Here is a 72,089-nt window from a genome sequence, read left to right on the forward strand (position 1 = left end):
AAACAGCGATGCTGACCACTTTGGGCCATCAACTGAGGAAGATATGGAGGCCGACATGAAAAGGATAGATGGCATGGAGGAGTATCAAGAAGTTACTTCTCGTTTCTGAGCCGGATTCACGATGGGGGAACTACAGAGCTCAGCTATTCCAAACTCGGTCATCCCTTCCAACGTTAGATTTCTTTCTTATGAAAATATGAAAAAGAGTGTTACTTGTTCTCCCGCAGCTATGCAACATCCTTTGGTGAAAGGAGCTTTAGCCGTCATGGGCAAGCTCCATAAGGAAATAATGGACCTCAAGCAGCAAGTCAATAAGCTCGAGGAAGAGAATCGTATCCTGAGGGGCATCATCGCCAAGAATATCACATCACCACCCCGAAGAAAGAGACATAAACACATGGGTATGGGCACTCCCCTTGGCAACTGCCAAGCTTGGGGGAGGTGCCCCGGTATCGTATCACCATCACAGTCCTATCTTTACCATTTTTCTTATTTCGATCCTTTTGGTAATATCTTGATCTAGTAGAATAAATTTTTAGTATGATTTAGTTTTGAGTTTTGCTTTATGGTCCTTCTATGTAATCGAGTCCATGAGCTATATATAATAAAGATTAGTTTTGAGTCAAGGGCTTTGATTATCTTACTATGATCTTGAGGGAATATAAGAAAGAACAAAAAGAATTAAAGAGATCATATTGATCTTATGGAGAGTAATGACTTCACATATCAAGAGTATGATGAATAAAAGTTGTTGAGATTTGACAAACATAGTTTTGATCATCGTTGCAATTAATAGGAAGTAATAAAGAAAGAGAGGTTTTCACATATAAATATACTATCTTGGACATCTTGTATGATTGTGAGCACTCATTAAAATATGACAGGCTAAAGAGTTGATGTTGGACAAGGAATACACCGTAATGGATTATGTTTTCTTATATCTGAAATAAAGTATATTGTCATGGATCATCCAACATGTTGAGCTTGCCTTTCCCCCTCATGCTAGCCAAATTCTTTGCACCAAGTAGAGATACTACTTGTGCTTCTGAACATCCTTAAACCCAGTTTTGCTGTGAGAGTCCACCATATCTACCTATGGATTGAGTAAGATCCTTCAAGTAAGTTGTCATTGTTGCATGCAATAAAAATTGCTCTCTAAATATGTATGATTTATTAGTGTGGAGAAAATAAGCTTTATACGATCTTGTGATGTGGTAGAAAGAAAAGCGACGGACTGCATAGTAAAGGTCCATATCACAAGTAGCAACATAAAGTGTCGTTCTTTCGCATTAAGATCTTGTGCATCTAACGACAAAAACACATGACAACCTATGCTTCCCTCTGCGAAGGGCCTATATTTTACTTTTGTCTTACACCTTATACAAGAGTCATGGTGATCTTCACCTTTCCTTTTTACATTTTATCCTTTGGCAAGCACATTGTGTTGGAAAGATCCTGATACATATATCCAATTGGATGTAAGTTAGCATGAACTATTATTGTTGACATTACCCTTGAGGTAAAAGGTTGGGAGGCAACACTATAAGCCCCTATCTTTCTTTGTGTCCGATTAAAACTCCATACCCACAAGTATTGCGTGAGTGTTAGCAATTGTGAAAGACTAAATGATAGTTGAGTATGTGGACTTGCTGAAAAGCTCTTATATTGACTCTTTCCGATGTTATGATAAATTGCAATTGCTTCAGTGACCAAGATTATAGTTTGTTGGTTTTCAATGAAGTTTCTGATTCGTATTTTACATTGTGAATAGATTATTACTTGAGCATAAGAAATCATATGACAATATTTATATATGTTGCTGTTATAAGAATGATTATGATGCCCTCATGTCCGGATTTTATTTTATCGACACCTCTATCTCTAAACATGTGGTCATATTTTTCGCTATCGGCTTCCGCTTGAGGACAAGTGAGGTCTAAACTTGGGGGAGTTGATACGTCTATTTTGCATCATGGTTTTATATCAATATTTAATGCATTATGGGTTGTTACTACACATTATGTCACAATACTTATGCCTTTTCTCTCTTATTTCACAAGGTTTAGATGAAGAGGGAGAATGCCGGCAGCTGGAATTCTGGGCTGGAAAAGGAGCAAATATTAGAGACCTATTCTGCACAACTCCAAAAGTCCTGAAACTTCACGGGAGCATGTTTTGGAATATATAAAAAATATTGGCGAAAGAATTAACCAGAGGGGCCCCACACCCTGGCCACGAGGGTGGTGGCGCGCCCCCTGTCTTGTGGCCCCCTTGGCAGGCCTCTGGTGCCCATCTTCTGCTATATGAAGTCTTTCGTCTGAGAAAAAAAATCATAAGCAAGCTTTTGGGACGAAACACCGCCGCCACGAGGCGGAACCTTGGCGGAACCAATCTAGGGCTCCGGCGGAGCTGTTCTACCGGGGAAACATCCATCCGGGAGGGGGAAATCATCACCATCGTCATCACCATCGATCCTCTTAGCGTGAGGGGGTCAATCTCCATCAAGATCTTCACCAGCACCATCTCCTCTCAAACCCTAGTTCATCTCTTGTATCGAATCTTTGTCCCAAAACCTTAGATTGGTACCTGTGGGTTGCTAGTAGTGTTGATAACTCCTTGTAGTTGATGCTAGTTGGTTTATTTGGTGGAAGATCATATGTTTAGATCCTTTATGCATATTAATACCCCTCTAATTATGAACATGAATATGATTTGTGAGTAGTTACTTTTGTTCCTGAGGACATGGGAGAAGTCTTGCTATAAGTAGTCATATGAATTTGGTATTCGTTCGATATTTTGATGAGATGTATGTTGTCTTTCCTCTAGCGGTGTTACGTGAACGTCTACTACATGACACTTCACCATTGTTTGGGCCTAGAGGAAGGCATTGGGAAGTAATAAGTAGATGATGGGTTGCTAGAGTGACAGAAGCTTAAACCCTAGTTTATGCATTGCTTCGTAAGGGGCTGATTTGGATCCATATGTTTCATGCTATGGTTAAGTTTACCTTAATACTTGTTTTATAGTTGCGGATGCTTGCAATAGGGGTTAATCATAAGTGGGATGCTTGTCCAAGAGAGGGAAGTACCCAAGCACCGGTCCACCCACATATCAAATTATCAAAGTAACGAACGCGAATCATATGAGCGTGATGAAAAATAGCTTGACGATAATGCCCATGTGTCCTCGGGAGCATTTTCCCTCGTATAAGAGTTTGTCCAGGCTTGTCGTTTGCTACAAAAAGGATTGGGCCATCTTTCTGCACCTTATTTACTTTTGTTACTTGTTACCCGTTACAAATTACCTTATCATAAAACTATCTGTTACCGATAATTTCAGTGCTTGTAGAGAATACCTTACTGAAAACCGCTTGTCATTTCCTTCTGCTCCTCGTTGGGTTCGGCACTCTTACTTATCGAAAGGACTACAATAAATCTCCTATACTTGTAGGTCATCACAACACATCATCCCCTTTTAATAGTATTGTCTTTCCTATGGACTCAATGTGATATTGGATCACTAAAATAGAAATGAAGAGTCTTGAGCTTTAATACGTCTCCAACATATCTATAATTTTTGATTGCTCCATGCTATATTATCTACTGTTTTGGACATTATTGGGCTTTATTATCCACTTTTATATTATTTTTGGGACTAACCTATTAACCGGAGGCCCAACCCAGAATTGCTGTTTTTTTGCCTGTTTTAGGGTTTCAAAGAAAAGGAATATCAAACGGAGTCCAAACAGAATGAAACCTTCGGGAACGTGATTTTCTCAATGAACAAGACCCGGGAGACTTGGACCCTATGTCAAGGCACAGGAGAGGAGGCCACGAGGTAGGGGGTGCGCCCACCCCCACCAGGCGCGCCCTCCACCCTCGTGGCCCCCCTGTTGCTCCACCGACGTACTCCTTCCTCCTATATATACCTACGTACCCCCAAACGATCAGATACGGAGCCAAAAACCTAATTCCACCACGTCAACTTTCTGTATCCACGAGATCCCATCTTGGGGCCTGTTCCAGAGCTCCACCGGAGGGGGCATCGATCACGGAGGGCTTCTACATCAACACCATAGCCCCTCCGATGAAGTGTGAGTAGTTTACTTCAGACCTACGGGTCCATAGTTAGTAGCTTGATGGCTTCTTCTCTCTTTTTGGATCTCAATACAAAGTTCTCCCCCTCTCTTGTGGAGATCTATTCGATGTAATCTTCTTTTTGCGGTGTGTTTGTTGAGACCGATGAATTGTGGGTTTATGATCAAGTCTATCTATGAATAATATTTGAATCTTCTCTGAATTCTTTTATGTATGATTGGTTATCTTTGCAAGTCTCTTAGAATTATCAGTTTGGTTTGGCCTACTAGATTGATCTTTCTTGCAATGGGAGAAGTGCTTAGCTTTGGGTTCAATCTTGCGGTGTCCTTTCCCGGTGATAATAAGGGCAGCAAGGCACGTATTGTATTGTTGCCATCGAGGATAACAAGATGGGGTTTTCTTCATATTGCATGAGTCTATCCCTCTACATCATGTCATCTTGCTTAAGGAGTTACTCTGTTTCTAACTTAATACTCTAGATGCATGCTGGATAGCGGTCGATGAGTGGAGTAATATTAGTAGATGCAGGCAAGAGTCGGTCTACTTGTCTCGGACGTGATGCCTATATACATGATCATACCTAGATATTCTCATAACTATGCTCAATTCTGTCAATTGCTCAACAGTAATTTGTTCACCCATCGTAGAATACTTATGCTCTTGAGAGAAGCCACTAGCGAAACCTATGGCCCCCGGGTCTATCTCTATCATATTAATCCCCTACTACTTAGTTATTTCCTTTGCTATTTACTTTGCCTTTATTTTACTTTGCATCTTTATCATAAAAATACCAAAAATATTATCTTATCATATCTATCAAATCTCACTCTCGTAAGTGGCCTTATAGGGATTGACAACCCCTATTTGCGTTGGTTGCGAGGATTTATTTGTTTTGTGCAGGTACGAGGGACTCGCGCGTAGCCTCCTACTGGATCGATACCTTGGTTCTAAAAAACTGAGGGAAATACTTACGCTACTTTGCTGCATCATCCCTTCCTCTTCGGGGAAAACCAACGCAGTGCTCAAGAGGTAGCAAGAAGGATTCCTGGCGCTGTTGCCAGGGAGGTCTACGCAAAAGTCAACATACCTAGTACTCATCACATACCCTTATCTCCTGCATTACATTATTTGCCATTTGCCTCTCGTTTTCCTCTCCCCCACTTCACCCTTGCCGTTTTATTCGCCCTCTCTCTATTTCCTCCTTCTCTTTGCCAATTTGCCTCTTTTGCTCGTTTCTTGTTTGCTCGTATGGTTGGAATAGTTGTTTATTTATTACTAAACAGAGAACCTAAGATCTGTGGATCCTCATCCCCTTGCTAATCTTTTTAAGAGATCCAGTTATGATGAACCAATTGTTAGTGAGTTTTGTGCACTAGATTATCTTTATGAAGTTTTGCTTGAAATTCGTGAATCTGAAAATTGTAATGAAGTACTTTATGGAGTGATTCACGATAGATCTTTGAATAAAAAGCATGATTGCAATGATTTTACTATAAGTTCTCTTGATGTCAATTGTGCTAATAATATGCAAAACCCTAAGCTTGGGGATGCTAGTTTTGCTATGTCCTCTACTTGTTGCAATGATCATGATTGGGGTGATTCTTCTTATGATCTTGAAAATTTATTTAAGCCCCACGATGAATATGAGATTGATAATAATGTTTGAAATATTATTGAAAGTGGGTTTGGAAGAGTGTCAACTTTAGATCCCACATATTTGGATAATGTTCAATCTTATGATTTTTTTTGATAAAAGTGGGTTTGAAGAGGTCTTGAATTTAGTTAATGATAATCCCACTATTTTGGAAGAGTGTCAACTTTGCATGCATGTGGATCGTGTTGAAAATATTTCATGTGATAGCTATTTTGTTGAATTTGCTTATGATCCCACATGCAATTATTATGAGAGAGGAAAATATGGTGGTAGAAATTTTCATGTTACTAAATTACCTCTCATTATGTTGAGATTGCTATTGTTTCTTTCCACTTCCTTGCATATGCTAGTTTTTGCTTGCCTTGATAAATTTTTTTGCCTATAATATGCCTATGCATAGGAAGTATGTTAGACTTAAATTTGTTTGCCACGTGTTTTATGATGCTCTCTTTGTGCTTCAATTCTTGTCTTTCATGTGAGCATCATTGAAATATTATGCCTAGCTACAAGGCTTTAAAGAAAAGCGCTTGTTGGGAGACAACCCAATATTTTCCTTGCTGTTATTCAATAAATAATTTATCTAGCCTCTGTTTTGGTTGTGTTTTTTGTGTTTAATTAGTGTTCGTGCCAAGTAGAACCGTTGGGAAGACTTGGGGAAAGTCTTGTTGAACTTGCTGTAAAAAACAGAAACTTTAGCGCTCACAAGAACTGCTGTCATTTTTATTTGGAAAGTGCTATTTAGTTAATTGTTTTTGCAGATGTTTAATAGATAAATTTCTCACGTCCAGAAATGTATTTTAGAATTTTTGGGGCTCCAAATCTTGCGCTAGCTACAGATTACTACAGACTGTTCTGTTTTTGACAGATTCTGTTTTTCGTGTGTTGTTTGCTTATTTTGATGAATCTATGGCTAGTAAAATAGTTTATAAACCATAGAGAAGTTGGAATATAGTAGGTATAACACCAATATAAATAAAGAATGAGTTCATTACAGTACCTTGAAGTGGTCTTTTATTTTCTTTCGCTAACGGAGCTCACGAGATTTTCTTCTTTAAGTTTTGTGTTGTGAAGTTTTCAAGTTTTGGGTAAAGATTTGATGGATTATGGAACAAGGAGTGGAAAGAGCCTAAGCTTGGGGATGCCCATGGCACCCCCAAGATAATCTAAGGACACCTAAAAGCCAAATCTTGGGGATGCCCCGGAAGGCATCCCCTCTTTCGTCTACTTCTATCGGTAACTTTACTTCACTACAAAAAAAAGACACATCCGTGACATTTTGGGCCGAACGAAATTTTTTTCTGTCACACATATGACACTTCTATGACGATAATTGTGACAAAACCCGGTATCATCATAGATGTGGTGGGTTCCTACTTCTATGACAAAAAATCATGATAGAAAATGGGCTTTTCGTCCTGGGTGGGCCAGAGATGCAGCTGCATGACATTCTTTGGGCTGTCCATGACGGAAAAAACCGTGGTAGAAGCGAGGGGGAGGAAAATTTCGGGGAGTTCCCGGTTACGGTGGGAGGTTGGGGGCCGATCGATGCACGTTTCTCTCGTACACGTACGCGCGTGTGTGCGAGGCGTTGGCTCTAACTGAACCCGAGCGAGGCGTTGGGCTCTAACTGAACCCGAGGGATTGCACTGCAGGCTACGCGTTACTGAACCCGAGCGATCGATTGATGGTTGTTAACTGAACCCGGTCGAGCGATTCCTTCGCTACTGCTGCTAAATGAAGCCGATCGATGCTGCCTCTGGATGAACAGTGAGCGTTGCGGGGGGGGGGTTTGGATGAACAGTTCCCGGTGGGGGTGGATGAACAGGACCCCGTGGTGTTGCCTCTGGATGAAGAGGACCTCAATTGATCGAGCCGGTTGGGGCTGGATGAACAGGACCCCGTGGAGGGCTGGATGAATAGGACCACCCCGTGGAGGGCAGGATGAAGAGTAGACGGTGGAGGGCGGGATGAACAGTAGCCCGTGGAGGGGTGATTGAACAGGAGCCCCTGGAGAGGGCTGGTTGAACAGTAGCCAGTGGAGTAGCGCGCGGTGGAGGCTGGATGAACAGGAGCCCCGTGGATGAACAGTCGTAGGTGGAGGCTGGAGGAGGTCGACGGTGGATCAACAGTAGCTCGTGGAGGCTGGAGGGGGTCGACGGTGGAGATGAACAGTATCCCGTGGAGTCCCGTTTTGCGGTACGCCACACCCCTCCCGATGAATAAGACCCCCGTTTCGACCGTAGCGCTCCAACATAAGTCCGTTTCGTCCGTTTTGTGGTACGCCACACCCCTCCCGATCAACAGGACCCCCGTTTTGACCGTAGGAGGTCCGTTTCCTCCGTTTTGCGGTACGCCAGACCCCTCCCGATCAACAGGATCCCATTTCGAATGTGGCCGGTCGAACACAAGGCCGTTTCCTCCGTTCTGTGGTACGCCAGGCCTCGTTTCCATCGCCTGTTCCGTCCAAGCCCTCCCGATGAACATGACGCATTTCGTTGCCTCCCCATGAACACGACGCATTCCGTTGCCTCCCCATGAACACGACGACAACGCTGTTTCTCCGTTCCGACCCAGCCATGTACACGAGCCCTCGTCGTACGTATGCGCGAGTAGGCGTTCGAGACCCCGCCCATATGTACACATACGTGGCCGTATTTTCTTTCTTGCACCCGATGTACGTACGTGTACATGCTATGTGCGCGCCTCTACTATGACATGTGCGCGCCTCTACTACGACACGTGCGCGCCTCTACATCGACCAGTATGTACGTACACGTTCGCGGCCAGAATGACAACACTACGTATGCTTCGACCAGGTGGGTCCCGACTGTCAGGCACTTCCTTGCCTGCGAAGATGTAGTTGGTGGGTCCGAGCAGTCAGGGGGCGACTCGTTTTTTTTGCCCGGATGCACTTCCTTGCGTGCGAAGATGTAGCTGGTGGGTCCCAGCAGTCAGGGGGAAATGTTTTTTTCGCGAAATACAGTGGCCCGTCCGGTGGGTCCCAGCTGTCAGGTGGAGGAATCATTATTTTCCGCGTAATAAGGAGGTACTTCCTTGCTGCGGCCGTGGACCCAGCTGTCAGCCTCTCCACGTACAGTCCACATCCGATGGAAGTCATTCCTTGACCACGTTGATCACGCCGTGCCGAGAGCACCAGGGCGGTGGACGACGGCGAGGCCTAGGAAGGGGACGACATGGATGCAGGGAAGACTCGACAGTTGTTTCCCACATGGAGGTGAGTACGACTATATGAGGGTTTACTGGTTCGTCTGCCGTCGCTGGAGAATAACAGCAGGTGTGGGTGAGTAGAGGGATGGCTAGGCCAGCGATGGGAGTACGGTCGGGCGGTGAGGCCTGCGTGGCAGCACAGCCGGCCGTGAGGAGGAGGGAGCAGGCAGTCCCGCCGGCGCTTTTTTGAGCGGCTGGAGCAGGAAGAGCAGAGATTGAAGAAGCACGACGGCCGTTGGATGGACATCCAACAGTCAGTGCTTGCGTCAACCCTTTTTTTAGGAAAGCCTCAAATTTGTGGAAAACAACATACATCCCATCTGCCATTATTTCTAATAATTTATAGCCCATTCGCTAATTCTCATGGTTTTTTTGGAGCCCATATTCTTTTTGTTAGCATTACAGCCCATATTGTGGCAACCGTTAAAAAATTATACGAAATTTTGCATATTCCGGTGCGGTCTGAACTGTTTTTAATCCTGAAATTTCGACTCACATTCACACTGATTTTAAAAATAAATGTATATCAATATAAAATCCAACAAATTCTCCACGCATAAAAATTAATGTAATTTAAAATCTTGAAATGAAAAAAAAGATATTTGAAACTAATTGCCGGTTTGATGTGTTTTAAAAATGTACAACGCATTTCTCATTACTGATGGGCCATTTTCTTGGCCAGCCGAATGAAAGCTCTCCTCGTCTTGAAAGATTTGCAGCCCAACAGGCCTGACAAAGCGACTTACTTGGCAAATCACAAAAAAACTGGGCTGTGGCCGTGGACCCAGCTGTCAGCCTCTCTCCATGTACAGTACTCTTCTGATGGAAGTCGTTCCTTGACCACATTGACCACGCCACGCGGAGAGCACCACAGTGGTGGACGACGACGAGGCCTAGGAAGGGGACGACGCGACAGTGGAAGCCCGCGCGGAGAGGACTACGAGGGTTCACTGGTTCGGCTGCGGTGTGAGGCTGCCGTCGCCGCAGCGCCTGGCCAGCGGTGGGAATAGTAGGGGACGGTGAGGCCTCTGCGGCAGCACAGCCGGCCACGGGAGGCAGGAGCATGCGGCACGACCGGCGCTGCTTTGGGCGGCTGGAGCAAGAAGACCAGAGGTTGAAGAAGCACTACGGACGTTGGATGGACATCGTACGGTCACTGGAGCTAGAATCATTCATATTGACTAAGTTGACAAAGCCCTTCATCCCCGTCAACTTAGTAGGCCCACAAGTCAGCCTCCCAGCAAGGTGGGTCCCAGCTAGCCGGGGGAGTATTCATTTTTTTGTGCGTAATAAGGAGGCACTTCCGGTGGGTCCGAGCTGACAGCGGGGGGGGGGGGGATTTTTTTCGCGAAATACGGTGGCCCGTCCGGTGGGTCCCGGCAGTCAGGGGGAAAAGATTTTTTTCGCAAAATACTGGTGGCCCGTCTAGTGGGTCCCCGCTGTCAGCTGGAGGAATAATTAATTTGCACGTAATAAGGAGGCACTTCCTTGCTGCGGCCGTGGACCCAGCTGTCAGCCTCTCCACGTACAGTCCACGTCTGATGGAAGCCGTTCCTTGGCCACGTTGACCACACCGCGCCGAGAGCACCAGGGCGGTGGACGATGGCGAGGCCTAGGAAGGGGACGACGCGGAGCCGGGGAAGATGCGGCAGTGGATGCCCACGCGTAGAGGAGTATGAGGGTTCACTGGTTCGCTGCGGTGTGAGGCTGCCGTTGCCGCAGAATAACAGGGGGTGTGGGTGAGTAGAGGGATGGCCTGGCCAGCGGTGGGAGTAGTAGGGGCGGTGAGGCTTCCGCCGCATCGCAGCCGGCCACGGGAGGCAGGAGCACGAGGCACGACCGACGCTGGTTTGGGTGGCTGGAGCAAGAAGACCAGAGGTTGAAGAAGCACTACGGCCGTTGGATGGACATCGTACGGTCACTGGAGCTAGAATCGTGCATATTGACTAAGTTGACAAAGCCCTCCGTCCCCGGCAACTTAGTAGGCCCACAAGTCAGCCTGCCACTAAGGTGGGTCCCAGCTAGCAGGGGGTATTCATTTTTTTGTGCGTAATAAGGAGGCACTTTCGATGGGTCCGAGCTGACAGCAGGGGGAACATTTTTTTCGCAAAATACGGTGGCCCATCGGGTGGGTCCCAGCAGTCAGGGGTAAACGTTTTTTTTGCGAAATACGGTGGCCCGTTGGGTGGGTCCCAGCAGTCAGGGGTAAACGTTTTTTTCGTGATATACTGGTGGGCATCCAGTGGGTCCCTGCTGTGAGGTGGAGGAATAATTATTTTCCGCATAATAAGGAGGCACTTCCTTGCGGCTACCGTGGACCCAGCTATCAGCCTCTCCATGTACAGTATTCTTTTGATGGAATTCGGTCGTTGACCACATTAACCACGCCGTGCCGACAGCACCACGGTGGTGGACGACTGTGAGGCCTAGGAAGGGGATGACGTGGAGCCAGGGAAGACGCGGCAGTGGATGCCCACGCAGAGAGGAGTACGAGGGTTCACTGGTTCGGCTGCGCTGCCGTCGCCGCAGAATAATAGGGGGTGTGGGTGAGTGGAGTGGAGGGATGGCCTGGCCAGCGGTGGGAGTAGTATAGGGGCGGTGAGGCCTCCACAGCAGCACAGCCGGCCACGGGAGGCAGGAGCAGGCGGCACGACCGGCGCTGCTTTGGGCGGCTGGAGCAAGAAGACCAGAGGTTGAAGAAGCACTACGACCGTTGGATGGACATCGTACAGTCAGTCCAGCTAGAATCTTGCATATTGACTTAGTTGACAAAGCCCTTCGTCCCCGTCAACTTAGTAGGCCCACTATACTGGGTCCCAGCTAGCAGGGGGAGTATTTATTTTTTGTGTGTAATAAGGAGGCACTTCCTTCCGTGCGAAGATATAGCTGGTGGGTCCGAGCTGCTAGCGGCGGTAATGTTTTTTTGCGAAATACAGAGGCCGTTTCGGTGGGTCCCAGATGTCAGGTGGAGGAAATCATTATTTTGCGCGTAATAAGGAGGCATTTCCTTGCGTGCGGCCATGGACCCAGCTGTCAGCCTCTCCACGTATAGTCCACTTTAGATGCATGTCGGTCGTTGACCACGCTGACCACGCCACGCCGAGAGCACCAGGGCGGTGGATGATGGCGAGGCCTAGGAAGGGAACGACACGGAGGCAGGGAAGACTCGGCCATTGTTTTTGTTTCCCACGCGGAGGGGAGTACGACTGTACGAGGGTTTACTGGTTCGTCTCCCGTCGCCGGTGAATAACAGCAGGAGTGGGTGAGTAGAGGGATGGCTAGGCCAGCGATGGGAGTACGGTGGGGCGGTGAGGCCTGCGCGGCAGCACAGCCGACCGCGGGGAGGAGGGAGCAGGCAATCCCGCCGGCACTTGTTTGAGCGGCTGGAGCAGGAAGAGCAGAGATTGAAGAAGCATGACGGCCGTTGGATGGACATCCAATAGTATACAGGCCATCTGTGGAAAGCCTCAAATCTGTGGAAAACAGCATACATCCCATCTGCCATTATTTCAAATAATTTATAGCCCATTTGCTAATTCTTACGGGTTTTTTGGAGCCCATATTCTTTATGTTAGCATTACAGCCCATATTGTGGCCACGGTTAAAAAATTATACGAAATTTTGCATATGTCGGTGCGGTCTGAACTGTTTTTAATCCCGAAATTTCGAGTCACATTCAGACTGATTTTAAAAATAAATGTATATCAATATAAATCCAATAAATTGTCCACGCATAAAAATCAATGCAATTTAAAATCTCGAAATGAAAAAAAGATATTTGAAAATAATTGCCGGTTTGATGTGTTTTAAAAATGCACAGCCCATTTCTCATTACTGATAGGCCATTTTCTCGGCCAGCCGAATGAAGCTCTCCTCGTCTTGAAAGATTTGCAGCCCAGCAGGCCTGATAAAGCGACTTACTTGACAAATCACGAAAGAACTGGGCTAGCCATTTTCAGAAAGAAAAAAAACTACTGGGCTTGTCTGTGGTAAACATAAAAGAAAAGGCTGTCTAGACAGGCCAGAGTGTCCCACATAGCCCAGTTGACACCCTGCTTCCGTCTCAAAAACAAATTAGATAAATGCCACTCCAATTATGGCGATTCATAAAAATGCCACTGCAATTTCCAAACTTTGAAAAATGCCACTGCAATTTTTGCAAACTTTGAAAAACACCACTGCAGTTTGCAAACTTTGAAAAACGTCACTCCAGACTTCGAAAAATGCCACTAGAAATGGCATGAAATGGCATTTTTCAAAGTTTGGAAATTGCAGTGGCATTTCTCGGATACACTCGATTTGGAGTGGCATTTATCAAATTAACCCAAAACAAAAATAACTGGGCAAGCTGCTGGGTCCCTGGCGTCAGCCGCTCATTGTGCAATTCTCTCGTTTATTGACTACGTTGACAATGGCATGGGACCCAGATGTCAGAAATCCACTAGGAGGAGCCATTTTTTATTGGCTTGAAATAAGGAGGCACTTGCTTGCGTACTGCCACGACCTTGGAGGGTCCCTGCTGTCATCCTCTCCACATACAGTACCAGTTAGTCGTGCTTCAAAATTGATCGGCATGCCATTAAAAAATAAAGGTCGGTAACTAATGCGGCACCTCGGGCCAATGCGGCCAGATCAAATTTTGCACAAGAAATTACACACCATGTTTTGTTAACATGTGGTCCTGTTCCAACATATCAGTGAGACGACGACGAGTAGTAGGAGTATTTCCGAACGGACGTGTAGGCCGGGGCGCCTCTTCGTGAACCATGGCAAACTCGCAACCATCCACCGACTCTTCGCCTTTCCCTCTCGATTTGGAACTGCTTTCGCACGCTCTTCCTCTCCCTCCTCCATTTTCCTTCAGCCCTTCACCCTTTCTTCTGCCACTGATCGACCGTCTTCTCCATGGAGGGAACAGGCCGGAAATGACCCCGTTATTCTTGCCCCGATCTGAAAGATGACGTGGTGGAGGAACTCATTGATCGGTGCGATGTCATCACCTCGGCTAGCATGGCAGGTTTGTTCAAGCCCATTCTCGACTCAACTAATAACATCATTACAAAGAACCCAAGAGTCAAGGAGCGGTTTGATCTCCCCTATCTTCTTCGCCGTGACCCTGATGACTGGCGCCGGCACGACGGAGGCCTCGCCCTGTGCTAGTTGATGCCGCTTGATAATGATACGTATGATGTTAAGATGCCATCGCTCGAGGGCAAGGCTTGGGCGGGCGCAAATGGAGATTGGGTTGTTTACATTGGGTCCAACTGCGAGTGGGAACTTGTGAATGTGTACACTCGTCACCGGGTTCCACTTCCAAAAATCCCCAGAGGTTGAGCACACCGGTAATGTATGCGCGTTCAAATACGATCATGGTGACTGTCTTCTATGGAAGATAGCAATTTGTCGAGTTCCCAACCGCTCTTGGAATTACAACAACTATGAAGTTGTTGCTATCTTCGACAAGCTTGTTGCCATCCTTAGTGGTTTGACTCGATGGACATTGCTCAAAAATCAGTTTCTGTGCACGAATGAGTACTGTGATGCAATTCAATACGAGGGCCTTGTGTTTGCTGCCACCACTCGTGGCACTCTTTTTGCATGGTATCCTCGTAGTTTCGGTACGTTTGTCTTCCATCGTAATTATAATTGTTTCATCCACATGCATGCGGGTTAGCAAGTTTCCCTTTACTAATTAACCTTCTTCTTGTGTTTCCAAGGTCCTGTGAACATCCCACCACCTATACTTGAAAAGTTTTATAACCAAGGGGGAGATGACGATGGTGATGATCACAAGCATGAGGACGAGCAGCGCCGATATACTCTGTGCCGCCTGGCAACTAATTCCGATGGATCACCTCTTCTTGTGTGTATACAACCCACTGATGATGTTACTGGTAAGGAAGCAGATGTCTCCCATGGTCGCACTCTCCGGACCTATTCCAACACCCGTTGCATGGTATTCGAGATGGATACTAGTGTGCTAGCGCCAACTCCTTCTCCCTGGCACAGAATTGATAGTCTTGGAGAAAACTCGCTCTTCTTTGGACAAAACTATCCGATGATGGTGAAAGGCGATCCAACTGCTGTTGACACATTTATGAGAAGCAACTATGTCTATACCTCGGACATTTGGGTGGTTCCCTACCCTCGTACTAATATAGTAGGCCGCTTCAACCTGGATGATCGGTCCTGCGTTGGTCTGCAGATCGACAACAGATGGCCCGTCCCAGAGAATCAGTTGTGGTTCAAAGCAAGCATTTCCAACTCCGCGGAATGGTTGAGTTGAAGTTCATTTCATGGCTTGTTATTTGTTGTGTGGTGAAAACTTTAGTATTTATAATGTATCCTCGTTGTCGATGTGGGTTGATGACCTGTTCTATGTAATAAAATGATATGCCTGTGATAAACTTACTAAATTTATGAATGGCTTTCAAGTCGCTTCTCTAAATTCGTACTAGCTTCACATGCTTCGCATGTCGGGCGGGTGTTTTTACTCTAGCCATATGTTAATGTGTTCGTTGTACGTAACCAGCACCTCGAATCCTCGATACTAGTATAATATATACTAGTAGGAGTAAGTAGTAGGAGTAGTAGGGTGGCATGGGCCAGAACAAGCATTCATGTCCAGGAGTACGGCACACGCCACCACCACGACATCCATCTGACACCATATTATTTCTTGGAGTCCGTGCTAGAGCAATCTCTTCAACCTCGTCGTTTCTCTAACTTCAGGCATCGCGCGGCGGGCGAGGTGGGGGTTTGCCGATAGTCAGTTTCCTTAACTGTGGTCCCACTTGTAAGGCCAACTCCAACGCACGACCCCAAACGGACCTCCGTTTTGCACGGACTCCAACGACAATTTTAACTAGAAAAGCAAGACCAAAGAAAACAAGAACCACAAGAATACATTTTACTACTCCTGTAAGTTGGATTAGTGCCTTCTCGATGCATTCATTGTTGATCTACGGAGGCTCGATCTTGCGTGCTTCTTTCTTTTTCGAGTATAAAGAAGTAGATGTTGCTTCCTCGCATCTAGTCTCATGTCTAGCCTCTATTCTAGTAGGAGTATCAACAAGTGCACTAATCTCATCCGATAGCAGAACCGAAGATTTGGTCGGGTTCTTCCTCCTTTTGCCGACACATGGGACATCCAGCATCCAGGTCGTGTCATGAAAGAAAATAGAGTGGTAGTTGAAGCCACGAGATGTGCATCTTGGGTTAAACTGTAAATAGAATCTTACTACTCTTGAGTAACTCCAAAAGCGGCCACCGAAGATCTTTATTGCATTTGTTTTTCATCACCAGCATGTCGAGGTGAAAGATGTGCAGGTTCAGTGGGTCCTCTTGCATTTTCATTGACATGTGGGGCCGCATGTGAGGAAACAGACGATGGGCTCCATGTGTCCGCTGGGTGGCTGAGAAGGGAGATAGAGGAGGGCTGAGCATGGACTGCAGGAAATTTGTTCTACGTACCTCGATATAGTGGGGTGGCATGGGCCATAACTTAGTAGCATTCACGTCTAGCAGTACGGCACACGCCACCCACACGAGTCCCATCCGACACCAATTTTCTTGGAGTCCGTGCTACAGCCATCTCTTCTCCCTCCTGTTTTCTCAGCCATCCGACAAGATAATTACTGTAGTATCATATACTACTAGTACATGGATTTGACTGAAAGATAAAAATACATACAGATCCATCAACGTTTAACGACATCCTCACGCCCTAGTGCGCCGGGTCACCAACCGACGTGTGAGGAGCAGCGGCATTGGCGGCGAGCTCAATGTGCTTCTGAACAGTGCCGTCCAAGGTTGCCCTGTGCTCCAAGAAGGCCAGTGTCCTATCGTCCTCCTCTTGCATGTAGTAGTCCTTGTGGACGATTTGCGCGTAGACGTGGGTGATTATGTCGATGGTGTCTTGCTGCGCCAGGCGCTGGGCGGCGAGCGCGACCTCGAGGTGGCCATTCTCCGGCGTGACGACGGGCAGTCGCAGGGCCACCAGTGCGTCGAAGAGGTTGTTACCATAGTGGCCGTTGAGGGTGGCGGGCATCGCCGAGCCTGGGCGCGTCGGCTGGAGGCTTACGTCAAAGTCGTCTGTAGGCTTCTTGACGACGGTGAACTTGTCGAGGAAACCGACGAGGACCTCGTCGAACAAGGAGACGAAGCTGTCGGCCAAGCGGCCCCTCGCCCTGGCGGCCTCAAGCAATACTACCTGGAGACGTTCCTCGGTGCCGGTGGATGTGGTAGTACTCCTAAATCGAGACGGTGGTGCTACTAGTACTAGTAGTAGTACTACCAATGTAGTAGTAGGAGTACTAGCACTGTACTACCCGTTGGTCAAATTATTACGTGCTGCTTCTCACAGTGAAGTGACAAGACCCTGCGCCGGAGATGACACCTGAGTATAGGCACCGTGTTCGGCATACCATAGTCAGCCTCACCGTCTGCAGTCACTATCATCATGGCTGTAGAGCTAGCCTGTTCGACATAATTTCCCGTGCGTAGATGCCCATGCATTGCACGGAACACCAAGATTGGGGGTGGACGGCTCCGGCAGCGGCCATCGCGCCAGATTTTTCCACGGCCTTCTACTCCTAGATTGTGAGAGACAAGGAGTTGTTTGTAAATAGGGAACAAGTGCGGGCCTCTTTTTGCAAAAATGGAGAAGCTTGGTTTGTATGCGTCAGATCTAGATCCGACGGCTATCGGTGAAAGATGGGAGTCACAACATCATCACCAACTCAGGACCTGTTTGATTCGCAGTATTTTGAAAACACAGGAATAGGACACGGCAATATTACAAGTTTCAAACTGATATTACAAATGTTAGGAGTAATGCTGCACCTACGAAGAGGGAATTACTAGGAAGTTTACATAAGAACTTTCGTTACTTTAGGTGGATGCAGCATTATCGTACAAACTAAAATCCACCGCCCTGACAAGTCACTAATGGGCAAATAAGTTTTCGAGTCTCTGGCCACTTGATGTTTCAAAAATAAATTCAGCTTCTGTGGAGAAATGAGCTCCACCGTGTACCCGCGCGGGTGTGGCTGGGCACGAAGCGTGAGTACGTGCACGGCGCACCTATTCTGTTCTTGTATACGTACACCACCTACGTGGGGTTGTGTGAGAGAGATACAAACCTAGAGAGATATAGTGTGTGGGTTCTTGAGAGTTTTTTATGGGGGGGGGGGTCAATATAAAAATTTAACATATGCAATGTGTGTGAAATAGAGTCCTGGATATAACATATATATAGAGGGGGCGATCCATGAGAAGAGAGTGGAGGTATCATCGGCTTGAGGTGTCCGTTGAATCAAAGAGAGGGGTGATGTGTGTGTGTGTGCGCGCGCGATCGATAAAGAGTGCCATCGAATTTGTGTGTGCCCACGTCAAAGATATAGAGTGGATGGCCTACTGGAACGTGAGATGGGACATGTGCAGTTTGTCTCTGTGGCATGGATACCTACCTGCAGCGCTCGACTATCGGTGTGTGGTGGGGGAAGAGGGAGGCCCAATTAACTATAGAGGTACAATGGCTGGTATATGTGTGGAGGAGGAGAGAGGCCTACCTCATGTATTAAGGAGATCGATCTGCCTCATGTATTAAGGGAGATCGATCGACATCCACGCGTATGTGCAGGAGATGAATAAGGTTGGGAGAGAGACAAAGCTAGAGTGTTGGAGGGGGTGGTAGTGGAGTTGCTTCTAACAAATGGTGGGATAGGCTTGCTAGACAAACGGAGGGCACGCCCGCAATATCAATAAGAGAGGAGATGGCTGCTTGTTGTCTGTGCACGTGCGTGTGAGAGACGGGTCAGGAGGCATGCACGAATGATGAGGGGGGACGATGTGGCTGTGGTAAGCAGACGTAACTACATAGGAAGATCAATAGCCCTTTGTAAGATAAAGGAGAGACATAACTTGTGAGGTACGTCGATCGATGGGGGGGTAGTTTAAGTCGATCTAGGTATATGTTGGGAGATCGATCGGTATACATGCATGTGTGTGTTAGAAGCAAATGAGGCACGAGGAGAAGGATAGAGAGAGAGAGGGATGCATGTAGGAGGTGGTATGAGAGGCATACTATATCAAGGGGGAGGAGTGTGCGAGTACGAGAATGATGAAAAGAGTGGTGGGAGTGAGGCATGGACGGTGACAAGAGAAGAGGGGAAGCTTGTGTTTGTGCTAGGAACGCCTGGCTAGAGAGGCATATCGATCGATGTGTGCCGTAAAGGAGCTGGGGGGCCTACACACACCGTGGGTGAACAACCTAAAGTGAAAAGACAAATTTGCACGATGGAGATCATATATACTTCATTTAAAAAGCGAATTCGGATATTTGAAGAATTTATTATAGTGTTTCAAACCGACGGATGTGTGAATATATATAACGGTGATACACATGGTGTGGTTATGAACATGGTATACTACATCTAATATGTTTTATCTCTACTCTTATAAAAAACGGAGTTGTTGATGATGGTGTGCCTGCCATCCTGCATTATAGGCCATCTGATTTATATCTGACGGATAGCAAGGAAACTATGATGGTTGAAGTTGGCAACAATCATGATTGTAGATTCTTATTGAAATAGAGAAACGAATTCAAATTTAGTTCGAATTGCAGCGGCAGTATAAACATTTGGAATGCACTAAAATGTTGGTATGTGTAGGTTACATGCATTATACAATAAGCAAAAAAAAATTAATCGGACATAACATGGATTCATACTCCCTCCTTCCATCTATATAGGGCGTAATGAGATTTTTAAGACCGCCTTTGACTATTGACAAGATTAATAGTACAAGACATGCACAATGTGAAAATTATATCATTGAAAGAACCTTTCACAGACGAATTTAACGGTGTGCTTTGTGTAAGTTGCATGTCATATATCATTGCTCTAATATTTGGTCAAAGTTAGCATCGAAAAACGCATCAGGCCCTATATAGATGGAAGGAGGGAGTAGCTTTGAATAGCATTTGTATAGTAAAATGGGGCAAGACTCTCTCTTTGTGTGGTGTGAATAGTTTTATTTTTTTCGTTTTCTTTTTGGTTGAGGGAAGTGCGAATTAATTTGGTACGTACAAGTACAATATTACTACACGTTAGGCTTGTCCCTAAAATTCAACCCGCGTCTTGTTATATCCCGAAAATTCAGATATTGTGCTCCCAAAACTGGCGCCTTCACAACCCGCGCCTTGCTATCCCGAAATTACAATGTGCGCGAAAACTCCCTCCAGCTGCCAAATCCCGACACGCAAAATCCCCCTTCTAACCCTGAGCCGAAAGGGCCGCTAGTTCAAATCGGTGGGGGGTACTTTTGTAACACACCCTACATTTTGGACAAGCACGTTCCTAAGTCATGCTTCACCCCCTCCCATCGCTCCTTTTTCGCCATTCGAAATCCCAGGCCGCCATAACCTCTCTGCTCCAGCCGCAAAACCCCACCCTCCTCCGTCCGCCACGTCACCGCTGCCCAGCCGGAGCCTCTTCCCCGATGACGTCGTCCAGCGCAACAGCCCGACGTCCCTATCCACCTCCCCGGGTGAGGATCTGTCGTCCATCTCACCGTCCCGCCGGTTCAGCCGCCCCGTCCTCCACCTCCAAGGAGCTGCTCCGATGATTGCCTCGTCTATCGCGGCTGCTCCATCCCCACAGCGCCGCCTTAACCTGCTTCACCAGAACCGCAGCATCCTCACCGACTCCTCGGACGAAGCCGAGGCCTACTCGGTGCCACCAAAGAGGTTGTACACTCATCGCATCGCACCTTCTCCTTAACTCGACCTCCCGGCGCCGACGGTGCTCCATCCCGCACCCCCATGGAGTGGCTACCTTGAAGCCGGCGCCACGAGCGACATCTCCACGGCGGCTCTCCCCCAGTGCGAGGCCCCTTCTGCGGCGGCGTCCATACCAGCCGGATCTGCTGCTGCTGCTCCGGCTCTTGCTCGATCGCTCGCTCGCCCAGCTGCTGCTGCTGCTCTCCCCCTCACTCAGGCCGCTGCTCTGCTCCTATTAAGCCACACTTCAGTCGACTGAATCGACTTCTGGGTCAGTCAATTTTCAGGGGTTGGGGGGGCTCGCCGGAGTTAAGGAAGAACCACCCGCAACGGGGATGGGGGCTCACCGAAGAGGTACCCCACTATCTATCTTAGGGTTTAGGGGTGTGGGGGGGGGCTAGAGGGCTGGCCGAGGCGGTGGTGGCGAGTTGTTTCGGGGCGGCGAGGCGGTGCTGGGGCCAGGGTTCGGCCGGTGGTGGCTGGCGGCTCAGGGGGGGTGCAGGTTGAAGATGAACTACAGGCCCTCCCTAAACTACATGTCAAATGCCTCTTTGCTACCATTGCATTTAGTTTCGACAGTAGCATTTAGATTCCACAGTAAATTTCAGTTTCGACAGTTAAGTTCAGAGTCAACAGTTTTACCTCATCTGTTGTAGTCAGGTGGTTTTTGGTGATGTTAATTTTACATCCATTTTACATCATCTATTGGAGATGCTATTAGAATCCCACTTGAGATTGACGATGTCTGTCTTGTGCTGCTTCAGCCTTGACGTCTTACGGCTCACCGGAGCTGCTCCAACGACAGAACGATCCATCACAACAGAGCAGTGCCATGGATGCCGTCTACAGATTCCTCAGATCTTCCTCCACACCTCCGACAGCCACCTCTGCCTCAACTGCTTCGGCGACCAACCCAATGATGTTGAGGTCGACACGGCTACCGCAAAGAGGTTGTATACTTGTTGCATCACTTATTACTATACATTCACGTCGATCCATTAGGGCTATTTTGGTTCAACAGAAAAACATCGATCCACTGGTTGTTACCATCACTCTAAATTTCTGCATGCTCTCCTTACATAATCTCACCATATTTTTTTCGTATGCGTGTCATATATTGTACACAGTCATGTTGAACATGTAGAGAAAAAGAGAAGAGTTTTGCGCGGCAATACAATGTCATGCAGACATCGCTCCATGGTGGGTTCAATGGCAAACCCTCCCCACCCCTCTCCAGATTGTAATCCAGAGGAAGATACCTGTTCTGAGGCGGATTCGGACACCGCTGACCACTCCTATTTACCCCCAAGGTGTTTGCTCTACCTTGGCATGATGATGTTAGTCATATCATGCATATGTTGCCTTGCAGTGCCTACTTTTGACATCATATATGTCATCTGCTTAGTTTAGACATGTTCTGTAATGCCACCTATTTAGTTTCTATATCATATATGGGAATTATGCAGCCTCATGTCTTTTAGCCAGCCATAATATATGTGAAATGTGCAATGCCATCCTGTTTAACCAGGCATCATATATTTGAATAATATCTTCCCCATCCTTTTCTTCATTACATTTCCATTTGTTGACAATGTTTGTACATTAAACTACTCTTCCTGTGAATCAGCCATTTGGGTGGGAGATGGAAAAATCTGGAGTGAAAACAAGGCCTTCAGAGCAGACAGTGCTACTTGTCGAAGCAGATCTCTTGTTGGGTCCCGATAGCTCCTCAGAGATGGATTCAGAGACAGATGACCAGTCCTATTCCCCCACTGAGGCGTATGCTCTAACTTGGCACGGTTATATTGCTCATATCATGCATACGGTGTCTTGCATTGCATAGTTTAGACATCATATACACAATATTCAACACCATGTTCTTAGTTCAGACATCATATTGAATGCCCTCTGTTTAGCATATAAATCACATATGTGAATTGAATGATGCGATCCTAATTACTTAGATAACATGTAGGTGAATTATGTCATGCGATCCTGTTTAGTTATTCATCATATCTTTGAATTATGTTATGCTATGCTATCCAGTTTAGATAGACATCATATATGTGAAATTATGTCATGCTATCCATTTTAGTTAAACAATATACATGTCAACTATTTCATGCCCTCTTTTTTCCACACTATCTATTGCATCTGTCTCTCACACAATGTCTGTACATTCAACTATGTTTCCTGTTTATCAGCCATTTGAATTGGAGCGGGTGATGCCAGTATCTAGCGGACTAAAAACACGGTCTTCAAATAAAACAATGATACCTCTTGGTGGAGATAGCACCCCGGTTGTACATGCACAAGAACCAGCCCTACCACACATAACCCAAACTCTCGCAAATTGTACCCCTACTACGATGGATAGAGAACCAGCTTCACCCAATCTAATCCCAACCCCAGCCGATAGTAACCCAGTTCCTGTTGACACAACACCATCTCCACCACAGAGCTCCCAAACAAGAGCAGTTAGTAAGGTAGCTCTAGTGCCCAAAGGGCTAGTACTATCACGGCAAACCCCAACTCCACCAGTTAGTATGCTTATTCCTGTGGAGGAAGCACAACCAGCTAGTCGTAGTTTAGCATCTATCACATTTGATGTTGTTAAATCGTATGTGCGTATCTTCCCATCTTGGAAATATTATACTGAAGATGAAGGAAAATGCTAGTTGCAGGTGTTTGTCCAGGAGTTATGTGTAAGTAATGTTATTTGTGGCAATTACTTTGCTTCGTCCCATACATCCTACCTCCATGATGGTTATAGTACAGCAAATTTTCCCATTTTTCTCTATAGAGAAGGACCGATTTGGAAACTCAGGATGAGGTAACCTGTGCTAATACCTCTGCTATCTTCAAGAATGCTTGGTGGCAGTATCAGAATTACCTGAAGAAAATGTACTTCACCGGCAAAGAAACTCATCAAATTCCCTTACGTTTTCCTAAGACACATTTACTGGACGATGACTGGGAACGCCTTTTTCTGTACTGGTCCCGAACCAAGAATGTGGTAAGGTCTACGAGCTCATTTTCTATTTTTAAGTATTATATTCTTGTGTCTTACTGTACTCTGTTCATGTAGAACAAGTGCCTAAACCTGAAGAACAATTGTTCTAATTTAAGATTCCATTGCTACCATAGGACATAGATATATGTTTGTTTGATGCTTTTATTATGTACTAGTACTTGGCAATAGAAGACTTGGTAGTTTAATCCTGTCCACCTTACTAATGAACTGGTTCACCGAAATGAGTTTCATATACTATTACATGCTAAACTTGTTATGTGTCTGCTTGTTTCTTCTTTTAGAATGCTGACAGAATATTGGGGAAGAGTGCATTATTAAGCAACGGTAAAGGAAGTAATGCAGATAAGGTTCAGGATAGTGACACATCCTGTCTTGGTTTAGTGTTGGAGTTACTGGCCACTACCGCTTGCACAAGCTATTCAAACTCACTGTCTGAATCAGTTCCGTTTCTTGAGTCTCAACTACAAGCTGAAAGACATCGATCACCTGTGCTGCGACAAGAAGCAGAAGGACTGCGGAAGTCCCTGGAGCATTCAGATGCATACTTTCTGGTGCAACAGCAAGCGTTGGAGGATTTTAGCGCCAAACAGGACAAAGCTAATCAGCTTGCTAAGCTTAGTGCCAGCATGGTGGATACCCAGGATAATGTTTCTTGAGCTCTTCTGAAGTTGTTTCAGTTATGCTCTTGTTTTGCTACCGCGTTTATTTGCACTGGTGGCCAATCTTGACGGCCACTTTATATGATATGCTGCTTTGTTCCCTATATTTGCACTGGTGGCGAACTTTGATGCCCAGTGGATGTAATATGTGTAATAGCTGTGATAGCCTAGCGTTAGTTGCTTGCTTATTTATTTCCTTGTTGTCTTGTTTATTTGTTTTCTTGTAGTCATTGCAGTTCTTTTTCCGCGGTTAACTAGTGGCTGCAATAACCTATTTTTTTATACTAGGCCACAATAACCATGGGCTAGCAGACTAAGGCACAGCCTAGTGGTGGGAAGGGGCTGATGCCTTCCCACCCACCAAGGTTCAAGACATGGTACTTGCAATTTGGGTTTGTTGCATCGATTATACTGTAGGGGGTTCCCTTACAGTCTTTCTGTCAAAAAACCATGGGCTAATATTTACTGTAGTGACACTGGGCCTCCTACGGGCCGTAGAAACAGTGGGCCTTCTACGGGCCGTAGAAACAGTAGGCCTTCTACGGGCCGTAGAAACAATGGGCCTTCTACGGGTCGTATCATCAATGGGCCTTATACGGGCCGTATGATCGATTGGCCAAACATGGGCCAATAACATGCCGCATTATGGCCGTAAACGGGCTAGAGTTGGAATCGTCCGTTCATGGGCCGACCGTAATGGGCCATCGTTAATAGGCCATATTTGATGACGCTATGAAAACGGCCTAATGTATTAACGGACCACAAACGGGCCGACTATAACCACGGGCTGAATTTGGCCCACAAGCAGAAAATGACAGTAACAGGCCGTAAGTAAACGAATGCTGGAAATGAGCCCAAGAATAAATGGGCTCTGAGAAGGCCGAAAGATAACATGGGCTGGAAACGGCCCAACGGAATAACGAGCCGTTAATGGGTATAAAGTGATACACTGTTCATTATGGGCCAGTTTCACCATGGGCCAGTAATGGGTGTAAAGTGATACAATGTTCATTACGGGCCAGTTTCACCATGGGTCGTTAATAGGCCAAGAGTTACATAGGGCTCATATGGGCCGAAAGACGTCATGGGCCATACATGGGCCAGAAGTGAAAACGGGCTGGAATCATATTGGATGGCCCAGATGACGCTACTGGGCCTAATTCGGATAGGGCGTAACGGGCCTTGGGTTAGCGAACTGTAAATGGGCTATATGCGAACAGGCCGTTAACAGGCTTTCCATGGGTCGGCCCTCCACTTTTTGACCAAGTCAAATGGGCCGACCTTTTCACAGGAATGGGCCTCTGTTGGGCCGTGCCACGTGTCAACGTATCATAGGCGCCTTCCGTCCAATGAGTGGTTGACATCTGTCCCAACGATGAGCCAACACGTGTTTCCTCCAGCCAATGATGATTTTACACGTGGAAAATCCCCATTGGTCGGGGCTATTAACGGGTTATAGGATCCAAAACCCGACCTGATAGCTTAACGGCGTTCCGTTACGATGGATGCTACGTGTCGGTCACCCTTGACGAAGCACTTCTGTGATGCGTGATTTATCGTCATGGAAGTGGAAACTTCCGTGATGATAATTTTGGTAATGTCATGGAACACTTCTACGACAACACAGGTATGACTATCTTGATTCTGTCATAAATTCGTCATGGATGTACATGCATGACAAAAGAGCGACCTACTGTGACAAACACGTATCATCACGGAAGTGTATTTTTTTGTAGTGCTTGGAGCTATATTTTTATTCGCCACATGATATGTGTTTTGCTTGGAGCATCTTGTATGATTTTGAGTCTTTGCTTGTTAGTTTACCACAATCATCCTTGCTTTACACACCTTTTGAGAGAGCCATACATGATTTGAATTTGTTAGAATACTCTATGTGCTTCGCTTATATCTTTTGAGTTATATAGTTTCGCTCTAGTACTTCACTTATATCTTTTAGAGCACGGTGGTTGATTTGTTTTATAGAAACTATTGATCTCTCATGCTTCACTTAAATTATTTTGAGAGTCTTAATAGCATGGTAATTTGCTTACAATCCTAATACGCTAGGTATTCAAGATTAGTAAAATTTTCTTAAGAGTGTTTTGAATACTAAGAGAAGTTTGATGCTTGATGATTGTTTTGAGATATGGAGTTAATAATATCAAAGTCGTGCTAGTTGAGTAGTTATGAAATTGAGAAATACTTGTGTTGAAGTTTGCAAGTCCCGTAGCATGCACGTATGGTAAACGTTATGCAACAAATTTGAAACATGAGGTGTTATTTGATTGTCTTCCTTATGAGTGGTGGTCAGGGACGAGCGATGGTCTTTTCCTACCAATCTATCCTCCTAGGAGCATGCACGTAGTACTGAGGTTTTTGATGACTTGTAGATTTTTGCAATAAGTATGTGAGTTCTTTATGACTAATGTTGAGTCCATGGATTATACCCACTCTCACCCTTCCATCCTTGCTAGCCTCTTCGGTACCGTGCATTGCCCTTTCTCACATTGAGAGTTGGCGCAAACTTCGCCAGTGCATCCAAACCCCGTGATATGATACGCTCTTTCACACATAAACCTCCTTATATCTTCCTCAAAACAGCCACCATACCTACCTATTATGGCATTTCCATAGCCATTCCGAGATATATTGCCATGCAACTTTCCATCATTCCGTTCATCATGACACATTCATCATTGTCATATTGCTTAGCATGATCATGTAGTTGACATAGTATTTGTGGCAAAGCCACTGTTCATAATTCTTTCATACATGTCACTCATGAGTCATTGCATATCCCGGTACACCATCGGAGGCATTCATATAGAGTCATATCTTGTTATAGTATCGAATTGTAATCATTGAGTTGTAAATAAATAGAAGTGTGATGATAATCATTTATTAGAGATTTATCCTAGTGAGGAAAGGATGACGGAGACTATGATTCCCCCACAAGTTGGGAGGAGACTCCGGACGAAAAAAAAGATGCCAAAGAAGCCCAAAAAAGGGGAGGCTGTCAGATTTCGGGTTCCGGCAGACCTTTGAGGTTCGAACACTGGGGTGCGCGCGGAGATCTCTCCCCTACCGATCTACGTCCAATCTCCTCGCGTGATCTAAGCTAGAAACAATGAACAACAAAAGGGACACGAGATTTATACTGGTTCGGGCCACCGTTGTGGTGTAATACCCTACTCCAGTGTGTGGTGTGGTGGATTGCCTCAGGGGCTGGTGATGAACAGTACAAAGGGAGAACTGTAGGATCGAAAGTATGTCTAGAGGGGGGGGGGTGATTAGACTACTTGACCAAATAAAAATCTAGCCTTTTCCCAATTTTAGTTCTTGGCAGATTTTAGCTATCTTAGCACAAGTCAAGCAATCTCCACACAATTCAAGCAAGCATGCAAAAGAGTATATGAGCAGCGGAAAGTAAAGCATGCAACTTGCAAGAATGTAAAGAGGATGGTTTGGAGGATTCAAACACAATTGGAGACACAGATGTTTTTGTCGTGGTTCCGGTAGGTGGTGCTATCGTACATCCACGTTGATGGAGACTTCAACCCACAGAGGGTAACGGTTGCGCGAGTCCACGGAGGGCTCCACCCACGAAGGGTCCACGAAGAAGCAACCTTGTCTATTCCATCACGGCCGTCGCCCTCGAAGGACTTGCCTCACTAGCGGTAGATCTTCACGAAGTAGGCGATCTCCTTGCCCTTACAAACTCCTTGGTTCAACTCCACAATCTTGTCAGAGGCTCCCAAGTGACACCTAGCCAATCTAGGAGACACCACTCTCCAAGAAGTAACAAATGGTGTGTTGATGATGAACTCCTTGCTCTTGTGCTTCAAATGATAGTATCCCCAACACTCAACTCTCTCTCACAGGATTTGGATTTGGTGGAAAGAAGATTTGAGTGGAAAGCAACTTGGGGAAGGCTAGAGATCAAGATTCATATGGTTGGAATGAAATGTCTTGACCTCAACACAAGTGTAGGTGGTTCTTTCTCAAAAAATGTGTATTCGAAGTGTAGGTATATTCTGATGGCTCTCTCCACGAATGAAGAGTGGGTGGAGGGGTATATATAGCCTCCACACAAAATCTAACCGTTACACACAATTTGCCAAACTCGGTGGGACCGAATGGTTAAACTCGGTCGGACCGATTCAACAAACCTAGTGACCGTTAGGATTTTCGGTGGGACTGAGAGGCAACTCGGTAGAACCAATATGGTTAGGGTTAGGGCATAATGTAATCTCGATGTGACCGATTACATAAACTCGGTGGGACCGATTTTGATAATAAGCGAACCAGAGAGTTGGTCAGGTAAACTCGGTGGGACCGATTCGCTCATCTCGGTGAGACCGAAATGTTACAAAAGGGAAACAGAGAGTTTACATTGCAATCTCGGTGGGACCGATCGCTCATCTCGGTAAGACCAAAATGTTACGAAGGGAAACAGAGAGATTACAATCCCATCTCGGTGAGACCGAGATCCCTATCGGTGAGACCGATTTGCCTAGGGTTTGTGGCAGTGGCTATGACATTTGAAACTCGGTGGCGCCGGATAGAAAGAATCGGTGGGGCCGAGTTTGACTTTTGGTTTAGGTCATATGTGGATGTGGGAAGGTAGTTGAGGATTTTGGAGCATATCACTAAGCATTTTGAGCAAGCAAGCCATTAAGCAACACCTCATCCCTCCTTGATAGTATTGGCTTTTCCTATAGACTCAATGTGATCTTGGATCACTAAAATATAAAATGTAGAGTCTTGAGCTTCAAGCTTGAGCCAAACTTTTTATCCTTAGAATTTTGAGGGATCCACTTTCCTCATCCATGCCATGCCATTCATTGAGCTTTCCTGAAATATTAATCTTGGAATAATGTTATCTCAATGAGCTATATGTTGTTAGGAATTACCAAAACCACCCAGGGATAGTTGCACTTTCAAGAACATCCTAGCGAGAGGTGTTCTTGAGCTGGTGCGATGAACTGCTAGGCTGAGTTCAGTTGCCTCTCTCTCTCAATCGGTGGATCGATCTCTCTCTCTCTCCTCGGCCCCCCTACTCTGTGGTGGCTAGCTCTATTTATAGAGGCCCTGGGCCTCTCCCCAAATAATGAGCGGGAAGGGCGCCAACAATTGGCCATTTTGAAGGGGAACATCTGGTACAAGTTATCCTGACTAAAGGTGGTCTTCGGCTGCCAAAAGTACTGGCGATGACGCTGTCTTGGGCTCCACGGTGACCTCCGTCCTGCCGCTCTGCTGGTCTTGGTCTCCTTGCACCGGAATGGTAACCTTTGCTTGATGCCTTTGCCTGTGCTTGCCCCCTTTGCACCAAAGAGGAAACAAGGACACTGCGCAGGCCGGCGCCTGCCTGGCACCTTCCTGGCCTCGATTGTCATGGCTTGCGTCACGGGTTCCTCGCGAGGTATCCCTGCCTTGATCTCTCCGCCTCCTCGGGAGCCTTCCTGAAGAGGCTGTCTTTGAGGAAGCTTCCGGTCGTCCGCCTCGCGAGGCTTGGCCCCCCGCGAGGATCTTGAGCTTGAGTTGATGAAGATGGGCCACGCTGGGCCCCCACTTGAGCCACGCCGCAGGCCGCAGGTAGGCAAGTCTAGGGACCCTCATTCCCAGAACACCGACAGTAGTCCCCGAGCCCAAGTTGCGCCCGAGCTTGGCCTAGCAGCGAAGCGAAGGGGCAAGCGCGAAGCGCCATGGGCCCCAACAGCCTACGGCCTTGGGCGCCGTGTGGTGACTGATTGGACATGGGCGTATGCGCTTCCCCATGATGCCTCGGCGACCGCACGACTTGACAAGTCCCTGCATGCAGAGAAAACGATCATGATTACCTGCGATCGTGGTGCTCGGCGGTTGGCTCCCCTGGCTATAAGTACGGGGCCGGGCGAGTTCCTTCAGTCCATCCCTTCTTGCTGCTCCTCTTCTTCTTCTTGGCTACTCGCCGTCCCCATGGCTCCCAAGAGGTTCTCGGCCACGGAGAAAGGAAAGGCCCCCCCAGGCAGGGCCTGACTCTCCCCCAACCAAGCACGGCCGGGGCTGCCCTCGTAAGTATACCATGGTCCCCGTGGTGGCCTCCCGCGGCCATGAAGGCGGTTCCCTGCGCGGTGGTGAGCGCTCGGTGGCCGACGGGGGGGACGCCGTGGGTGTGCGTCCCCCTAGGCCACGCTTTCGCTCTGCGGAGGTGCTGTCGGAGTTCATCGTATGGTCTTCGGACCCATCCAACACCCGGCTCTGGCTCCCCCGCTTCTTCGTGGACGAACTGCCGGCCAACGCTCGATGCGGCTTCTGGCTCCAGGCAGACGGCTGCTGCAGCAGGGCCTCCTGGGCTTTGCTGGAGGTCTCCGTTTCTGGGAACGGGGCTCTGACCCGCAGCTGGCAAACGTTTGCCCACGCGCGCGGCCTAGGCCGATGGTGCACCCTATACTTCAAGTTTGATGGCGGCGCCATTCTCTACGTGAGGGTGTTCGGGGAAGATGGTCGTCATGCCGGGTGCTGCCCCGAAGACGATGACCGCGGTAGCCTGCCCAGCCCCGGCACTGACCAGGACGAGGATGGCGACTGGCGTACAGGTGGTGGTGCTTGAGGTTCGCCGAGCTTCGGCGACCCCCTCTCAGGCAGCAGCTCCTCCAGCGGCGGCCGCGACCAGCCCCCATGCTGGCGCGCCTGCCTGGGTGAAGGTAGTGGGTCAGCCCGCCGTTGCGCCCCGGTGAAGCGAGAGAAGGGATCCTTCCGAGCCTCAGGAGCTGCTCGAGCCTCCGCTGTAGGTCGGCGCAGGACGGATCGTGCCCATTTTGTTTTTTTTTCTTTTCCTGCGCAGAAGTAGAAAGTAATGTAGGGCCCCGCGGGGGCATGTTAAAACTGCTGCTGTTTAACCATCACGCTGTTTCCGTTATTTCTGCGCTGTGTTTCCGCGCCGTGCACCCATGTGCGGGGAATATTTTAGCTCGGTGGGGCTTGGCGCGGTCCTCACCTCCTGAGGCCGTGGCCTCGTCATGCACTTCGTGCCCTGCAAGGATCAGTAGGAGGGGTAACTTACGGTCTCGGTTGTGGGGGCGATCGGCCTAGGTCCCGCGCTCGTGTCGCGATGCCCGTGGGGCACGGACCGGGAGGGGTGCTCCCGCAGAGGACTCGGGTAGGAAAGCTCCAAACGATCAGGGCAGAAAACACTCGCGAGGGCGCCCGCGAACCTCCCTCGCAAGACTTGCGTGAAAGAAAACGAGGCAAGCGAGCGAGAAAGACAAAGAGTCACAAGCAAGGAACGTCAGCAACTCCAACAAAACTTCAAATGGGAATAAACAAGCCAACTGCAGAAAGCAAATGGGAAAGCCGCGTCCGACACTTATTCTATTCTTCGACGTCTTCTCACCAGCGCGGAGCTAAGTGCTGCCACTGGGCGTGGGCGGGAGCCCCCGAGGCCCGAGGGCGGCACTCCGGAGACTCCGGGGCATGTAATGCCCCACTCATTGTTATGTGAGAGTGTCACGGGCGGCAAGCTTCATAGGCATTGGCCTTCTTCACAGGCACCGGGCCTTTTGCAAAACGCGGCAGCTTCACAGGCATTCGCCTTCTTCACAGGCACCGGGCCTTTTCCAAAACGCAGCAACTTCACAGGCATTCGCCTTCTTCACAGGCACCGGGCCTTTTCCAAAACGCAGCAGCTTCACAGGCATTCGCCTTCTTCATAGGCACCGGGCATTTTCCAAAACGCAGTAGCGTCACATGCATTCGACTTCTTCAAAGGCACCGGGCCTTTTCCAGGCACTAGGCCTCGCTCAGGGATAGAACCTCCGGAGATGTTGAATGTTCCATGCGTTCTGGATGGGTACCCCTTCCGTGGTCTCCAAGCGCGCGGAGCCAGGCCTGGAGACATGAACAACCTTGAACGGCCCTCCCACATGGGAGAGAGCTTGTGCAGCCCCTCCCCAGAGAGAACCTGTGTGAGTACGAGATCCCCTACCTCAAGAGTTCTGGGGCGGATGTTGCGACAGTGGTATCATCGCAACGCCTGTTGATACCTTGCCGCTCGCAGCGCGGCTTCTTGACGGTGGTCCTCCCCCAGCACGAGATCCATCCCCCACAGGGCATCCTGCTGCGTCTCGTCGAATGCCATGACCCGCGTAGAGCGACGCCTGACCTCGTGAGGGAGGACAGCCTCCGCTCTGTAGACGAGGAAGAACGGGTTCTCGCCAGTCAGCTTGGTCGCAGTTGTGCGGATTGACCACAACACATAATGGAGCTCGTCGTACCAGCCCCTGCCGCAGGATTCCAGCTTCTTCTTGAAGGTCCTGGCTTTGAGGCCCCTCAGGACCTGCACGTTGGCCCGCTCATCCTGGCTGTTGCTCCGGGGGTGTGCTACCGAAGCGTAGCATATCTGTGTTCCAAGGTTAGCACAGTATGTTTTGAAGAGATTACTGGTGAATTGCAAACCGTTGTCGGTGATGATGCGGTTGGGCACCCCAAATCGACCCACGAGGCCCTTGATGAATTTGACCTCTAAGCCTGCCGGGATTGTGCGGACGGCTTCCACTTCAGCCCACTTGGTGAATTTGTCCACGGCGACGTAGCGATAGCCCCCTAGCGCCCGAGGAAACAGGCCTAGAATGTCCAGCCCCCAAACTGCGAACGGCCATGAGAGGGGTATAGTTTGTAGACACCCCGCAGGCTGATGGATCTGCTTACCATGGAACTGGTAGGCCTTGCAAGGCTTCACAAGCTCAACGGCGTCGTTGAGCGCTGTGGGCCAATAGAACCCACTACGGAACGCCTTGCCGACAAGGGTCCGTGACGACGAGTGGTGGCCGCAGTCTCCGCCATGTATGTCCGCCAGCAGATCCTTCCCTTGCTCTCGGGAGATGCAACGTAGGGACACGTCATTTGGTCGCTTCCTGTAGAGCTCTCCATCCTTGATGCAATAGGCCGTGGCCTGCCGCGCCACACGCTCCGTTTCCTCCTCATTCTCCGGCAGAGTCCCTTGCATGAGGTAGTTCTTGAGCTCCGGGATCCAACACCCTTCCTGAGGCTCTAACGCCAGGAGCAGGTGTGCCCCTGAGGCCGGGCCATAGACCGGGGCTCCTGAGGCAGGCGGCTGAGGGAGCTCCTCCCTTGGTTGTGCCGTGCTCGACAGTGACGGCACCACTAAGGGTTTGAAGAGCCGCTCCTCGAAGACGCCAGGCTCCTGAGGCAGCCGCCTAGATGGTCTCTTGGCAATGTCATCAGCCTCCTGATTGGTGCCGCGAGGCACATGCTGCAACTCCAGCCCCCAGAATTGTTTCTCCATCTTGCAAACCTCAGTGAGGTAGGCTTCCATGTGCTCGTCCTTTGGCTCGTATATCTTGTTGGAGAAGTTGACGAGGAGCTGCGAATCGCCCTTGACGATGAGACGCTTTACCCCTAAGGCAATTGCGGCCCTCAAGCCTGCTATTAGGCCTTCGTACTCCGCTATGTTGTTGGAGACCTTCTCTCCGTGTTGGAAGCAAAGTTGTACGGCATAGTAGAGTTTGTCCTGGGTAGGGGATACGAGCACTGCGCCAGCTCCCGCTCTGTGTCGGGAGAATGCCCCATCAAAGTACATGACCCAGCCCTCCGGTGCTTCACTTCCCGGGGAAAGTGATCGGTCTTTGCCTGCCTCGAGACCCGGCGCTTCTGCCCATTCTACCACGAAATCCGCAAGTGCGGCTCCCTTGATGACTCTGGTTGTACTGAATTCTAGCTAAAATGCCTGTAGCTCAATGTTCCATTCAGCAACCCTTCCAGCTGAGTTGGGGCTCCTGAGCACTCTTTCCAAGGGGTATGCTGAGACGACTTTGATGGGATGCCCTTGGAAGTAGTGGCGCAGCTTGCGTGAGGCCACTAGTAGCGCGAGAAGGAGTTTTTGGGGCATGGGATACCGTGCCCTTGTGTCCCGTAGCACCATACTTACGAAGTACACGGGATGCTCGCGTCCTCCGGAGGTCGGGGCATCTCTTGAGACGACGGAGCCCCCAGTGCTTGGACGCCTGAAGAGGCCTCCTCTGTTCCGGGTGCGTTCTCCTGCTGCAGCTGTTCCTTTCCGGCTGTGGTTGCAGCCTTCGCGAGGCCCTCCTGGCTCTGCTTTGCCTCAGTTCGGACAGTCGATGCGGCCTTGGCACATCGCTCCTCCCTGACCGCCACCAGGGCTGCGCTAGCGGAGTAGGGGTGGGCGCAAGGTAGAGCACCAGGGGCTCCCGAGGACGCGGAGCTACCATCACTGGTGGACTGGTAAGGTACCTCTTGAGGTCTTGGAACGCCTTGTTGGCCTCCTCAGTCCATTCGAAGGGGCCCTTTTTCTTCATCAACTTGAAGAAGGGCAGCGCTCGTTCCCCTAGCTTGGAGATGAAGCGCCCGAGCGCAGTTACACGCCCGGTGAGCTTCTGCATTTCTCTGAGGGTCCTCGGCGGGCTCATGTCTTCGACTGCCTAACCTTCTCCGGGTTGGCCTCGATGCCCCTGTGGGATATGAGGAAGCCCAGGAGCTTGCCCGAGGGGACCCCAAACACGCACTTCTCTGGGTTGAGCCGTAGGTCCACTTCGTTGAGGCTTGCAAAGGTTTCTTCCAGGTCCTGTATCAGGGTTCTTGCCTCACAAGACTTCACCACAATGTCATCGACATAAGCTTCAGCGTTCCTCCTAAGCTGTCGGCCTAAGGCGATGTGCATCAGCCGTTGAAAGGTCGCGCCCGCGTTGCGCAACGCAAACGGCATGCACGTATAGCAGTACACTCCACACAGGGTCAAGAAAGCCGTCTTCTCCACGTCTTCTACTGCCATCTTGATCTGATGATAGCCCGAGAAGGCGTCTAGGAAGCACAATAGGTCACACTCCGCGGTGGAGTCGACTATCTGGTCAATGCGGGGGAGCGGAAATGGATCCCGCGGGTAGGCCTTGTTGAGGTTGGTGAAGTCGACACACATGCGCTCCTTTCCTCCTTTTTTTGGCACAACGACCGGGTTAGCCAGCCAATCATGGTAACGGACCTCGCGGATAACTCCTGCCACTTCTAGCTTCTGGGTCTCTTGAACGATGAAAGCCTATTTCTCTATAGACTGTCGTCTTGCCTTCTGCTTCATGGGGTGCACATTGGGGCACACGTTGAGGTGATGCTCAATCACTTCCCTTGGGACCCCTGCTAACTGATCAGGTTTCCACGCGAACACCTCCTTGTTCGCACGCAGGAACCTGATCAGGGCCTTCTCCTGCTCGGGCTCAAGGTTGGCCCCTATGGTGAAGGTGGCGCTAGTGGACCCGTGCTCGTCGACTGGTACCTGCTTGGTTTCTGCCTTGTCTTGGGTGAACAACTGCTTCTTTTTAGCCGACGCGGCCCCCTTGGGCTCAGGGGCGTCGGTGCTAGTGGGCTGTGCCACCGCGGCCACCCTAAAAACAAGCTGGAGCACCTGCAGTGCTTCCCTTGTGTCTCCTGACATGGTGAGGACGCCGCTGCTCCCAGGCATCTTCATGAGGTTGTACACCGGGTGAGTTGCTGCCATGAACCGAGCCAAGGCTGGATAGCCGAGGATGGCGTTGTAGGGGAGGCCAATGGGGGCGATTTCGAAGTCGATCAGCTCCGTGCGGAAATTGTCGTAGGTGCCGAAGGTCACTGGGAGGCGGATCTGCCCCAAGGAGGTGGTGGAACCGGCTCCGACGCCCGAGAAAGGCCTGTTGGGTTGGAGCCGCTCCAGCGGCACATGGAGGAGGCTGAAGGCCTCCACCGAGAGCATGTTGAGGCTGGCACCGCCGTCGATGAGGGTCCTTGTGACGGCCACTTGGCAGATGGTGGGGGTGCACAGCATTGGGAGCGCGCCCGAGCCGACGGGGTTGAAGGGGTGATCCTCCAAGTCGAAGGTCAGATCAGCCTCGGGCGCCACCCAGCCCGGGGGGGGGGGGGCTTCTCGAAGCTTGGAGGTGGTGCTGATTCGGCGGGAGAATGGCTTGACGTGATGGCTCGAGGGTGGTGCCTAGGAGCCGCCCAGGAGAGCTGCGACGACGGGCGATGCTGGCGCGGTGAAACGAGCGAGGAAGAGGTCGCGCAGCTCCTCCCAGGAGGTGACAGAGGCCGTCGGTAGGTGGAGGAGCCATGCGCGCGGGACACCGGTGAGGGCCATGGGTATCCAGTTGGCCATCACCCAGTCGTCGCCCCCGGCTCTAAGGACGGCCTCCTCGTACGCCAGCAGGAAAATCATCGGGTCCATCATGCCGTCGTAGCGCAGCGGTGTCTCAGGTCTGAACTTGCACAGCCACTGCACCTGTCGCAAGGTGGGGGCCAAGGCCCGGAGCCCCCTGGCCCCAGCGTCAGCATCCGTTGTTGGAGCGGGCGGCGCGTTGTCCGCCATGAGGGAGGGCTACGACGTCGGGGGAGAGCGGGCTGTCAGGAGGGAGGACTCCAGCGCACCCCTACCTGGAATGCCAAATGTCGGATTTTGGGTTCCGGCAGACCTTTGAGGTTCGAACACTGGGGTGCACGCGAAGATCTCTCCCCTACCGATCTACGTCCAATCTCCTCGTGTGATCTAAGCTGGAAACAACGAACAACACAAGGGACACGGGATTTATACTGGTTCAGGCCACCATTGTGGTGTAATACCCTACTCTAGTATGTGGTGTGGTGGATTGCCTCAGGGGCTGGTGATGAACAATACAAAGGGAGAACAGCCTCACGAGAGGTGTTCTTGAGCCGGCACGATGAACTGCTAGGCTGAGTTCAGTTGCCTCTGTCTCTCAATCGGTGGATCGATCGATCTCTCTCCTCGGCCCCCCCTACTCTGTGGTAGCTAGCTCTATTTATAGAGGCCCTGGGCCTCTCCCCAAATAATGAGCGGGAAGGGCGCCAACAATTGGCCATTTTGAAGGGGAACATCTGGTACAAGTTATCCTGACCAAAGGTGGTCTTCGGCTGCCAATAGCGATGACACCATCTTGGGCTCCACGGTGACCTCCGTCCTGCCGCTCTGCTGGTCTTGGTCTCGTTGCACCGGAATGGTAACCTTTGCTTGATGCCTTTGCCTATGCTTTCCCCCTTTGCACCAAAGAGGAAACAAGGACACTGCGTAGGCTGGCGCCCGCCTGGCACCCGCCTGGCCTCGATCGTCATGGCTTGCGTCACGGGTTCCTCGTGAGGTATCCCTGCCTTGATCTCTCCGCCTCCTCGCGAGCCTTCCTGAAGAGGCTATCTTTGAGGAAGCTTCTGGTCGTCCGCCCCGCGAGGCTTGGCCCCTCGCGAGGGTCTTGAGCTTGAGTTGATGAAGATGGGCCGCGCTGGGCCCCCACTTGAGCCACGCCGCAGGCCGCAGGCAGGCAAGTCTGGGGACCCCCGTTCCCAGAACGCCGACAGAGGCCATAAAAAAGGCCCCAAAAAATAAAAAAATAAAAAATGAGAGAAAAAGAGAGAAGGGACAATGTTACTATCCTTTGCCACACTTGTGCTTCAAAGTAGCACCTTAATATTCATGTTAGAGAGTCTCTTGTTTTTTCACTTTCATATACTAGTGGGAATTTTTCATTATAAGAACTTGGCTTGTATATTCCAACAATGGGCCTCCTCAAGTGCCCTAGGTTTTCGTAAGCAAGCAAGTTGGATGCACACCCACTTGTTTCTTTTGTTGAGCTTTCATACATTTGTAGCTCTAGTGCATCCGTTGCATGGCAATCCCTACTCCTTGCATTAACATCAATCGGTGGGCATCTCCCTAGCCCATTGATTAGCCTCGTTGATGTGAGACTTTCTCCCTTTTTTGTCTTCTCCACATAACGCCCTCATTATACTCTATTCCACCCATAGTGCTATGTCCATGGCTCACGCTCATATATTGCATGAAAGTTTATAGGTTTGAGATTAATAAAGTATGAAATAATTGCTTGGCTTTTCATCGGGGTTGTGCATGATGAGAGCATTCTTGTGTGACGAAAATGAAACATGACTAAACTATATGATTTTGCAGGGATGAACTTTCTTTGGCCATGTTATTTTGAGAAGACTTAATTGCTTAGTTAATATGCTTGAAGTATTATCATTTTTATGTCAATATGAACTTTTGTCTTGAATCTTTCGGATCTGAATATTCATACCACAATTAAGAAGAATTACATTAAAATTATGCCAAGTAGCACTCCACATCAAAAATTCTGTTTTTATCATTTACCTACTCGAGGACGAGCAGGAATTAAGCTTGGGGATGCTTGATACGTCTCCAACATATTTATAATTTTTGATTGCTCCATGCTATATTATCTACTATTTTGGACATTATTGGGCTTTATTATCCACTTATGTATTATTTTTGGGACTAACCTATTAACCGGAGGCCCAACCCAGAATTGCTGTTTTTTGCCTGTTTTAGGGTTCCAAAGAAAAGGAATATCAAACGGAGTCCAAACGGAATGAAACCTTCGGGAACGTGATTTTCTCAATCAACAAGACCCGGGAGACTTGGACCCTATGTCAAGGCACAAGAGAGGAGGCCACGAGGTAGGGGTGCGCGCCCACCCCCACCAGGCGCGCCCTCCATCCTCGTGGGCCCCCTGTTGCTCCACCGATGTACTCCTTCCTCCTATATATACCTACGTACCCCCAAACGATCAGATACAGAGCCAAAAACCTAATTCCACCGCCGCAACTTTCTGTATCCATGAGATCCCATCTTGGGGCCTGTTCCGGAGCTTCGCCGGAGGGGGCATCGATCATGGAGGGCTTCTACATCAACACCATAGCCCCTCCGATGAAGTGTGAGTAGTTTACTTCAGACCTACGAGCCCATAGTTAGTAGCTTGATGGCTTCTTCTCTCTTTTTGGATCTCAATACAAAGTTCTCCCCCTCTCTTGTGGAGATCTATTCGATGTAATCTTCTTTTTGCGGTGTGTTTGTTGAGACCGATGAATTGTGGGTTTATGATCAAGTCTATCTATGAATAATATTTGAATCTTCTCTGAATTCTTTTATGTATGATTGGTTATCTTTGCAAGTCTCTTAGAATTATCAGTTTGGTTTGGCCTACTAGATTGATCTTTCTTGCAATGGGAGAAGTGCTTAGCTTTGGGTTCAATCTTGCGGTGTCCTTTCCCGGTGACAGTAAGGACAGCAAGGCACGTATTGTATTGTTTCCATCGAGGATAACAAGATGGGATTTTCTTCATATTGCATGAGTCTATCGCTCTACATCATGTCATCTTGCTTAAGGCATTACTCTGTTTCTAACTTAATACTCTAGATGCATGCTGGATAGCGGTCGATGAGTGGAGTAATAGTAGTAGATGCAGGCAGGAGTCGGTCTACTTGTCTCAGACGTGATGCCTACATACATGATCATACCTAGATATTCTCATAACTATGCTCAATTCTGTCAATTGCTCAACAGTAATTTGTTCACCCACTATAGAATACTTATGCTCTTGAGAGAAGCCACTGGCGAAACCTATGGCCCCCAGGTCTATCTCTATCATATTAATCCCCTACTACTTAGTTATTTCCTTTGCCTTTATTTTACTTTGCATCTTTATCATAAAAATACCAAAAATAATATCTTATCATATCTATCAGATCTCACTCTCGTAAGTGGCCTTATAGGGATTGACAACCCCTATTTGCGTTGGTTGCGAGGATTTATTTGTTTTGTGCAGGTACGAGGGACTCGCGCGTAGCCTCCTACTGGATTGATACCTTGGTCCTCAAGAACTAAGGGAAATACTTACGCTACTTTGCTGCATCATCCCTTCCTCTTCGGGGAAAACCAACACAGTGCTCAAGAGGTAGCAAGCTTTTGCCAATATTTGTCCTTAGCATTTTGAGGGGTCCACATCTCTAGTCCATGCCATGCAATCATTGAACTTTCTAAAATAATCATCTGGAAAGGATATTAGTTGAATGAGTTTTATGTTGTTATGAATTACCAAAACCACCCAGGGATTAGTTGCACTTTCAATCTCCCCCTTTTTGGTAATTGATGACAACATATAGATCAAAGCTTCGCCAAATGATTATAAGAGTTAAATATATCGTCGCTTTGAGAAGTATGTGATAAGCAAGAGCTCCCCCCTAAATTTGTGCATTATTTATGATTTGCTTTTGAATGCAAATGCACAATCGATTAGGATCATGGGTTACTCTTCCATGTCACATACATCTTGGTGGAGCGCTCAAAATGATAGAACATACATAACATGCACTCATCACCAAGACAAATATGATAGATCATGCATAAGAGATATAAGATAGCATCATTCAAGCATAGCATAATAAAGCATAGTTTGATCAACCACATGAGCATATAAGTATCTCACACACAAGCACAAATAGTAGCAAACACAAGCAAAGCGAGCAAATAAGTAGCAAGAGAGACCAATAAAAAGCAAAACACTCTCTCTCGAAGCCTATGATCTATACACTTTCTCCCCCTTTGGAAACAAGTTACCAAAAAGCTTGAAAATACATTGTGCTATACTGCACTCTAAGCATGATCTCCGGGAGCTCCAGAGTGCGAAGATGGCGTGGAGAGAACAACATTTGCGAAGACTTTAGCTGACGTGTAAGGAACTGGAGGGGTTGCCACTGGAGGGGCAACTGAAGCTATGGCTGCAGGAGCTGAAGTTGTGGCCCTAGTGTCAATCACTGGCACTGCTACACACCTTTGTGCTCTAGGCACCCTCTAATAAGCATCTGTGGTTGTCTTGTCATTCCCATCCTCAAGATGTTCCTGAATTTTCTCAACTGAAGTTTGAATCTCAGTGACTTTAATGTCCAAGTCATGCAGCTTTGTCTCAAAGATCCTCTCAAGGCTATCTTGATTTCGAGTCAGGGTAGCCAATCCTTTCTCTATTCTCACTGTGGCCTCAAGAAGATAGCTGAGTTGGTCCTGCTTGGTCTTGAGATTGACAGGTGAGGGATCTGGAGTCTTTGAAGCTTTTTCAGCCTTAGCCTTCTCTCTCTCTTCTCTTGAGCCTCAACATAAGTGGGATGTGAAGCATCCATCACAACAGTGTTATCCTCAAAATCAGACCTCAAGGGAAGGCGCTCTTTATCCAACAAATATGTGCATGTGCCCATCTTAGAATTTATGAGCATCTGAATATGTGGAGCATAGCCACATGATCTCTTCTGGTCAGCTGCAGTCATTTTCACTGTCTCTACTATCAAGGACATCACCTTGAACTTATGTGGCACATCAAAAATATGCAGCAAATTGATGGAGTGCCGTCTGATCATCTTATGATCTCTAGACTTGGGCAACAAAGTGTGCCTGAGGATAGTGTTGATTGTTGGCAGCCTTGGCAGCAGATAATACACAGAGCCAAACTTGTGAGTTTCCAATGCATCATATGGAATTTCTTTGTACATGTGTGCCATGGAGTTGTGATCTTTTCTGGGCTTGGCATACACATCAGTATCATTCTCTCCTTCTTCGGGGGCATTTCTCAGTTTGGCCCACTCAGCAATTGAAGATTGATATCTTGTGCCTTCAGTCATCCAGACTATCTTGCCATCTGGGTAAAAGTGAGATGTGGAATAAAACTACATCACCATCTCATCATTCCACTTTGGTAACTTCTGACCCACAAACTTGTCAACTCCATTCATTGTGAAGCTCTCATGAACTCCAGGAAAGTGCTCTTAATTGTTGTCAATGAACTTCCAATCCACCTATCTCATGTCACTGACAATGGGCCTCTTGTCCAGGAGGACAGTCTCATAAAAATCCTGCTATTCCTTGGTGTGGAACATGTAGTCTACAGCAGTCCTTCTTCTTGTAGCTGTTGGGGAACGTAGTAATAATTCAAAAATTTCCTGCGTGTCACCAAGATCAATCTAGGAAATGCTAGCAACGAGAGAGAGCGAGTGCATCTTCATACCCTAGAAGATTGCTAAGCGGAAGCATTACAAGAACGCGGTTGATGGAGTCGTACTCGCGGCGATTCAAATCGCGGAAGATCTGATCTGAGCGCCAATGGACGGCGCCTCCGCGTTCAACACACGTACAGCCCGGGGACGTCTCCTCCTTCTTGATCCAGCATGGGGAGAGGAGAAGTTGAGGGAGAGATCCAGCAGCATGACAGTGTGGTGGCGGTGGAGCTCGTGGTTCTCCGACAGAGCTTCACTAAGCACTACGGAGGAGGAGGAGTTGGAGCAAGGGAGGGTTGCGCCAGGGGAAGGGGTGCGGCTACCCTCTCTCTCCCTCAATATATATAGGGGGAAGGGGGGAGGAGGAGATGCCCTAGGGTTTCCCTAGGGGAGGGGCGGCGGCCACAGGGGAAACCCTAGATGGGTTTGGGCGCCCCCACCCCTAGGAAACTTGCCCCCCAAGCCGGGAGGGGCGGCTGCCCTAGGGGAGGCGCCCCCACCTCTCCGAGTTACATGAGATGAGGTGGTAGGGGCGCACAACCCCTTAGTGGGCTGGTGTGCCCCCTCCCCTTGGCCCATAAGGCCCCCTAATGCTTACTGGGGCCTCCGAAACTCCTTTCGGTCACGCTGGTCGTCACCCGGTACTCCCAGAACAATTCCGGACTCCAATACCCTTCATCCAATATATAGATCTTCACCTCCGGACCATTTCGGAGTTCATCGTCAACTCGGGGATCTCATCCGGGACTCCGAACAACCTTCGGTAACCACATACTATTCCCATTATAGCTCTAGCATCACCGAACCTTAAGTGTCTAGACCCTACGGGTTCGGCAACCATGCAGACATGACCGAGACACCTCTCCGGCCAATAACCAATAGCAGGATCTGGATACCCATATTGGTTCTCACATGTTCCACTATGATCTCATCGGATGAACCACGATGTTGGGGATTCAATCAATCCCGTATACAATTCCCTTTGTCCATCGGTATGTTACTTGCCCGAGATTTGATCGTCGGTATCCCTATACCTTTTTCAATCTCGTTACCGACAAGTCTCTTTACTCGTTCCGTAGGACATGATCCCATGACTAACTCCTTAGTCACATTGAGCTCATTATGATGATGCGTTACCGAGTGGGCCCAGAGATACCTCTCCGTCACACGGAGTGAAAAATCCCAGTCTTGATTCATGCCAACCCAAAAGACACCTTCGGAGATACCTGTAGTGCACCTTTATAGTCACCCAGTTACGTTGTGATGTTTGATACACCCAAAGCACTCGTACAGTATTCGGGAGTTGCACAATCTCATGGTCTAAGGAAATGATACTTGACATTAGAAAAGCTCTAGTGAACGAACTATACGATCTTGTGCTATGCTTAGGATTGGGTCTTGTCCATCACATCATTCTCCTAATGATGTGATCCCGTTATCAACGACATCCAATGTACATGGCCGGGAAACCACAACCATCTATTGATCAATGAGCTAGTCAACTAGAGGCTCACTAGGGACATGTTGTGGTCTATGTATTCACACATGTATTACACTTTCCGGTTAATACAATTATATCATGAACAATAGACAATTACCATGAACAAGGAAATATAATAACAACTATTTTATTATTGCCTCTAGGGCATATTTCCAACAGTCTCCGACTTGCACTAGAGTCAATAATCTAGTTACATTGTGATGAATCGAACACCCATAGAGTTATGGTCCTGATCATGTTTTGCTCAAGGAAGAGGTTTAGTCAAGGGGTCTGCAACATTTAGATCCATATGTACTTCGCAAATCTCTATATCATATTGTAGATGCTGCTTCCATGCTCCACTTGGAGCTATTCCAAATGGTTGCTCCACTATACGTATCCGTCTTGCTACTCAGAGTCACCCGGATAGGTATTAAAGCTTGCATCGATGCAACCCTTTATGCCGAACTCTTTATCACCTCCATAATCAAGAAACATTTCCTTATTCCTACGGACAATTTTGATTGTTGTCCAATGATCCACTCCTGGATCATTCTTGTACCCCTTTCCCAGACACGTGGCAAGGCACATATCAGGCGCGGTACACAACATGGCATATCGTATAGAGCCTACGGCTAAGGCATAGGGGACGACATTCGTCCTTTCTCTTTCTTCTGCCGTGGTTGAGCTTCAAGTCTTAACTTCACACCTTACAACTTAGGCAAGAACTCCTTCTTTGACTGATCCATATTGAACTCCTTCAAGATCATGTCAAGATATGTGCTCTGTGAAAGTCTTATCAGGCGTCTTGATCTATCTCTATAGATCTTGATACCCAATATGTAAGCAGGTGTACCCAGGTCTTCCTTTGAAAAACTCAATTCAAACAACCCTTTATGCTTTCCAGAAATTCTACATCATTTCCGATCGACAATATTTCATCCACATATACTTATCAAAAATGTTGTAGGACTCCCACTCACTTTCTTGCAAATACAAGTTTCCTGCAAACTTTGTATAAACCCAAAAGCTTTGATCACCTCATCAAAGCGTATGTACCAACTCCGAGATGCTTGCTCCAGTCCATAGAAGGATCGTTGGAGTTTGCATACCTTTTAGCATCCTTAGGATCGACAAAACCTTCTGGTTGTATCACATACAACCTTTCCTCACGGAAACCGTCAAGGAAACTTTGTTTTGACATCCATCTGGCAGATTTCATAAATGAAAATGCAGCAACTGCTAACATCATTCTAACAGACTTTAGCATCGCTATGAGTGAGAGAGTCTCATCACAGTCAACTCCTTGAACTTGTCAGAAACTTCTTTGAGACAAGTTGAGCTTCATAAATGGTGATATTACCATCAGCGTCTGTCTTCTTCTTGAAGATCCATTTATTCTCAATGGCTTGATGATCTTCGGGCATGTCCACCAAAGTCCATACTTTGTTCTCATACATGGATCCTATCTCGGATTTTGTGGCTCCTAGCCATTTGTTGGAATCCGGGCCCACCATCGCCTCTCCATAGCTCGTAGGTTCACTGTTGTCCAACAACATGACCTTTAAGACAGGGTTACTACTCAGAAGTTGTACGCACCCTTGTCGACCTACGAGGTTTGATAGTAAGTTGATCTGAAGCTCCATGATCATCATCATTAGCTTTCTCTTCAACTAACGTCGGTGCCACAGAAACATCTTTCTGTGTTGCGCTACTCTTTGGTTGAAGTGAAGGTTCAACAACTCATCAAGTTCTATCTTCCTCCCACTCAATTCTTTCGAGACAAACTCTTTCTCGAGAAAGGACTTGTTCTTAGCGACAAACACTTTGCCCTCAGATCTGAGATAGAAGGTATACCCAATCGTCTTCTTTGGGTATTCTATGAAGACACAACTGTCCGCTTTGGGTTCGAGCTTTTCTGGCAGAAGCCTATAGGCATCACAGCACCAAACCTTAAGAAACGACAAACTAGGTTTCTTGCCAAACCATAGTTCATACGGTGTTGTCTCTACAGACTTTAGATGGTGCCCTATTTAAAGTGAATGTAGTTGTCTCTAATGCATAACCCAAAAACCATAGTGGTAGACCGGCAAGAGCCGTCATAGAACACACCATATCCAATAAGGTTTGATTACAACGTTCGGGCACACCATTACGCTATGGTGTTCTAGGTGGCGTCAACTGTGAAACTATTCCACCTTGTCTTAAGTGATTGCCAAACTCGTAACTCAGATACTCTACCCTTGATCAGATCATAGGAACTTGATCTTCTTGTTATGATGATTCTCAACTTCACTCTGAAATTGCTTGAACTTTTCAAACGTTTCAGACTTATGCTTCATTAAGTAAATATACCCATATCTACTCAATTCATTGGTGAATGTGAGAAAATAACGATATCTACCACACATGTAAACACTCATCGAACCACACTGTGACGCCCCGAGTCCGATGCGCCAGGTGTCTTCCAGTTATTCGTTGTTGTTGCCTTGTCATTCGCTCGCGTGTTGCATCTTGCCATGTCATCATCCGCATTGCATCTGCATGTTTTCGAAACTTGCATTCGTCTGGGTCTCCCAGTTCCTTCCGTTGTCCGTTCTGAGCCCAGACACACTCACACGCGCCCGCGACACCTCCGAAATATTATTTTATAAGTGGCCAGAAATGTTCTTGGAATGGGTTGAAAGTTGGCATGCGGTGTTGTTATGTTGTCAGTAGGTCGTCTGCCAAGTTTCATCGCATTCGAGTTCATTTGATGCCCCAACAGATAAATATAGTGGCAATAGTAGTCGGTCAAATCGTCGGACGTTCCCGGGATCCGGAAACATGTGCCGGGCTGCCCATCTTCCTCTCTTCTCAGCCCACTAGTCCACTGGCACAACCCATCATAGCCCACCTACTCCATCCTCGCGTCCGGAACCGTCCGATCGAGATCGGAGGGCTCCGAAACGCCCAAAACCCCTAACCCTAGCCCCCCTTTCTATATATAGGCGTCTCCCCTGCCATTTTTGGCTTCCTACCTGCTCCCTCCTCAAACTCCGCAGCCAGCCGCCGCCTCCCTCATCGGATCAGCCATCGGCCACCTCTCCCCGCCACTTGGCAAGCCACGAGTGGTTGCGCCCCTGCAAGCCGCCCCCTGTGGCCTCTCCCACGCCGCCACATGTCCCTCCCACGTCGTCCCCGCGCCAGGCCCGCCCGCAGCCCATCGGCGGCCCGCCGTGGGCCAAACAGGGCTGACCCTTGCGCCGCTCATGCCCAACCTGCCCGAGCTCCCCCGCTCCCTCCTCCCGTCGCCTCTGCCCGACCTTGTCGTCGGCGTGTCGTCGCCGGGTCGCTGGAAGCCACGCCACCGCGCCGATGAGCGCCATCGCTGCCCTGGTGAGCAGAACCGCCGCCCTGCCCCGTTTTCTTCCTCTGCTCAAACTCTCTCTAACCTTTCTATCCCTATGTGCCATGGACACCGCTGCATGAGCTCGGAACCGCCCCGCTGTACCTCGCCGGTCTCTCCTCTGGCCGGATCCGGGTGCCCTCCTGCTGGATCTGCCCGTTCCTGCCGTCCTTGACCTCTGCCGTTGCCGTCCCTGCCGCCAGTTTCCCAGCGCGGCCACCCCTTCCTTCCCTCGATCCAGTGGGATCGGGGAGGAGGACGACGTGCCTCTGGGCCCCGTGGGCCGCGACCCACCCGAGGCCCAGCGCTCCAGCCGGCCAGCCTCTCCACCGACTAGGCCTAGGCCCATGGTGAGCGCCCAAGCACCACTGCTCTGTTCCTGTTTCAGCCTGTTGTATTTTTTTCCTGATGTTGCGATTTTCGCATTTATCCAAAGACTACAGTTTTTACAGAAAAGTCCCTAGTCTTCATGCATATAAAAACTCTACAACCATGCATCGGAATTAATCAAATGTTATATGAAAAATTCTTTATATCCAACTATCATGCATGTTTAAAATGATGTTTGCATTTATTTTGCTAAATGCCATGTTAAAATGATTTATTTCATAACTAAATAACCGTAGCTCCAAACTTAACAAACTTTATATGTAAATGGGGTGGAAAAATGCCTAGTTCAACATGGTGCACTCTTCTTTCATGTTTAACAACTCTAAAATTATGTTTAGGGCAGAACAGTACCAAATTCATTATATGCACATGAGGATTTTTCCGGACTTGTTGCATGTTGTTCCGGCCTCATTTAAACTTGCCTAGATAGGTAGTTTTATTATGCTTCACCTCTTGCCATGTTTAACAACATTTAATATTGTTGGGTACATAAACAAGAGTGAACTAAATGATTGATGTGGTGTTTCATCAATACGCAACTCGTTGCATATTGAGCTCCACTTAATTTGTAGTATTGTTTGTGCACTTTGCCCTGCCATGCCTCATTAAATCGGACATGCATCATACTTGGTTGTGCATCATGCCATGTTTATGTGATGGTTGTTTACTATGTTGCTTGCTTCTTTCCGGGTTGCTTCTCTCGTTAGCTTCGGTTTCATTCCGGAGTTGTGAGGATTCGTTCGACTACGTCCGTTCGTCTACTTCTTGGACTCGTTCTTCTTCCTTGCGCGATCTCAGGAAAGATGACCATACCCTCGAAATCACTTCTATCTTTGCTTGCTAGTTGTTCTCTCTATCGCTATGTCGCACTACCTACCACTTGTTATATCATGCCTCCCATGTTGCCATGTCAAGCCTCTAACCCACCTTCCTAGCAAACCGTTGTTTTGCTATGTTACCGCTTTTTCTCAGCCCCTCTTATAGCGTTGCTAGTTGCAGGTGAAGATGAAGTTTGTTCCATGTTGGAACATGGATATGTTGGGATATCACAACATCTCTTATTTTAATTAATGCATCTATATGCTTGGTAAAGGGTGGCAGGCTCGGCCTTATGCCTGGTGTTTTGTTCCACTCTTGCCACCCTAGTTTCCGTCATACCGGTGTTATGTTCCTTGATTTTGCGTTCCTTACGCGGTTGGGTGTTATGGGAACCCCTTGATAGTTCGCTTTGAATAAAACTCCTCCAGCAGGGCCCAACCTTGGTTTTACCATTTTCCTCACCACCACCTATACTTTTCCCTTGGGAGTCACGCTCCTGAGGGTCATCTTTATTTTAACCCCCTCATGCCAGTGCTTCTCTAAGTGTTGGTCCGAACCGAGTTGCCTGCGGGGCCACCTCAGGGAAACTTGAGGGCTGGTTTTACTCGTAGCTAGTCTCATCAGGTGTTGCCCTCGGAACGAGATATGTGCGACTCCTGTGGGGATTGTCGGCACATCGGGCGGCTTTGCTGGTCTTGTTTTACTATTGTCGAAATGTCTTGTAACCAGGATTCCGAGACTGATCGGGTCTTCCCGGGAGAAGGAATATCCTTCGTTGACCGTGAGAGCTTGTGATGGGCTAAGTTGGGACACCCCTGCAGGGTATAAACTTTCGAGAGTCATGCCCGCGGTTATGTGGCAGATGGGAATTTGCTAATGTCCGGTTGCAGAGAACTTGACACTTGACTTAATTAAAATGCATCAACCGCGTGTGTAGCCATGATGGTCTCTTTTCGGTGGAGTCCGGGAAGTGAACACGGTCTTGTGTTATGCTTGAACGTAAGTAGTTTTAGGATCACTTCTTGATCACTTCTAGCTTCTCGACCGATGCGTTGCTTCTCTTCTTGCTCTTATTTGCATATGTTAGCCACCATATCTGCTTAGCGCTTGCTGCAGCTCCACCTCTTTACCCTATCCTACCCATAAGCTTAAATAGTCTTGATCTCGCGGGTGTGAGATTGCTGAGTCCTCGTGACTCACAGATACTTCCAAACAGTTGCAGGTGTCGATGATACCAGTGCAGGTGATGCTATCGAGCTCAAGTGGGAGCTCGATGAAGATCTTGTTCATGGCGTTGTGTCTTTTCCGGTTGATCAGTAGTGGAGCCCAGTTGGGAGGATCGGGGATCTTGCAATTGGGGTTGTCTTCTTTTATTTTGGTTCCATAGTCGGACCTTGATTGTACTCTGAATGATGTATGTTTGACTTGTTATTTGTGTGAAGTGGCGATTGTAAGCCAACTCTTTATCTCTCTCTTATCCAATACATGGGATTGTGTGAAGATTACCCCTCTTGCGACAAAATCACCATGCGGTTATGCCTCTAAGTCGTGCCTTGACACGTGAGAGATATAGTCGCATTGTGGGTGTTACACACACTCATCAGCATGTATGATTTCCAACAAGTCACTTGCTCGTTCCATTGTTCCAAAGAACGTGGTTTTAGTCATCTTGCCAATGAGGCATGGTTCGCATGTATCAAGTGATTCAAAATCAAGTGTCTTCAAAAGTCCATCGATATGGAGGTTCTTCATGCGCTTTACACCAATATGACCTAAGCGGTAGTGCCACAAGAAAGTGGTACTATCATCATCAACTCTACATCTTTTGGCATCAATGTTATGAACATGTGTATCACTACGACCGAGATTCAATAAACCATTCACATTGGGAGCATGACCATAGAAGGTGTTATTCATGTAAACAGAATAACCATTATTCTGTGACTTAAATGAATAGCCGTATTGCAATAAATGTGATCCAATCATGTTCATGCTCAACGCAGACACCAATGCAAACAACATTTATCTAGGTTCAACACTAACCCCGAAGGTAGAGGGAGGGTGCGATGGTGATAACATCAACCTGGGAAATACTTCCAACACACATCGTCACCTCGCCCTTAGCTAGTCTATGTTTATTCCGTAGCTTTTGTTTCAAGTTACCAATATTTGCAACTGAACCGGTATCTAATACCCAGGTGCTACTAGGAGTACTAGTAAGGTACACATCAATAACACATATATCAACTATACTTTTGTCAAAGTTGCCAGCCTACTTATATACCAAGTATTTGAGGCAGTTCCGCTACCAGTGACCATTCCCCTAATAGAAACACTTAGTCTCGGGTTTGGGTTCTTGGGTTTCTTCACTGGAGCGGCAACTGGATTGTCATTCATGAAGTTTCCCTTCTTGCCCTTTCCCTTCTTTGAAACCAGTGGTCTTGTTAACCATCAGCACTTGATGCTCCTTCTTGATTTCTACCTTTACAACCTTAAGCACGACAAACAGCTCCGGGATCATCTTCCCTTGCATGTTATAGTTCATCATGAAACTCTAGCAGCTTGGTGACAGTGACTGGAGAACTTTTGTCAATCACTCTCTTATCTGGAAGATTAACTCCCACTTGATTCAAGCGATATAAGTACCCCAGACATTCTGAGCACATGCTCACTGGCTGAGCTATTCTCCTCCATCTTGTAGGCAAAGATCTTGTCAGAGGTCTCAAACCTCTCAACACGGGCATGATCCTGAAATATCAATTTCAGCTCTTGGAACATCTCATATGTTCCATGGCGTTTAAAACGCCTTTGGAGCCCCGATTCTAAGCCATAAAGCATGGCGCACTAAACTATCAACTAGTCACCAGAACGTGTCTAGCAGACGTTCACAACATCCACAGACGACGCTAGAGGGGTTGGCACACCAAGCGGTGCATCAAGGACAAAAGCCATCTGTGTAGGAGTGAGGACAATCCTCAGACTACGGCCCTAGTCCGCACAATTGCTCACAATATCTTTCAACTTAGTCTTTCTCTAGGAATGTATTAAAACAGGGAGCTGAAACGCAAGCTATTGATCTACAACATAATTTGCAAAGACAACTTAGACTATGTTCATGATAATGAGTTCAATTAATCAAATTATGTAATGAACTCCCACTCAGATAGACATCCCTCTAGTCATCTAAGTGATACATGATCCGAGTCGACTAGGCCATGTCCGATCATCACGTGAGACGGGCTAGTCATCAACGCGGAACATCTCCATGTTGATCACATCTACTATACGACTCATGTTCGACCTTTTGGTTTCTCGTGTTTCAAGGCCATGTCTGTACATGCTAGGCTCGTCAAGTCAACCTAAGTGTTTCCCATGTGTAAATCTGGCTTACACCCGTTGTATGCGAACGTTAGAATCTATCACACCCGATCATCACATGGTGCTTCGAAACAACGAACCTTCGCAATGGTGCACAGTTAGGGGGAACACATTTCTTGAAATTTTTAGTGAGGGATCATCTTATTTATGCTACCATCGTTGTAAGAAAATAAGATGTAACGATGACAAATATCACATACAAATCATAAAGTGACATGATATGGCCAATATGATCTTGCGCGTTTGATCTCCATCTTCGAGGCGCGGCATGATCACCTTCGTCACTGGCATGACACCATGATCTCCATCTTCGTGTCTTCATGAAGTTGTCTCGCCAACTATTACTTCTACTACTATGGCTAACGGTTAGCAATAAAGTAAAGTAATTACATGGCGTTTTCATTGACACACAAGTCATACAATAAATTAAGACAACTGATAACCCACAAGTGTAGGGGATCGCAATAATTTTCAAGGGTAGAGTATTCACCCCAAATTTATTGATTCGACACAAGGGGAGCCAAAGAATATTCTCAAGTATTAACAGTTGAGTTGTCAATTCAACCGCACCTGAAAGACTTAATATCAGCATCAAAGTATTTAGTAGCAAAGTAGTATGGAAGTAACGGTAACGGTGGCAAAAGTAACACTAGTAGTTTTTGTAGCAATCGTAACAGTGCCAACAAAAAAGTAACTAAGCAAAGATCAATATGTGAAAAGATCATTGGCAATGGATGTATGATTGATAATTATGTCAGATGCGATTCCTCATGCAATAGTTATAACACAAGGTGACACAGAACTAGCTCCAGTTCATCAATGTAATGTAGGCATGTATTCCGAATATAGTCATACGTGCTTATGGAAAAGAACTTGCATGACATCTTTTGTCGTACCCTCCCGTGGCAGCGGGGTCCTATTGGAAACTAAGGGATATTAAGGCCTCCTTTTAATAGAGTACCATACCAAAGCATTAACACTTAGTGAATACATGAACTCCTCAAACGACGGTCATCACCTGGAGTGGTCCCGATTATTGTCACTTCGGGGTTACCGGATCATAACACATAGTAGGTGACTATTGACTTGCAAGATAGGATCAAGAACTCACATATATTCATGAAAACATAATAGGTTCAGATCTCAAATCATGGCACTCGGGCCCTAGTGACAAGCATTAAGCATAGCAAAGTCATAGCAACATCAATCTTAGAACATAATGGATACTAGGGATCAAACCCTAACAAAACTAACTCGGTTACATGGTAAATCTCATCCAACCCATCACCGTCCAGCAAGCCTACGATGGAATTACTCACGCACGGCAGTGAGCATCATGAAATTGGTGATAGAGGAAGGCTGATGATGACGATGGCGACGGATTCCCCTCTCCGGAGCCTCGAATGGACTCCAGATCAGCCCTCCCGATGAAGATTAGGGTTTGGAGGCGGCTCCGTAATGTAAAACGTGATGAATCCTTCTCTCTGATTTTTTTCTCCCTGAACGTGAATATATGGAGTTGGAGGTGACGTCGGTGGATCCTCAGGGGGCCCACAAGGAAGGAGGGCATGCCCCGGGGGGCGCCCTGCACCCTCGTGGACAGGGTGTGGGCCCCCTTGCGCTAATTCTTTCACCAGTATTTTTTTATAAATTCCAAAATGTGTCTCCATGAATTTTCAGGTCATTCCGAGAACTTTTATTTCTGCACAAAAATAACACCATGGCAATTCTGCTAAAAACAGCGTCAGTCCGGGTTAGTTCCATTCAAATCATGCAAGTTAGAGTCCAAAACAAGGTCAAAAGTGTTTGGAAAAGTAGATATATTCGAGACGTATCAACTCCACCAAGCTTAAACCTTTGCTTGTCCTCAAGCAATTCAGTTGACAAACTGAAAGTGATAAAGAAAAACTTTTACAAACTCTGTTTGATCTTGTTGTTGCAAATATGTAAAGCCAACATTCAAGTTTTCAGCGAAGATTATGAACTAACCATATTCATAATAACATTTAGGTCTCATGTTTACTTATATCAATGGCATAATCAACTAGCGAGCAATAATAATAAATCTCAGATGACAACACTTCCTCAAAACAATCATAATATGATATAACAAGATGGTATCTCACTAGCCCTTTCTGAGACCACAAAACATAAATGCAGAGCACCCCTGAAGATCAAGGACTAACTAGACATTGTAATTCATGGTAAAAGAGATCCCGTCATAGTCATACTCAATGTAAATTAATAAGAATGCATGCGAATGACACCAGTGCTCTCCAACTGGTGCTTTTTAATAAGAGGATGATGACTCAACATAAAAGTAAATAGATAGGCCCTTCGCAGAGGGAAGTAGGGATTTGCAGAGGTGCCAGAACTCGAGTTTTGAAACAGAGATAAATAATATTTTGAGTGGTATACTTTCATTGTCAACATAACAACCAAGAGGTCTTGATATCTTCCATGCTACACACATTATAGGCGGTTCCCAAACAGAATGGTAAAGTTTATACTCCCCCACCACCAACAAACATCAATCCATGGCTTGTTCGAAACAACGGGTGCCTCCAACTAACAACAATCCCGAGGGAGTTTTGTTTGCAATTATTTTGATTTGAGCATGGGACTGGGCATCCCGGTTATGAGCTACTTTCTCGTGAATGATGAGCGGATATAGACAACCCTAGTTGATACATGAGCTATTCGAGCATACAAAACATAATTTCATTTGAAGGTTTAGAGTTTGGCACATACAAATTTAGTTGGAACGGCAGGTAGATACCGCTTACAGGAAGGTATGGTGGACTCATGTGGAATAACTTTGGGGTTTATGGAAGTGGATGCACAAACAGTATTCCCGCTTAGTATAAGTGAAGGCTAGAAAGAGACTGGGGAGCAACCAACTAGAGAGCGATAACAGTCATGAAAATGCATTAAAATTAATCAACAATGAGTGCAAGCATGAGTAGGATATAAATCACCATGAACATAAATATCGTGGAGGCTATGTTGATTTTGTTTCAACTACATGCATGAACATGTGCCAAGTCAAGCCACTCGAATCGTTCAAAGGAGGATACCACCCTATCATACCACATCACAACCATTTTAAGCATGGGCAACTATGATCTCTAATTGTCATTGCAAACATGTTTCATTCATAATAGGCTGAATCAGGAATGATGAACTAATCATTGTCGGTGTCAAAACCGGCGGATCTCAGGTAGATGGTAACAGGAGGCAGAGGACAAGATGTTTACCCAGGTTTGGTCCCTCTTGATGGAGGTAATACCCTACTTCCTACTTGATTGTTCTTGATGATATGAGTATTACAAGAGTTGATCTACCACGAGATCGTAGAGGCTAACCCTAGAAGCTAGCCTATGGTATGATTGTCTGTCGTCCTACGGACTAAACCTCCGATTTATATAGACACCAGAGGGGGCTAGGGTTACACAAGGTCGGTTACGAAGGAGGAGATTTACATATCTGTATTGCCTAGCTTGCCTTCCACGCCAAGGAGAGTCCCATCCGGACATGGGGCGAAATCTTCAATCTTGTATCTTCATAGTCCAACAGTCCGGCCAAAGGATATAATCCGGCTGTCCGGAGACCCCCTAATCCAGGACTCCCTCAGTAGCCCCTGAACCAGGTTTCAAGGACGACGAGTCCGGGGCGCAATATTGTCTTTGGCATTGCAAGGCGGGTTCCTCCTCCGAATACTCCATAGAAGATCTTGAGCACAAGGATAGTGTCCAGTTCTGCAAAATAGGTTCCATATACCATGGTAGAGAGAATAATATTTTCACAAATCTAATCTGTTGACACGTTTAGCAACATCACATCATGTCATGGCTCGGTCATTATTCGAACCGTCTTCCTTAACCAGTACCGCACATATCACAAGGTGGTTTTCTTGACACGTCTAGTCGAAGTAGAGATCGTGTCCCCTTATCACGGGATTCTCATCAATATGGGTATGGGTAACCCAACTGCGCCACCAATTACGGTGCTCGGAGAGTAAGCGATTTCAACAGGTCAGTGGGGAAGCACATCGCCTCCTCCACCCTTATAAAGGGACAAAGATTCACCCTTTTTACCAAAGCCCTCCTTCTCCTTGCTTATCCATTCTCGCGCACTCGAGCTCCAGCACCCAAGTTCGCGTCTTTCTCCTCAAACCTATCCAATCATGTCCGGAGCAGGAGGCAAGTGGATGGTCTCGTTCATCACGGCGGAGGACATCACAAAGCTACGGGCAGCCGCATATCTGGCCGCGGACATCGCGCACCGGCTGCCAGCTGCGGGGCTGATCATCCCTATGCCTGAACCCCATGAGAGGGTAGTTTTCCTTACCCACTTTGTCCGTGGACTGGGATTTCCTCTCCACCCGTTTGTCCGCGGGCTCATGTTCTACTACGGGCTGGATTTTCATGATCTGCCCCCCAATTTCATCCACAACATCTTGGCGTTTATCGTCGTGTGCGAGGCCTTCCTCCGCATCAGGCCCCACTTCGGCCTGTGGCTAAAAACATTCAACGTCAAACTGAAGGTGGTGGTCGGCCAGCAAGCAGAGTGCGGAGGCGCCATGGTGGGCAAAATGCCCAACATCACCTGGCTAGAAGGCTCCTATGTGGAGACCATAAAGGGGTGGCAATCGGGGTGGTTCTACATCACCGAGCCGCGCGACACCAACTGGGTGGCGGCCCCCAAATTTCGATCCGGAATCCCCACACGGCTCACTTCCTAGAAAGAGAAGGGCCTGTCCTAGGGTTCTTCGGTAGAGCTGACCGGACTTCAGACCTGCATCAGGAACATGACGAGCAAGAAAATCAAGCTCATCAACGTGGTTCACGTCATGCTCTACTGCCGGATTCTCCCGTGCCAACGACGGGCATTCAATTTGTGGGAGTTCGACCTGGCCCAACATCAAACACTGCGAGAGCTCTTCGACACGACCCACAAGGACGTCTGGAAGGTGCTGTTCAAAGGCGCCGAGGTGCCTTCTTCCCTCTCTGAGGACCGCGGACTCAGCGCAAAGCGCCGCGCTAATCCGGTAAGTTTTCGTATTTTGCAGGGTATTTATTTGCCCCGGTTAAATGATATGCGGGATCTAAGCTCTCATGCCATTAACAGGACTGGATAAAGACATCGGAGCAGCTTGATTGCCCAGCCCCTCTGCCTGAAGATCCCACAGATGCTCTCCTGACGGAGATACTGACTCTGGCACCTTACAAGGTGCCGGCGAAGAAGACCAAGAAGAAGGCTGCGGGGACCCGAAAGGGTCTTCGGCGCAAGGTGGTATCGGACTCATCCGATGATGACTCCAACGCGCCCTCCTCCCATAAAAACGAGGAGGAGGAGGAAAGTTCTCTCCCCCCGGACATGGGAGACAAGAAAAGGAAGGCCGACCCAACCAGGGAGGCTGAAGGGTCCAAGAAGGGAAGGACCCGCGCTCTGGACTAATCCACGATGGCCGCCGATAGCGGCGACGAGTGGCTATCCAGGGTCAAGCCCCTGGCGAAGATGTAAGTGTCCGGATACCATAGTACTTCATGGTATGTTTTATTGCACTGCTTCTCCTCATGTCGAACATGATTATAAAGTCCTTCCCGAGCTCATCTCGACGTATCCTACGGACAGTGGTTCTCTTCCAACCGCTTCCACCCCTCGCCCTACGGACAACGCTGAGGTGTTTTCTCAAAAGGCACCGAGCCAAGGGGAGGTGGTCCTGGAGGCTCCTCGAGGCGACCTCCCGGACCCTGGGTACCAAGGGAGCGAGGCTCCTACGGGCTCCGAGTTCGGCCCCCAGCCGAACACTGCATTGGAACTTTCGATGGTTCCGGACTCTGGCAGGCGGTCCCCTGTTAAGGGGGGCCAACCACCCGTGCCGGTGTCCTCTGTCCATCCAGAGGCACCGGACAACTTGCTGGAGGCGCTTCGCAGCGCTTCCATCGACAAAGAGCACCGCACTATCATGAGTGCGGTTATCGAGAAGGTTCAGTCTGCCAAAAACGGGCTGACCGAAGCTTGCGCCAGCCTCCTAACAGGCTTTGAGGTAAGCAATCAAAATATATATAAGAAAATATTACTGCATAGATAGTAGCCCCTGATGCTCTATTCGGTGTTCGAGAAGAAAGGTCGAATAGAGGATCAAATGATGAGTCAGGAGTCTAATAAGAATATGTCTATGTGTAAGTGTAGGCTTCCCTGCTGGCCACTGCCGCATGTACTGTGGAGGTCTCTGCACTGAAGCAGGACCTGGAGCGGTCTGAGAACGAGCTTGGCCTTACCAAGAGGCAGCTCGAGGAGAGCAAAGCTAAGCAATACCTTGTATACGCTTTTGAAAAGAAGTTCGGTTGTAAAATAATAGGATCACCATGAATTTGTCAGGGGCCACGATCGAGGTGGCCACCCTGAAGAAGGCGCTGTCCGAGGCCGAAGATAAAGCGGCAAAGGAACGCATCGAGCGGGAGAAGCAAGAAGCCCGAGTGGGTGAGGTGCAGCAAGAGCTCGAGGCTCTTGCCAAAAAACACGAGTCCTTGGAGCTCGACTCCAAGACACGAGAGTCCGAGCTCGCAGAGGCGCTTGAAAGCGCCCGGAGCGCCAAGGCTGAAGCCCACAAGGCCCACCAGGAAATTGATGCGGTGAAGAAGATAGCAGCGGGTAAGGCATTCATTATGCAAAGCAAGCATGTGAAGGAAACTTTTCTTTTTCTTACCCGAGTTCGGAGCTCTCCAGGAGCGTTCGCAGATTTTCCCCGCAGTGTACTGGATGCCGTGGAGTTTTACCGAGCTGAGGAGGGGAGCTCGACGAAGAAGTTGTTCTGGTCTCAGTATACTGGGACCAAACACCCGATGCCCTTGAGCGACTAGCTGAAGAAATTGGTCGAGCTTCACAAGGCGACCGAACAAGCCATGAGGGGCCTTATAGTCCGGATGTGGCCTGGCGAGCCCTAGTCCGGTAGCTACTTCGGCCTGGCGAGACGGCTTGTGGAGGCCTGCCCACGGCTTGAAGTCATAAAGTGGGCCTGCATCAAGGGTGCGTGCAGGGCTTTTGCCCGGGCGAAGGTGCAGTGGGCGAAGCTGGACGCCGTGAAGCTGGTGAAGGAGGGGCCGCCGGAGGGCAAGGAGCATCGCCACCACGAGATGTACTATGAGAGTGTCCTGAAGGGTTCCCGCCTCATGGCGGATGAATGTGCCAGGGATGTAATTTTTGAATGATCACGCTCATGTGGTCCTGTAATGTGAAACAAGTACATATGCGCTATGCAACGCCTTTTGTGTTTTAAAATATTACCTTCTGTGCGGCCATTTATAATATCTGAGAGTTGGCCAGTCGTCGGCTTCTGCCCCCATGTAACTAGTACTGGGGTGTTCGGGATAAACCTGAGCACTCTTTACCCCAATTTTGGGTCCTTCAAGGGAGGTGTTCAGCGCAATGAACTAGGCAATCGGACTATAAGGCTTTATCACTCTCACTTAGCCATAGAAGTCTACAATTTTAAACTTTGGCGAAGCCCCTAGTGTTCGGAAGGCCGAATTTGGGGCACTATACTCGCCTAAGCCGGACAAGGCCGGCTCCTCGCCCGAAGCGGAAAAAGTCTTTAAGGACTTGAGACCTCTCGAACAGCGACCAGTCTCTCGCCTTATCATGACAGTCAGTTTTCGGCTTTCTCTACTGAGGCGCTCGTCCGGAAGAACCGGGACACAATCGCAGTAGTTCTCCCACCGCTACCTTAGCCGATATAGCGGAACGTAAGGTACCAAAGCATGGGAGCCGGGCAAACCCAACATTTGACCAAAGACATGATTCAGAGCTGATGCATATAATGCTACAAGTTCGGGGTGCCACACTGTCGAAAGTGTTCGGACTTCTTGCGCCGTATTATGGGGTAAACGAAAGCCCCTGGTGTACTGACCGTACCCAAACGTACGGGTGCGGATTGTGATGAATGAACATACAAGAGAGAAAAAAGATAAAAAATGCAATAATAGACTAATGATATGCATTGTTATTTAAAGAATACGTCGAAGCATACTGGTACAAGTAGTGCAATAAGCAGAAAGTAGGACAATTCGAAATGTCCTATCCAGGGCAAGCTGCGCGTGGATAGCAAAAAGCGGGTGTATCAATTATTAGAGACCACCTGGGGGTTCCCGTGTTTATCTTAGCTTCTTGCCGCCTTGGTTGTTGCTTCCCGTAATGTGTCCGACAATCGTACTGCCGGAAAGGGCTTCCAGGGGGTTAGGTCCTGAAAGAGAAAAGAAGTAATAAAGGTATACAGCCCCTAGTGCGGTTAATCCACATTGTGGGACGTGCCCTGCTCGTGCCCCCGTCTATATCCATGGTATTTTCAGTGCGTAGTTATGTACGCGCGGCACGGATTTCGTCGCTTGACTGGGACTGGGACGGGGGCCGAATTGCTAGGCGAGCTCTGAACGTGCCAGGCGATCCTGTTGCAGCTTATTCCGGACTCGCTTGAAGGTGTCCGGGGGCTGTGACGCCGAATTAGTGGTTTGCCTTAAAAGGCTGCTTTGTGCTTCTGCTGCAAGGGCCGCAGTGTGCTCTTCCGTGCGGAGCGAGCGTTCTGTGTTTCCATTTACTGTTATGAACCCCCTAGGTCCTGACATCTTGAGCTTGAGGTATGCGTAATGCGGCACTGCATTAAATTTTGCAAATGTTGTTCGTCCGAGCAGTGCGTGGTAGCCACTGCGAAACGGGACGATATCGAAGATTAACTCCTCGCTTCGGAAGTTGTCCGGTGATCCGAAGACCACTTCCAGTGTGATTGAGCCTGTGCAGTGGGCCTCTACACCTGGGATGACGCCTTTAAAGGTGGTTTTGGTGGGTTTGATCCTCGAGGGATCAATACCCATTTTTCGCACTGTGTCCTGATAGAGCAGGTTCAGGCTACTGCCGCCGTCCATGAGGACTCAAGTGAGGTGAAATCCGTCGATGATGGGGTCTAGGACCAGTGCGGCGGATCCGCCATGACGGATACTAGTGGGGTGGTCCCTGCGATCAAAGGTGATCGGGCAAGCAGACCATGGGTTGAACTTTGGGGCGACGGGCTCCATCGCATAGACATCCCTTAGTGCTCGCTTCCGCTCCCTCTTGGGAATGTGGGTTGCGTATATCATGTTCACCGTCTTCACTTGTGCGGGGAACCCCTTCTGTCCTCCTGTGTTCGGCGACTGGGGCTCCTCCTCGTCATCGCTATGCAGTCCCTTGTCCTTATTTTTGGCATTTAACTTGCCGGCCTTCTTGAACACCCAGCATTCTTTGTTGGTGTGATTGGCTGGCTTGTCGGGGGTGCCGTGGATTTGACACGAGCGATCCAGTATGCGATCCAAACCGGACGGAGCCGGAGTACTTCTTTTAAATGGCTTTTTCCGCTGACCGGATCTAGAGCCTCTGAATCCGGCATTGACTACCGTACCTTCGGTGTTATCGCCGTTATTGCGGCGCTTTGGTCTGTTACGACATTGCCTACCGTTGGCATGTTTGGTATCCCAAGTGCCCGGATTCCTCAATGTGTTGTTGCTGTGAGCCAGCCAGCTATCCTCGCCAGCGCAAAAGTGGGTCATGAGTGTTGTGAGGGATGCCATAGATTTCAGCTTCCCCTGGCCAAGGTGGCAAGCCAGCCATTCGTCACGGATGTTATGCTTGAATGCCGCTAGGGCCTCTGCGTCCGGACAGTCGACAGTTTGGTTTTTCTTAGTTAGGAACCGTGTCCAGAATTGTCTGGCCGATTCCCCTGGCTGCTGGGTTATATGGCTCAAGTCATCAGCATCCGATGGTCGCACATAAGTGCCCTGGTAGTTGTCTAGGAATGCGCCTTCCAGATCCTCCCAGCTGCCTACGGAGTCTGCTGGCAAGCTGTTCAGCCAATGCCGAGCTGGTCCTTTGAGTTTTAGTGGGAGGTACTTGATGGCATGTAGATCATCACCGCGAGCCGTGTGGATGTGAAGGAGGAAATCCTCAATCCATATAGCGATATCTGTCGTACCATCTTATGATTGGATATTTACAGATTTGAAACCCTCCGGGAATTCGTGATACATAACTTCATCAGTGAAGCATAGGGGGTGTGCGGTGCCTCTGTGCCGGGCTATATCTCGACGCAGTTCATATGAGTCTTGTCTATTGTATTCGGCCTGGCCGGATTTACTCTTGGTGTATCCGATGCGACGATCATCGTCCCGTGTTGGCGCGTGTGCCCGTGACCCGTATATTGACCTTGCGATTTTTGCCTTACTGTCCAATACGTCTCGCAGGTCCCCTGTGTTGCCTCGGGCCTTAGTATTTTTGATTGAGTGGCGGCGGGGTGCAGGCTGAACTTCATGCTGAAACGCCTCTCTGGCTCGGTCACGCAGTGGCCGGTCAGCCGCATCGTGCACTGGTGAATGAGGTTTCATTGCTTCCTCCTCGAGGTGAGGTAGCAACCTGCGTTTTTGGTAACTCTTGGAGGGGCGCTCGAGTTCGTACTCCTCGGCCGCAAGGACTTCGGTCCATCTGTCTGCTAGCAAGTCTTGATCAGCTTGAAGCTGTTGCTGCTTTTTCTTTAGGCTATTTGCCGTGGCCATAAGCCGGCGCTTGAAGCGCTCTTGCTCGACGGGGTCCTCAGGCACGATAAATTCTTTGTCGCCAAGGCTCGCCTCTTCTTCGGAGAGAGGCATGTAATTTTCCTCCTCCGGTTCTCCATCTGCTGCCCGCTCTGGAGGGATAGCTTGTTCGTCCTCTGGCTCTGCATCGTTCTGGAGGGGATTGTTGTTGTCTTCCGCACTATCTGGAGTGTTATTATCTCCTGTGCCGGTATCACTACTTCTGTTGTGGCGGGACTTAGAGCGGCGCCGCTAACGTTGTCGCTTGGGTTGCTTCTTGGAGGGGTCATCCTCCACTGTCACGTCGCCATTGCCTTCTTTAGGAGTGTCCACCATGTATATATCATATGATGAGGTGGCAGTCCAGCGCCCTATGGGCGGTGGTTCCTGTTCGTCTCCTGCATCGTCGTCCATACCGTCGAAGTCTTCGGAGTCAAAGTCGAGCATGTTGGTTAAATCGTCGACGGTGGCTACTAAGTAGGTGGTGGGTGGGCAGCGAATTTCTTTGTTGTCCGCATCCCATTCTAGCCGGACATAGTTCGACCAAGGTTCTCCTGACAGGGACAGAGGCCTTAATGAATTTAGCACATCGCCGAAAGGTGAGTGCTGAAAGATATCCGCGGAGGTGAACTCCATGATCGGCGACCAGTCGGGTTCGACAGGCACGGATGTAAGTGGCTCGGAGTCCGTGGCCGGGGATGAATCCAGTGGTTCGGTGACACGGCTCTCGTAAGGGGTGAAGTCAGCATCCGGCTCTATCGCCGCTGAGAGCATGGCCTCCATGGCGGGGTCTATCCTTCCGCTCTCGGATGGCGCGATTTGCTCCGGATTGACAGCCAGAGTAGTTGCAGATGCGATCTCCCGAATACTGTCCGACGACAGAGTTACATCATGCTCGTCGTGACTGTGCGGCACACCTGACATGGGCTCGAATCCGTCGAACATCAAGTCTCCACGGATATTTGCCGTGTAATTCAAGTTTCCGAATCTGACCTGATGGCCAGGGGCGTAGCTCTCGATCTGCTCCAGATGGCCAAGCGAATTGGCCCGCAGTGCGAAGCCGCCGAATACAAAGATCTATCCAGGGAGGAAAACGTCACCCTAGACCGCATCGCTACCGATGATTGAAGGAGCCATCAAGCCTTATGGTGACGACACAGTGGAACTCTCAATGAAAGCACCAATGTCGGTGTCAAAACCGGCAGATCTCGGGTAGGGGGTCCCGAACTCTGCGTCTAAGGCGGTTGGTAACAGGAGGCAGGGGACAAGATGCTTACCAGGTTCGGGCCCTCTTGATGGAGGTAATACCCTACTTCTTACTTGATTGATCTTGATGATATGAGTGTTACAAGAGTTGATATACCACGAGATCGTAGAGGCTAACCCTAGAAGGCTAGCCTATGGTATGATTGTCTGTCGTCCTACGGACTAAACCCTCCAGTTTATATAGACACCGGAGGGGGCTAGGGTTACACAAGGTCGGTTACAAAGGAGGAGATCTACATATCTGTATTGCCTAGCTTGCCTTCCACGCCAAGGAGAGTCCCATCCGGACACGGGATGAAGTCTTCAATCTTGTATCTTCATAGTCCAACAGTCCGGCCAAAGGATATAATCCGGCTGTCCGGAGACCCCCTAATCCAGGACTCCCTCAATCATCAAGATAGGCCGAGTTCATACCAGCTTCTCTCATCTCAATCAGTACATCATATATCGTCATTATTTCCTTTCACTTGCATGACCGAACGGTGTGGATAATAATAATAGTGCATGTGCATTGGACTAAGCTGGAATCTGCAAGCATTTAATACAAGGGAGAAGACAAGGTAAATCAACAATAATGCATATGAGAGCCACTCAACATTTTCATCATGGTCTTCTCCTCTCGACCCCCAAAGGAAAAGAAAAGAAATAAAACTATTTACACGGGAAAGCTCCCAACAAGCAAAAGAAGAACGGGAAATCTTTTTGGGTTTTCATTTAATTACTACTATTACAACCATGGAAAGTAAACTAGCTAAAAGCTACAACTATTTTTTTGTTTTTCTTAAGGTTTTTCAAACACACAAGAAGAATGCTTAGAAAAGAAAATAAACTAACATCGATAGTACAATGAAAAAGTATGAGCACCGACAACTAGAATGAGTGTGTGAATATGAATGTAATGTCGGTGAGAAATACGTACTCCCCCAAGCTTAGGCTTTTGGCCTAAGTTGGTCTATGGCCACAGATCGAAGCTATTCCCTCCAAGGTACTGAGGAGGGTCCTCAGGGTGCCACTGGTTGGCGATCTCCTCTAGATCCCACTGATAAATAGACTGACGATAAGGGTCAAGTGGTGGCTCAGGCTCTGGCTCTGGGACTTGTGTTAGCCTCCAGTATGCATAAAAGGCCTCGGGTAAGATGAGGTACGTGCCTGAAAGTATGTTAAACAAAGAGGATGCAGGAAAGGTAATAATCTTATAGTGAGTTTTATCAAATATGAAATTATACTTAAGCATCTTCTTCTTATTTTTAACAATAAAATCATGTGCTACCATACTCTTATAATCTAGAAAATAGGGGGCATCAACTTTCCCTCTTTCTCATAATGCCTAATAGGTATCCCAAAATGTTCAGCAAGGCGTGAAGCAAAGATGCCTCCAAAAATGGGGCCCTTTGTACGGTTCAGATTAATCGTTTAGCAACAAAAGCGCCTAAGCTGAAAGTGGTATCACGAAACAAAGCATGGCACAAAATGACAATATCAGGAGCACTAAGATTTCCATTGTTCCCGCGACCAATTAAGCATCTACTAGCAAATATCGCAAAGTAACTTAGAACAGGAAAATGTATACTGGTAATTCTTGCATCGAAAACTTTCCTAGTATCTCCTACAACAATTCTATCAATAAACCCATCCACATCACTACGATGTGGTTCCTCGATGCTGCCCTCAAAGGGTATATTGTAGACCCGGCAAAAATCATGGAGTGACATCTCCTTAACCTCATCATATAAGTGAAACTCCACTGAAGGTGGTGATTTCTTAGCATGGAAATAAAAAAATTGCACTAAAATATTAGTGAGTAGGAGATACTGTTCGCGTTGGTCGTGGAGGAAGTCAGTGAGGCCTGCATTCTCAGTCAAATAATAGAAATCATCGTAAATTCCGGCGGTTCTTAGGAACTCATCACAAGGCCATTCACACGGCCGAACCTCCGCAGTGCGAGGAAGATTGTATTTGGGCTTTTTATTCTCCTAATTTTGCTTATCCTTCGAACTTCGGCTCGAAGAGCCCCTCAATAATCTCTTCTTCATTTTCTATCTCTGAAAATTTCTGAAATTTTTAGTGACTCAAAATAAAAGTGAACCAAACTCAACAAGATTGATAGCAACCACTCCTACAAGTGCCTAGAGGCTATATCATGCATTAAAACTACTTTTGACCACATAAATTTGACATGCAAGCTCAAGAACAGGGTCACCTAAGCAGCAAACATTTGCAATAAATAAAGCACTAGAACAAAACCTAATTGGACCATTGGAGGAGTCACATGCCGAAGAACAATCCCCCAAAGCAGTTTTGTGAATGGAGCTTTGAGCAAGGAGATCGAAAATGGCAGCAAGATGAGTTAGAACTCGGGTTTGAGCTATGGGAGGATTTTTTTCTGGAGGAAGACGAAGTGAGTGGCTGCTGGAATAAGTGGAGGGGGTCCACGTGGGGTCCACGAGGCAAGGGGCGCACCCTGCACCCTCGTGGCCAAGTGGTGGGGCCCCCTGGTGTGTTCTTAGTGCCAATAATTCTAAAATATTCTAAAAAAAATCATATATCATTTTCAAGACATTTGGAGAACTTTTATTTTCGGGGTATTTTTATTGCAAGGATAATTTAGAAAACAGACAGAAAATACTATTTTTTCTTTATTTAATCTAAATAACAGAAAGTAAAAGGAGGGTACAAAGGGTTGTGCTTTCTAACTTCATCCATTTCATGCTTATCAAAAGGAATCCACGATCAAGGTTGATCAAGTCTTGCCAACAAACTCTTTTCGAATAACATGAAACCGAAGAATTTTCAAATAACACTAGGTTACCTCAACGGGGATATGCATGTCTCCAACAATAAGAATATCATACTTCTTCTTGACAGTAGGGAGAGGGAATTCAAAACCTCCAATAGTGATCGTTGAAAATTTTCCAATAGAACTGATACTATGGACTTGAGATTATTTCCTCAGAAAGTGTACCGTATGCTCATTACCATTAAAATGAAAAGTGGCATTGCCTTTCTTGCAATCAATAACAGCCCCTGTAGTATTCAAAAAGGGTCTACCAAGGATAATCGACATACTATCATCCTCGGGAATATCAAGAATAACAAAGTCCGTTAAAATAGTAACGTTTGCAACCACAACAGGCACATCCTCACGAATACCGACAGGTATAGCAGTTGATTTATCGGCCATTTGCAAAGATATTTTAGTAGGTGTCAACTTATTCAAATCAAGTCTACGATATAAAGAGAGAGGCATAACACTAACACCGGCTCCAAGATCACGTAAAGCAGTTTTAACATAGTTTCTTTTAATGGAGCATGGCATAGTTGGTACTCCGGGATCTCCAAGTTTCTTAGGTATTCCACCTTTAAAAGTATAATTGGCAAGCATGGTGGAAATTTCAGCTTCTGGTATCTTTCTTTTATTTGTAACAATATCTTTCATATACTTATCATAAGGATTCATTTTAAGCATATCAGTCAAACACATACGCAAAAAGATAGGTCTATTCATTTCAGCAAAGCGCTCAAAATCCTCATCATCCTTTTTCTTGGATGGTTTAGGAGGAAAAGGCATGGGTTTCTGAACCCATGGTTCTCTTTCCTTACCGTGTCTTCTAGCAACAAAGTCTCTTTTATCATATCTTTTATTTTTAGGTTGTGTGTTATCAAGATCAACTGCAGGTTCTATCTGAACATCATTGTATGGTTCTTCATTATTTGGTTGACTATGTTCATGAACCTCATCATTAACTTTTTCATTATCAGAAGGTGAGTGTTCACTACCAGGTTGAGTTTCAACATCAGAGATAGAGACTTCATTATTAGGAGGTTTTTCTACTTTAGGTTCACTAGAGGCATGCAGAGTCCTACAATTTTTCTTCCTTTTCTTTTTAGAAGGACTAGGTGCATTGGTGTTAGCTCTTTGAGAGTCTTGTTCAATTATTTTTGGGTGTCCCTCAGGATAAAGTGGTTCCTGAGTCATTTTACCTCCTCTAGTTGCTACTCTAATAGCAAAGTCACTTATATTATTATTCATTTCATCTAGCAACTCTTTTTGCGATTTAGCAACTTGTTCTAACTGGGTTTGAACCATTGAAGCATGTTTTCCCACACCTCTAACATCATTTGAGATTCTAAATAACAAGTCACTCAAGCGAGCAATCATATCAGAATTGTATTTCAATTATTTCATAACATTTGCATTGAAAGTGATCTTGTTTTTAATGTAATTTTCAAACTCATAAAGACATTGACTAGGGTGCATATTACGAGGATTGTCATTATCACCGAATTTCATTAGAGAATTTACCTCTACCACCTTAGGAGGTGGTGGTGTATCAAGCCCATGTATTTCTTCAATAGGAGGTAAACTTTGACATCCTCAGCTTTAATACCTTTTTTCCTTCATAGATTTCTTTGCCTCTTGCATATCTTCAGGACTGAGATATAAGATACCCCTCTTCTTCGGAGTGGGTTTAAGCGGTGGTTCAGGGAGAGTCCAATCATCATAATTTTTCAATATGTTAGTCAACAATTCTTCAGCTTGCCCAATAGTTCGTTCCCTGAAAACCACAACCAGCACAACTATGTAGGAAATCCCTAGAAGCATCAGTTAGTCCATTATAGAAGATATCAAGTATTTCATTTTTCTTAAGAGGATGATCAGGCAAAGCATTAAGTAATTGGAGAAGCCTCCCCCAAGCTTGTGGGAGACTCTCTTCTTCAATTTGCACAAAATTATATATTTCCCTTAAGACAGCTTGTTTCTTATGAGCGGGGAAATATTTAACAGAGAATTAATAAATCATATCCCGGGGACTACGCACACAACCAGGAGCAAGAGAATTAAACCATGTTTTAGCATCACCCTTTAATGAGAACGGAAATAACTTAAGGATATAGTAGTAACGATTTTTTCCTCATGAGTGAATAGGGTGGCTCTATCATTCAATTTAGTAAGATGTGCCACAACAGTTTCAGATTCATAGCCATAAAAAGGATCAGATTCAACCAAAGTAATTAACCCAGGATCGACATAGAAATCATAATCCTTATCAGAAATACAGATAGGTGAAGTAGAAAAAGCAGGGTCGTATTTCATTCTAGCATTCAAAGACTTCTCTTTCAGCTTAGCTAACAGTTTCTTAAGATCATATCTATCTTTGCAAGCTAAAAGATCTCTAGCAGCTTCTTCATCCATAACATAGCCCTCAGGCACATTAGGAAATTCATATCTAGGGGGAGAATCTTCATCATCACTTTCATAAATATTATTAGATTCAATAATTTTATTTTCTCTAACCCTAGCAAGTTGTTCATCAAGAAATTCACCTAATGACACAATATTATCAAGCATAGAAGTAGTTTCATCATAAGCATAATGCATAGCAGAAGTGACATCATCAATAACATGCGACATATCAGAATCAATAGCAGGAGTACACTACAAAAAAATACACTTCCGTGATGATACGTGTTTGTCACAGTAGGTCGCGTTTTTTTCATGCATGCACATCCATGACAAATTTATGACAGAATCAAGATAGTCATACCTGTGCTGTCATAGAAGTGTTCCATGACATTACCAAAATTATCATCATGGAAGTGTCCACTTCCATGACGATAAATCGTGCGTCACAGAAGTGCTTTCGTCAAGGGTGACCGACACGTGGCATCCATAGTAACGGAACGCCGTTAAGCTATCGGGTCGGGTTTTGGATCCGATAACCCATTAACAATCCCGACCAATGGGGATTTTCCACGTGTAAAATCATCATTGGCTGGAGGAGACACATGTCAGGTCTGCGTTGGCACAGGTGTCACTCATCCAATGGGCGAGACGCGCCTATGATATGTTGACACGTGGACCGGCCCATCAAGTTTAAATGGACCGGCCCAACTGAAGGCCCACAAGATTTTGCGGACCATAATGGGCCGGCCCAGCTAAAGGCCCACGAGATTTTGCGGACCATAATGGGCTGGCCCAGCTAAAGGCCCACAAGATTTTGCGGGCTATAATGGGCCGGCCCAGGTAAAGGCCCACGAGATTTTTGTGTGCCATAATGGGCCAGCCCTACTAAAGGCCCACGAGATTTCGCCGACATTAATGAGCCGACCCAGCTGTAGGCCCACAAGATTTTGAGGACCCTAGTAGGTCGGCCCATTAATTGGCTGCCATGGTTTGGGCCAAATGTCGGCCCATATTTGATCCGGTCCATTAATGGCCTGTCACGCTCTGGGCCTAATAGTGGCCCATATGAGATCCAGCCCCTTAAAAGCCTACCACGTCCTAGGCCAAATTACGGCCCAGATCAGGTCCGGCCCTTTAAGAGGCTTTGGTCTCAATTATGGCCCATATCAGATTCGGCCCGTCAACTGGACACTATGCTTTTGGGTCCACTTGCTAAAGGCCCACTTAGTAATTCGGCCTGATATTAGTTTTGGCCTGTTAAGGGCCCGTTTAACATTTCATCCCTATATTAATTTTGGCCTGTTAAAAGCCCGTCATATAGTTGGGCCTAACTATGGCCCGGTTTGCATCCGGCCTGCTCGTAGCCGATATCTGATTGGGCCAAACAAGGACCGAGACAATTTTGGCCTGTTAAAAGCCTATGATTTGATTCGCACAATCATGGGCCGGGGTTTATTTTGGGCTGCTGCCGGCCCGTGAGCTGTTCGGCATGTTTCAGGCCTAACCTACATCGTGATTGCATGACGGCCCGATTATGTACCGTAATTTTACGGTTTGGCCGATTTACTGCGAAGACAGGATATATATACATTAAAATAACTGCAGCATCGTGAATAAGAAAAAACCTAGACTATACAAAAAATAAATTATGGCATATTACATCCACTGGGCATCAAAGTTCACCACTATGATAATAAAACACAAGCAGACAGCAGATTACATACACTGGGCATCAAAGATCGCCAAAAGTGCAAATAAACACGGCGACAAAATAATATACAAAACCGACAACACTTCAATAGAGTTCAAGAAAGGTTAGCCCTGCTGGGGAGCTGCAGCGCAAGTAGCTGAGCAAGATGATGAGACTGCGCTTGTTCAACACTTATATCTTCCTCACTCTGAAAGATAAACAAGCAGACAGATGACAGGTTTTGCACATAAAAGCATCAGTGCTCACAATTCATCACATTTCTTACTGACGAATAAAGTGACACAGTTTAAAATTGCATTAACACAATATGGTATTGTTCAGGTTAAGACATGGCAGGAAATGACATTGTGAAGGAGTTGGCAGCTTCATGACACCCTGGATTACAGATCAAGAACTCATAAGTATCAATGGTTAGTGTGCTGTCAATTTATACCATTTCAGATTGGCAAATAAAGATACGGTTTAAATAATAGTAGAATGATATGACATTGTTCATAGTTAAGACATTGCAGAATATGACATTGTCTTGTAGTGGGTAGGTTCACCACACCACTGGATTACGGATGAAGAACAGAAGCATACATGCAGTGCAAAAGAAGATCACTTGCTCTGTATAGTTTAATTTACATGGTATGAAGAAGGAACTTGGTTGTACAACTGAAAACTTAAATTGAGAAAGGACAAACTTTTGTTTATGAACTACATAATAAACTTTAAACAAGCAATTTGATGCAAACACTAAAAATAAACAGCTGTTGCAGTCATGCCTAACCAAATATATACAAAAAAGTTTGAAGGCTTGAGATGGACAAACTTACATTATTGGTGAAGACAGGCTCTATAAAGGCCTTGTCCATGCTGATGGGGGGGGGGCAATTCAAGAAGTTTACCACAGGATCTTCTTCAAAAGCATCGCCTTTATTCTACATTTTGTTAAGAGTAAATATAGATGTGAGAATATACGAAAAAATGGAGAATATTTAAGATAAGATGAAGAGTGATGCTACATAACCAAGTAGCTATTAATTTAAGTGCAACGATACAGGCAAAAGGTATAGCCAAGAGCAATGCACAACTAAACTTCTTCAGTACCAACCTTATGGTAAGAGTAAATATAGATCTGATGTGTAGAAAATGGAGGGCAAAGGAAAATAAGCTGCAGAGTGATGGTACATGAACAACTACCAGCCATTATAAGTACACTGATAAAGGACAACATGTACTCACAAGAACAATGAAGAGCTAAAAAATTGGCATTGGATATATTCTACACTAATGTAACCATTCATACAGATTAGATAATTTGGAGCGAACAATTGATAAGCAAGCTATCATGTATACTGCAATCACATAATGAACCAGGTATGTATGCAAGTACAGTGATACAGGACAACATGTACTGACAAGAGCAAAGCAGTGGACATCAGATTTGCGATATCCTGTCATTCTTGTCAAACCGGAATTCTTTTTCGAGCAGATTTCCTGCAAAAAAGATCCGTAAGGCACATGCGGAAAAGTAGAAGTTGAAATTGTCATGTGATTTCATAGACAGTACCTCATCCTGGG

The sequence above is a fragment of the Triticum aestivum genome, chromosome 4A (genome assembly GCF_018294505.1).
Source record: "Triticum aestivum cultivar Chinese Spring chromosome 4A, IWGSC CS RefSeq v2.1, whole genome shotgun sequence".
NCBI classification, from domain to species: Eukaryota; Viridiplantae; Streptophyta; class Magnoliopsida; order Poales; family Poaceae; genus Triticum; species Triticum aestivum.